The sequence below is a fragment of the Biomphalaria glabrata genome, chromosome 14, assembly GCF_947242115.1.
Source record: "Biomphalaria glabrata chromosome 14, xgBioGlab47.1, whole genome shotgun sequence".
NCBI classification, from domain to species: domain Eukaryota; kingdom Metazoa; phylum Mollusca; class Gastropoda; family Planorbidae; genus Biomphalaria; species Biomphalaria glabrata.
In genome coordinates this window covers 34833483-34905571 of record NC_074724.1, presented here as the reverse complement: position 1 = coordinate 34905571, position 72089 = coordinate 34833483, and the positions used below count along the sequence as shown (strand labels likewise).

The 72089-nt window shown below is 39.3% G+C and overlaps 5 protein-coding genes across 5 annotated transcripts in view; 3 read left to right on the top strand and 2 right to left on the bottom strand.

Moving 5' to 3' along the window:
- Positions 1-3635, bottom strand: part of LOC106076181 (uncharacterized) — a 6969-nt gene extending 3334 nt beyond the window's left edge. Inside the window, exon 1 of the mRNA XM_056011425.1 lies at positions 3416-3635. Within this exon, the coding sequence (XP_055867400.1) occupies positions 3416-3482 (67 nt within the window). The 5' untranslated portion in view covers positions 3483-3635. The remainder of the gene's footprint in view (positions 1-3415) is intronic.
- Positions 3636-6120: 2485 nt separating this feature from the next.
- On the bottom strand, positions 6121-13808 carry LOC106067190 (uncharacterized). Its single transcript, XM_056011061.1, has 2 exons — positions 13693-13808; positions 6121-8151 (listed from the first exon to the last, which is right to left on the bottom strand). Exons 1-2 carry the CDS (start codon positions 13757-13759, stop codon positions 7106-7108), a joined length of 1113 nt encoding a protein of 370 aa, XP_055867036.1. The 5' UTR covers positions 13760-13808; the 3' UTR covers positions 6121-7105.
- A 4389-nt stretch (positions 13809-18197) lies between these two features.
- Positions 18198-20838, top strand: LOC106061939 (uncharacterized). The gene is made up of 2 exons (XM_013220172.2): positions 18198-18509; positions 19854-20838. Exons 1-2 carry the CDS (start codon positions 18443-18445, stop codon positions 20744-20746), a joined length of 960 nt encoding a protein of 319 aa, XP_013075626.2. The 5' UTR covers positions 18198-18442; the 3' UTR covers positions 20747-20838.
- Positions 20839-31586: 10748 nt separating this feature from the next.
- LOC129922894 (uncharacterized) lies at positions 31587-33636 on the top strand. The gene is made up of 2 exons (XM_056011062.1): positions 31587-31739; positions 32619-33636. The coding sequence occupies exons 1-2, from the start codon at positions 31661-31663 to the stop codon at positions 33599-33601; spliced, it is 1062 nt and encodes a 353-aa protein (XP_055867037.1). The 5' UTR covers positions 31587-31660; the 3' UTR covers positions 33602-33636.
- A 14717-nt stretch (positions 33637-48353) lies between these two features.
- On the top strand, positions 48354-53570 carry LOC129922742 (clumping factor A-like). Its single transcript, XM_056009689.1, has 3 exons — positions 48354-48407; positions 48555-49863; positions 53470-53570. The coding sequence occupies exons 1-3, from the start codon at positions 48354-48356 to the stop codon at positions 53568-53570; spliced, it is 1464 nt and encodes a 487-aa protein (XP_055865664.1).
- Positions 53571-72089: the final 18519 nt, after the last annotated feature.

Below are 72089 nucleotides of genomic sequence, written 5' to 3'. Positions count from 1 at the left end.
ACCAATATATTCGAGAGACCAGGGCATTGTCAAAGTAATACCGAGTTATGTAACATCTTTATACGTGTGAATAGTCCTGGCATGGATGTTGTGTTGTCTAAATACAGCTTCACTTATTCTATTGGCGTGAGACTGAAAATATCCAAGGTACACCACAATTACCTAAGTCAGTGATGCCCAGCCTAATTCGACCTGAGGGCCATTTTAATTTCCGACACTAGTGTCGCGGGCCACATGACCGAAAAGATACAAAAACGTAATGAAATGGAACTAAAACTATTTTATTAGAAACCCGCGGATCTAGCACTTACAGTAATTAGTGAGATGTTTGAAGTTTGTCTTCTTTTCTAGCCTTCGGAAAAATGGCTTCAATTCTCTACTTACAATGGGAGCAACATTATATCCAGTTTAACCACCGACTTATTTTCTTATCTCTTTTTGGCAACTATTCAATCCTTCAATCTCTAGGCGTAGTTTAACAATATTTTATTCGCGGATCAAATCAAGAATGCTGCCATATTTGTTTGTTTTTTTAAACAGCCACACTTTCTTTACAAATCAAATACATTGGCTTATTATCATGTTCCACAAAAAAGTAAAGATCCGTTCACTTTTCCTGTTAGATTATACATTTAGTCCCGTTTTATAAACACAATGTTAAAGGTCATGGTACCAATCCATCAGAGAAAAAGTTAGGGCCCTAACGTAGGTAAAAATAACTTTATCAACCCTTTGGAGAGGGGATATTCTACACTTTGTGCCGTCGTTTCTGCGGGCCGGATGGAATAACTTCGCGGGCCGGATGTGGCCCGCGGGCCGTATTTTGGGCATCACTGACCTAATTGATGCACTTGATAAACCTGAAGAAGTCAACTGGTATTTATTTACAGATGTGATGTTCATCTTGTCTCAATGTTCTTCGCTTACTTAGCAGTCTCTATCAATATTCTTCTTTCTCTCAGCCCTGGCCATCTTGTTCTTCATGTACCCGCATTCTGCAACGTCATTCGTCCGTCTGACTACGTCACTACTTTTTACCGTCGCTAAAGACAATGCACAATATATGTATTTACAAAACTAACATAATCGCTAAACTAAACTAGGTCACGACATCATGATTTTTTTTTATACATCATATTAATTGTTTTTCATACCTATAATCAGGGGCGGACTGGCTATATGGGCAAACGGGCAAATGCCCGGTGGGCCGGCACCAAATGGGCCTGTCTGGTCGCGATCGAAGAAAAGCAAATTTCAATGCAGACTTTAAAAAACACGTGACAGCAGCAAGACATATAGATGTCCGAACACGTTTTCTTTTTTATATTTTTTTAATATTTATATTTGAAATAATGGTCATATAGTATCAGGGCCTGTCCTAACAATGCGGGGTCCAATGCGAAACGGATTGCGCTGGGCCCAGTCTGGGTAAGGATAAGGATAATAAGTAAAATGAAGATTTTGAATTACAAAATAAATTCGTATTTGCATATTATTCATTCTTTACTAAGTACAAAAATCGTGATTAAATTATCTTTAGCCTATTTTACAAGCCTTGCCTGTAGCGAAGTCATATAATCAAAATTTGGTATCCAGCATAGATCACACTCAGTAACAAGAATTAGGCCTATCAAATTGTTAAATCTGTTTTCGTGAATTGTTTATCTCAAGTAATTCTTGATTAGTTTGAGGCGCGAAAAACATCTTCCACCAGATGACACAGTTGCGGGTATTGCATAATGCCTTTTTTTTTTAATCGCGTATAGGATTGGCGTTTTTCATATAGAATGATACCCCAAAAAGACAATTTTGTCTATATTTCAGGAGAATCTTATGAGTTTTCAGGAGATTTTGACATTAATCATTTCGGGAGATTTCCAGGGCTTTTTCTTATATTTTGCAATTTCAGGAGATTTCCAGAGCTCCTGGAAAATCAGGAGGCAGAGAGAATATAAGTTATAATGCTTTAATAATTTACACCTCGACTTAGCGCGGGGCCTACGAAAGTGCGGGTTCAGTGCGTCGCATAGGTTGCAGTGGCCTAAGGCAGGCCCTGTATAGTATATTCATATAAAATTCGCGTTTTTGAGAATGTACTAGGATGAAGCAAAAGCTGTTCACATTAAGTGCATTGAGTGCCTCTCTAACCCTTTGGCATTCCCTTATCTTTTAATGGAATGGGTTGCCTGAGTCAGACAGGAAAACCAACAACTTAGCAGAATTTAAGTCAGATCAACATGCATGGCTAGATTGACACATGAAATGCATGGGAGGTAATTATCTTTTGTTTTGAAAGTGTCTGTAATCAATAAGTAATACCAAAAAAGTTTCTAAAACTTTAAATAATTTAATCATTTCAAACTCATTAATGCTGATATGACACTGTTTATAGTTATAGTGTTCAGCCAACATAAGGTAAATTTATAAATAAAATACATTACGCAATCCTATGCAAGCACACAGCCAGTTTTCGATGCGTTATCAAGCTTTATATATAGGCCTATATTAGACTTACACATACACTTCATACCTCCACCCGAGAAAAGGGGTGGGGAGCGTTGAAGTCTAAACCATCACTCCTGCTAGACCTCATGGCCGGAAAGGGGAACGTTACTATACTTACTGCACCAGTGCATCGGGGGGGGGGGGGGGGGGGGAGGCGGTGTTGACCTTAACATCTCCCTCCAGGGGATTTCGAGGTTACCCCCCCCCCCCTTCATTAAAACAAAAACAAAAAAAAAAAGCAAACGACAGTTACCAAACTCTTTGAGAGTAGCTAAAACGGGTAGCAGAAAGGAAGCAGGATAATGCAATGTAGCTACCTCAGAATAGGCATTTTTTAAGCTTTAAATATTGGATATAATGTTAGGATCCGGGGCTTTGCTCACAGCGGTCCCCCAGATGTCTAGTGGGGGAGGGGGTGTACTGTCTTTCCGCTAGCTAAAGGAAATGCCTATTCTAGGTTTAAAAAACAACGGCCGAAATAATGAAAAGTCAATATGTAATGAAGATTAATTACGTACACAAACACACTCATATAAATATATATGTGCGGAGGGGAAAGAAAAAGAATCCCCCCCCCGGAAAAAAATGCTGACTACGCCCATGATATAACATGCCAATTGTGGGCCGGTTTATATAGTAATGCCCGGCCCGATTTTGATACCCAGTCCGCCCCTGCCAATAATTTTAAAGAATTTAACTTAAAAAATAAAATAGAAAATTGGATATGTTTTTTATAAACACATCAATATTATTTGTCAATATATATATCAAACTTTGTAATTTGTAATGACTATATATATTTATATTTAAAGGAAATATTCTAAGTTACATACATATATTGGTAAGCCCTTCTATTAAACAAATTATAACTAAATATACGATGATTGAACTAAATTGCTCTGTAAATTACCTGCTTTAAGCATTGGCACTATCACTGCACTGAACAGCGAGAAGATTGTACACAGATGTGCTGCCATTTTAGGCTATTTTCATGTTGTTTTGAGTCTAGTGTCCTCTGCTTTTTAAATGTCACAAATCACATAGACTCAGAGGCGTGGCCTTAATTATAATGCTTGTGTCTATGTGTATGTGTATATGTATGTAAATTTGTATATTTATATCAGAGAGAGTAAAACGGGACTGAGAGAGAGAGAGAGAGAGAGAGAGACTGTGAGAGTGATTGTATAGTAAAGGTAATGTTTTGTTTCTCATTGCAAAATAAAAGTCTGTAACACTCCCACCCCCCCCCCAAATGTGTAATAAAATAATAATTGAAAAGTAATACATTGTTAAGGTTGTACTATCTCTCATAAGCTCGAGAGCTAGAACGAAGAGTAAAATTTCTGCTGAAAATCTCATCCATTTTTCATTTTCTGAGTATGCTGATAACATTTTGACATTCACTAAGTTTAAGTGTCAGGCTGTTAGACAGGCGGCAAACGTTCCCACAAACCTGCGACAGGTGTCTGTTGAGATCAGTAGAACTAGAAAGAGCCACACGCTAGTGGTTTGGTTTCATTAACTTCGCTTGTTTCCTATTTTTGTGTTTGTATCGGCATGTATCAATTCCAACAACATTCTAATCTCAAATTCAATCATTACTAAATAGAAAATGAGTTGTCGGTACCAGGTTGGAGTGTGGATGGAGGACGTTAGGTGCAATCGCTAGCCTCCCCACTTTGAAATTCTCATACCATTTAGGGGGGGGGGCGTATTTTATTGGACATTTTTTGTTCTTGCCCTGATATCAAAAGCTCTAGTGAGTCCAGCAAGCCTACTTGTTAACTGCGATTTGCTAAATTATTTCTGTTATTTAAAATGTTAGGGAAGTTAATTGTAGTGTCCTTTTTACTGAATTGAATATTCAACTTATTGAAACGATATGTTTTCATCGAAATTCATGTTTTCTCTCTGTAATTTGTGTAAGTTGCTAATTACATTTAATATATACAAGTCGAGTTCCCATGTAAAATGACTTGACTTGTTCCTTTTGACTCCCAGTGGAGCATAAGGGCTGCAACATTATTTCGCCATCAGACTATGCTCTGGGCCAATTCCTTCCCATGCCCATCTTGCCACTTGGCCTACCAATCTTCTCCTTGCTTGCTTCGGTCGTCTGGTCTTTCTATTTCCATGTAAGTTCCAGTCTAGGGATTGATTTGCAATGCTTTCTATTGTTTTTCTCAATGTATGCCAAAATCCAGCCCCATTTTCGTAATTCTGATTTCTCGCAATTGAAATAGTTAAAGTGAAATATCAAGAAAGGTGTTCATCAATAACACCAGAAATAGCAACGAACAGAGGATATATTTCATAGATGGACTATCTTTCTTTTAAGTTTTGTATTCATTAACAAGGACTCAATTTATATAACTTTTTCCCCTGTAACTCAACCATAGGCGTAACCGGGGGGGGGGGGGTTGAACCCCCCTGAAATGAAATCCCTCTCCTCCCAATTGAGGTTAAATATTTTTTACCAGTAGCTGGGCTCCATTAATAAAGTGCAGTGAATAGTCATCTGCCGAAATAAAAAAATGACTAAATGTGGCTCAACAAAGATAGCTAAGACAGATTTTAAGAGTCAGTTATAGAGATCGGGTCTCAATCAAGGAAATCCTATGCCGAAATGGGAGTTGACCCTTTATTAAGGTTGTGACAGAGAGTCAAATGAGGTTTGCGGGACAAGTTCTCTGACAAAATGAATTACGCATAATAAGAGTTGCGACGACATGGAGGCTATTAGGAGGAAAGCGCAAACAGGGACATCCTAGTATAATCTGACTGGCACCACACTTTCATGGAGAACCTCAGAGCAGGTGGGAAGAGGCTTTAGACATTGCCAGTGACAAATTTTTGTAGAAGCAGCTTGCTGCCCAATGCGCCGAACGGCGCCTGGGGATCTAAGTAAGTACGAATAGCAGATTACGGTTTTAAACTAAAACTTTTTAATACCAGGATAATGCACTGTAGATACCTCAGAATATGCATTTTGTTGGCTTTCAATACCGGAAATAGTGCTTGGAGGCGGGACTCTGCCCGAACCCCGCTGAAGGAGCTCACAGCGCTCCACCAGACCCCTTTGATGACATGGTCGCGAAGTCTACAATTTTCCCGCTAACTCCAAGAAGAAAAAGAAACTCCCCCGCAACCCCCCCCCCCTAAACAATTCTGGCTACGCCCATGAACTCAACTGCTGGATTGCATGAGTGTGTTGTTATATTGTATAAATAGATATGTCCATATCTCTCTTGGTGTTTCTCTTCTTCTGCTAACGCGAATGTCTATCAGGGCTTATTACTTACACAACGGACACAATGAACTAAATACATTGAATAAAGATACTTTATAGCAGGCAATAATTTTATTGAATAAATATAATTTAGTTCATCCAGCCTTAAAGACACAACGTGCACTCCAATATTAACATCATAAAATATAGTTACAATTCCATGTTCAGAGTAAACTAAACTTCACAAAATACATATTGCAGCTTGTCCTTACTCTACAAGGACCAAACAACTACTGAAGTTTTTACTTTAGTGATCAGTCTCAAACCATAAGCGTTTCCGTTTAATGGCACGGGATGATCACAGTGAGTCTCAAACAATACTGTGACATCTCTTACCTATAAAAAATAATTAATTAATTAATTACTATTGAATGTTTACCGTTATTAAAAACAAACCAAAAAAGTAAGTGTTCCCCTTCCAGACCTTGGAGTCTATAGGGCATCTGTTTCTGTGTTACACGTTTAACAAGTTATCACGTGGCTACCTGGTCGTGCGGTTTGCGCACTGGACTGTCGTTCGGATTTATCGATGGTCGAGGGTTCAAATCCTGCCCGCTCCCATCCCCCGTCGTCCTGCGGGAGGTTTGGACTAGGAAGTAAACTATCTTCAACTCTGAAGGAACATCCGAAACATGTAAAACATTTTACAAACAAACATTTTACCATAACGACAAACCACCTTCATTCTCCCTCTCCATTAGAAATGGGTGGACTCAGAGGCGCCTAAAGATGACGAAATAAAAAAAAAACAGTCTTCACTAGGATTCGAACCTGGAACACTGGTCCGAAAGCCACTTTACCGCTCAGCCATCGCGCCTCAAAAAAACAAACAAAAAAAAAAACAATATAAAAAAGTGAGTTTGCATTTTACAAAAACTAATAAGCTGCCGATGTTGTCCGGTAAGCAATTCACGCCGAAGGGCAGTATTTCATATTCATCATTTTTGGTTCCAGTTTAAAAGAGTCTTCGCTATATTTGCAATCCCAAGAGCCAAGTTAGGAGAATCTTCCAGACCCCATTCAAGCATTGAACAAAGCTGCAAAACTATTTCTTAGTGAAATTTAGTTCAACAATTAAATCACTAATTAGAAAGAAAAAAAAAATTCTAATTAAGATCTTTAAAAAACAAGATAAAGTACAAGCAAATAGAACGAACGCCTATCAAATTTAAAATGTACATCGAACACAACGTTTCATTTTACTGTTACATTCAGACTAAGTATTTCACATGGTTTAGATCAGTGATTCCCAAAGTGGTCTATATAGACCCCCAGGGGTCTACGAGAGAAGAAAGTTTGGGAACCACTGGTTTAGATCCTTTGCGGTACTTCACAGAGGAATGCAACAGAGCTATCAAAAGCGTAGAGGGTGTCACAGGAAATATCGACATAGAGCCAATTTTGTGATCTATAGTAAGCCATACAATTTTCAAGTTGACCCCAATTTGGCTCACTGGGACCCCAATTAAAGTATTTGACATTAGTTTTACTGTAGTTGTGAACCCAAACTCCTTCCTGAGCTGCGTCTGTTCCACTGACAAACACTGCGCTGTAAGAAGTTCCCACCAACAGGTTGTCTCTCACAAAATTATATTCCTCCGCGGAGTCGATTTCTGCCAGATAACCGCCAAGTAGTCCGCATGTCAAGATTGAAAACAAATAGTTCGTGTTACCATGAGTTTTGGTAAGCAGATAACGCGATCCGTTAAACTCAGAGGAAGAGGTAAATAATACGTTTTGTGCGTTTATGTATCTATTCGGGTCAGTTTTAGTTCGTTGAATTAAGTCTGTAAGCTGTTTAGTGGTCAAGTTCATCTGCTCTTGAGTTTGGGTCACTAATTCGGCCAGTTGTTTGTTTTCTTTTTCTAATTTATTGTTTTTAGCTTCTGTTGCATTCACTGCATGTTGCAGTAGTTCCACATGTTGTGTTAGTTTCTGAAGCTGGTCAACTAACTGTTTCGTATCGGGATATATGGCGTTAACACTGGCATTACTGAATTCTGATACGGGTTTTCCCATTTGATTGATACCATGAGCTTCACACCGGTACGCACCAGCAGTATCGACTTTCGGATATTCCCATTGGATTCCAAGAAAAGATTTATTTATATTGTCTATTGCACCAAAAACCTGAGTGTTGGGATTGTTTTGTATTTCCCCGTTTATCTGTGAGTCGAAATTGTTGATCGATAAAACATCGATGTAGTCTGGTTCGATTTTACTTTCTGAGTGAGACAGAGTCAAGGACGTTAAAAAAGTCAAAGGTGAACTTTTGTCACGTGAAAATAAGCATTCCACTTTAAGATTCTTGGTCAAACCAATATCGACTGTTGAAGGTATTACCTGAGTAACCAATGCTGAAAATAGCATGAAATAGTTAATTGTTATTATAATTGCCAAAAAAAAAAATATTTTGAAATAAGTCTAGGTATTGCTTACAAAGTCAGTACCAGGAAGAGAGAAATAACAAAGAGAATTACAATGGCGATTGGACCCGAGGAAGAGCTTCTGACCGTTGTCGAAAAACGCATGCAAAGAACTTACGGCCGTATCGCAAGGTCCAAGCTCAGAACACTTTGCAAGTTAATAAAATAAATGAGGGGTGCACAAAGGAACTGATGGGAATACCTCAATACCATATCAAGGAATGGACGGGCCAATGAGTACAGGAGACCAATCTTTGCAAATGGAATACCATATCAAGGAATGGACGGGCCAATGAGTACAGGAGACCAATCTTTGCAAATGGAATACCATATCAAGGAATGGACGGGCCAATGAGTACAGGAGACCAATCTTTGCAAATGGAATACCATATCAAGGAATGGACGGGCCAATGAGTACAGGAGACCAATTTTTGCAAATGGAATACCATATCAAGGAATGGACGAACCAATGAGTACAGGAGACCAATCTTTGCAAATGGAATACCATATCAAGGAATGGATGGGCCAATGAGTGCAGGAGACCAATCTTTGCAAATGGAATACCATATCAAGGAATGGATGGGCCAATGAGTGCAGGAGACCAATCTTTGCAAATGGAATACCATATCAAGGAATGGACGGGCAAATGAGTACAGGAGACCAATCTTTGCAAAAGGAATACCATATCAAGGAATGGATGGGCCAATGAGTACAGGAGACCAATCTTTGCAAATGGAATACCATATCAAGGAATGGACGGGCCAATGAGTACAGGAGACCAATCTTTGCAAATGGAATACCATATCAAGGAATGGACGGGCCAATGAGTACAGGAGACCAATCTTTGCAAATGGAATACCATATCAAGGAATGGATGGGCCAATGAGTACAGGAGACCAATCTTTGCAAATGGAATACCATATCAAGGAATGGACGGGCCAATGAGTAGGAGACCAATCTTTGCAAATGGAATACCATATCAAGGAATGGACGGGCCAATGAGTACAGGAGACCAATCTTTGCAAATGGAATACCATATCAAGGAATGGACGGGCCAATAAGTACAGGAGACCAATCTTTGCAAATGGAATACCATATCAAGGAATGGACGGGCCAATGAGTACAGGAGACCAATCTTTGCAAATGGAATACCATATCAAGGAATGGATGGGCCAATGAGTACAGGAGACCAATCTTTGCAAATGGATTACCATATCAAGGAATGGACGGGCCAATGAGTACAGGAGACCAATCTTTGCAAATGGAATACCATATCAAGGAATGGACGGGCCAATGAGTATAGGAGACCAATCTTTGCAAATGGAATACCATATCAAGGAATGGACGGGCCAATAAGTACAGGAGACCAATCTTTGCAAATGGAATATCATATCAAGTAATGGATGGGCCAATGAATTAAAGAGACCAATTGTAAAAGGTTCTATTGTGCGTTAACGTAGTATTATACTATTACACATAAGGCTGGTTACTATTAGAGTGTCGCGAATGCGTAGACTGCTGGGTTCGTGCTTCCTGGAGTCACACTTGACACGTGACAGAACACAGACATTACAGATTGACTCAAGTTCTCTTTGGCAGACAAATATAATGTTTAGTTACTGACGATAATAACAATACTGAACCTTATTGGCAGTTACATGTAGACTTCCGATGTGAAACATAATTACATCCGCATAACAGCGGTATTGAATGTCCAAGAGGATTAGTAACAGAATGAATTACAAGTAACGTCCGTAACACAGCGGGTAACAATCAACTTCACAGTTACTACTTGACTCTCTAAATCCAGAGAAAAACTATCAAAATACATAAATCCGTACTGGACCAGAAGATACTACTTGACTCAAAGTTACAACTCGACTAACCAAGTCGCTACCACTAGGATAATACGTAACTACCTCGTTCAGAGGACTCTTTCTGACTGAACTGACTTGACTGACTGACTTGACTTACTGACTTGGCTGACTTTACTGACTGACTTTACTGACTGACTTGACTGAACTGACTTGACTGAACTGACTTGACTGACTGACAGACTGACTTGACTGACTGACTTGACTGACTGACTTGACTGACTGACTTGACTAAACTGAACTGAACTGAACTGACTTGACTGGACTGACTGGACTGACTTGACTGACTGACTTGACTGAACTGACTGACTTGACTGACTGACTTGACTGAACTGACATGACTGAACTGACATGACTGAACTGACTTGACTGACTGAACTGACTTGACTTACTAAACTCAAAGTCAACTTTAGTCATTCTACTTCCTGTTTTCTACATCAGGAATTCCACGTGTCTTTTAACCTCTTAACCTGACGTGAACATTAAATCAGGCAATGTCAACTGAGACAGTGACACCAATCTTAGCAAATGACAGAAAGGAATAGATAGAGACTGTTGACATACCAGGCGGGGGAAGGTGAATTAACCATTTAACGAAAATTGATGGTTAAAATTATTTTTATTAATTTCATAAGTAACAGACACTAAACGTTTTGATAATAAATTAAGTAGGCTAAATATGAGATTAGACATTCAGTTTAGTTTCGAATACACATGAAGTTTTCGTTTCTTTATGGTGGGCCGCTGAGCGAGCGATTGGCTTCTAAATCTGGGTGTCACGGGTTCCAATGTCGGCAAAAATAGTTTTTTTTTTTTTTTAATTTCGGGATCTCTTGGACCCCCCTTTAGTCTGACCAACTTTAATGACATCAGCTTTTGGGGGAAGTATATCGGTTGGTCGTTGTGATTGCCACATAACTTTTACATTAATCATTGGCGCATAAAAGTAGGTGATATTTACATCGTCAGACCTGTATATCGCAAGGCCTGATAGGATTGTTCGACTTCTTATTTTCTAACAGATAATGCAAAGGACAATTAATGAGCTTTTAGACCTTAAACACATCTACACCATGAGACAGCGACACAAGACCTTAAAGACATCTACACCATGAGACAGCGACACAAGACCTTAAAGACATCTACACCATGAGACAGCGACACAAGACCTTCAACACATCTACACCATGAGACAGAGACACAAGAATTTAAAGACATCTACACCATGAGACAGTGACACAAGACCTTAAACACATCTACACCAAGAGGCAGTGACACAAGAACTTCAACACATCTACACCCCGAGACAGCGACACAAGACCTTAAACACATCTACATCATGAGACAGTGACATAAGACATTCAACACATCTACACCCCGAGACAGCGACACAAGACCTTAAACACATCTACATCATGAGACAGTGACACAAGACATTCAACACATCTACACCATGAGACAGTGACACAAGACCTTAAACACATCTACACCAAGAGGCAGTGACACAAGAACTTCAACACATCTACACCCCGAGACAGCGACACAAGACTTTAAACACATCTACACCATGAGACAGCGACACAAGACCTTCAACACGTCTACTCTATGAGACAGCGACACAAGACCTTCAACACGTCTACACCATGAGACAGCGACACAAGACCTTCAACACATCTACACCATGAGACAGCGACACAAGACCTTCAACACATCTACACCATGAGACAGCGACACAAGACCTTAAACACGTCTACACCATGAGACAGCGACACAAGACCTACAACACATCTATACCATGAGACAGCGACACAAGACCTTCAACACATCTACACCATGAGACAGCGACACAAGTCCTTCAACACGTCTACATCATGAGACAGCGACACAAGACCTACAACACATCTATACCATGAGACAGCGACACAAGACCTTAAAGACATCTACACCCCGAGACAGCGACACAAGACCTTAAACACATCTACACCATGAGACAGCGACACAAGACCTAAACACATCTACATCATGAGACAGAGACACAAGACCATAAACACATCTACACCATGAGACAGCGACACAAGTCCTTCAACACATCTACATCATGAGACAGAGACACAAGACCTACAACACATCTATACCATGAGACAGCGACACAAGACCTTAAACACATCTACACCATGAGACAGCGACACAAGACCTACAAAACATCTATACCATGAGACAGCGACACAAGACCTTAAACACATCTACACCATGAGACAGCGACACAAGACCTTAAACACATCTACACCATGAGACAGCGACACAAGACCTACAACACATCTATACCATGAGACAGCGACACAAGACCTTCAACACATCTACACCATGAGACAGCGACACAAGACCTACAACACATCTATACCATGAGACAGCGACACAAGACCTTCAACACATCTACATCATGAGACAGCGACACAAGACCTTAAACACATCTACACCATGAGACAGCGACACAAGACCTTAAATACATCTACACCATGAGACAGCGACACAAGACCTTCAACACATCTACACCATGAGACAGCGACACAAGACCTTCAACACATCTACACCATGAGACAGCGACACAAGACCTACAACACATCTATACCATGAGACAGCGACACAAGACCTTCAACACATCTACATCATGAGACAGCGACACAAGACCTTAAACACATCTACACCATGAGACAGCGACACAAGACCTACAACACATCTATACCATGAGACAGCGACACAAGACCTTCAACACATCTACACCATGAGACAGCGACACAAGACCTACAACACATCTATACCATGAGACAGCGACACAAGACCTTCAACACATCTACACCATGAGACAGCGACACAAGACCTACAACACATCTATACCATGAGACAGCGACACAAGACCTTCAACACATCTACATCATGAGACAGCGACATAAGACCTTAAACACATCTACACCATGAGACAGCGACACAAGACCTACAACACATCTACACCATGAGACAGCGACACAAGACCTTAAACACATCTACACCATGAGACAGCGACACAAGACCTTAAACTCATCTACACCATGAGACAGCGACACAAGACCTACAACACATCTATACCATGAGACAGCGACACAAGACCTTCAACACATCTACACCATGAGACAGCGACACAAGACCTTAAACACATCTACACCATGAGACAGCGACACAAGACCTTAAACTCATCTACACCATGAGACAGCGACACAAGACCTTAAACACATCTACACCATGAGACAGCGACACAAGACCTTAAACACATCTACACCATGAGACAGCCACACGAGACCTTAAACACATCTACACCATGAGACAGCGACACAAGACCTTAAACTCATCTACACCATGAGACAGCGACACAAGACCTTAAACACATCTACACCATGAGACAGCGACACAAGACCTTAAACTCATCTACACCATGAGACAGCGACACAAGACCTTAAACTCATCTACACCATGAGACAGCAACATAATTCCAACGAAATATAATTGGGTGTCATTTAAAAAAAAAGGCTAAAATTTATACGTATCTAGATTCATAACACTCTACCTGCTTTGAGAAACGGCAGACAAAACAATGTCACCAGAGCAACAATAACATTCCGTAGGAAAGCCATAGTCGTTGATAAGTTGGCTGAACAATGACTCACTCTACTGACTCTGACAGCCGATAATATTGCAGATCATTTTTTAGGGTAGCGAGGATATGACATAGTCGTAGACAGGTTGGGAGATACCTCTGTGAATAGGAGCTCTTTGATAGTCGTAGACGGGGTGGGAGATATCTCTGTGAATAGGGGCTCTTTATGTTAATACTATCTTATAAATTAGAGATGCCCTACTTAGTTCCATGTGTCAGTCTAGTCTTGCGTATTAATCAGTGACTTAAACCATGCTGAGTTTGAGGTTTTATTTGCCATTTCAGGTAACCCATTCTATACCCTACCCCTCTAATGGCATAAAGAAGAAGGATAACTTGTAAGAATTTGATACCTATGAATAAATAAGAAATATTTCTTTATCTCCGTGTCTTTCTGAGTATTTTTTTTAATGTGCATATGTACGCTAAACTGAAACACACAAACACACACAAATGAACACACACACAAACACACACATATTTGCAAAGTAACCACAGCGTTCGCACAAACAAAAAAAAAAAAAAAAAAAAAAAAACTAACAAAAAAACACAGACAAAAAAGAAGAAGTCATTCAAACATGTACAAATCTCACTCACACACATATACATCATTGTGTTTTTCGGTGTCAGGGTGCTAATATTTTAATTTTATGTGATTACTTTTGTCAATTTATAAACAATAAAATTATGTCTGCTTCAGACAAACGTCCTAAACCAGTAAACTATATCCAAAAAAAAAGTTGGATTCACTTCTGACTGTTTTTTTTATCTATAACTAAAATTGTGTTTGACATAAACCTGAGCAGTGAGAAAACTCATTATTAATTTATTAATTCTGTCGACAGACAGTGAATTTTTTTATTTTTTTTTCATTTCCTATCACTTGTAAACAATACAAAATCGGCTGCGTTTAGTTGACAATTGCATCAGAGAACTTCTGGCGAAGGAGGCTCATTAACATTGTTTGGCTAGCCACCAAATAAAATGACCCCAAACCTTCGCTGCCTTGCTGCAACCCGGGAAAGGCTTCAGGGATCAACCCTGAGAAAGGTCATGACTGGACACTGGGTAATTTATCACCTTCACCCAACCCTTGTTCCAGTGTTACCTAAACATTTTCCGTGACGGAACACTCCGCACATTCTAAGTATTTAGCGGAATACTTTACTTATTTATTTTTAGGGAGATTTATTCACGTGGTAGCCTACTACTTAATTATTTCGGTAGCTCGTGGAACAAATATTTGGGAACCACTGCCCTACTCTGCTGAACCGTTGGGGTACAACACAAGATCTGTTGACCGTCTGTGTTATACTCTTAATGAGACTACGCTTCATAGCCATTTTTTGTTTATTTAAGGGACATAACCACATATAAAAAGCAGAACTCGCCATTACTCTGAATGAATGAATACTGACTTTAAATCTGTATATCGTTTTCGACGTTGTAATAGAATTCTAATACATGGATTGGAAGTAAAAAAAAATAATTAATCTATTAATAGCCACCACTATACTATAAATAAACTTAGACAAGCGATGGGCTTGGTCTGGATAGCTATGTAATATAGGCAAGTCCAATCCATCCATCCCAGTGGCGCTACAGCCCATGTAGGGCTCTGGCCTGCTTCAACACATCCTTCCATTCAGATCTCTCCTGGGCCTTTCGTCTCCACGCCCTATCCCCAAGCTGTTGCAGATCTGCCTCCACATCATCTATCCATCGCCTTCCGGGTCTGCCTTTGGGTTGCCTGCCTTTTGGTTTTTGCCTGTATACAATTTTCGCTCCCCTGTTATCTGACATTCTTTCAAGGTGACCTGGCCAACGTAGTCTGTTCTTTTTTATTTCGTTCACTATTGGTGGGTCTTCATACAATTGATATATCTCACGGTTAGTGCGTGTCCTCCACCCTGTTTCATCTTGTATGGCACCATAGATTTTCCTAACAATTTTTCGTTCCCAAGTATTTAGTAGATTTTCGGTTGTCTTTGTCAGGTTCCAGGTTTCACTTGCATACATCGCTGCTGGTCTTTTTTATTAATATATGCAAGTGCCTTTTTTTTTACCAGAAAATGATTGACTGTTGTACTATCACCTGCCCAACGGCTAGAGAGTAACCAAAGTATCAACGATTGCAATTAGCAATATAGAGTAGCACCTTTTGAGGCAGTGTAGACCACGGCACCGAAACTCTAGAACACCAAGCTCGAGCATTAGGTTAGTTCAGGATACTGCCAAGAGAGGCTTTTCATCTCTTTAACCGCCTCACCTTGGATGACAATGATCTTGAAAATCTTGCTCTTCCTTCTGTTTATATTAAGATCCAGTCTAGATCCTGCATCTGCTGGTGTGTCTGAGATAGAAGAGCCTGGTCATCTGCGAAGTCGAGGTCGTCTAGCTGTTACCGAATATTCCTATAGATCCTGTTTCACTTCTGGTCTGTTGATGTCCTAAGGACCCAATCTATAGCGAACAACCTTTGCCTTACTCCTGTTTTAATTTGGAATGAATCGGTCAGTTGTCGACGCATCAATATATATTGACGACAGAAAACAGATACTTACACCACGGCAAAGTGATAATCCAGACAGACAGGTCACAATCCATCGAGTATCACCTTTTGAGGCAGTATAGACCATGACACTGTAACTCTAGAACACAAAGTGAAACCAATACTGACGACAGAAAACAAATACTTACACATACGTCAAAGTGATAATCCCGACAGACAGGTCACAATCCATCGAGTATCACCTTTTGAGGCAGTATAGACCATGACACTGTAACTCTAGAACACAAAGTGAAACCAATACTGACGACAGAAAACAAATACTTACACATACGGCAAAGTGATAATCCCGACAGACAGATCACAATCCATAATATCAGTCAAAATAGTGGCAAATAGATATTCGCTCCATATCCAGATTGAATAAAATATAGTGCAATAAAAGAAAATGCACCAAAGTATTGTTCACATGTCGGATTTGAGTTGTCAGAAGTAGCTAGGTAAGTGTGTCGGTAGCCTGCGGATGATAAGCCGCAGACAAAAACAAACCTTACAATTACCGGGACAAAAGACTAGTAAACAAAAGAATGTATAGTGTAGACACCTGAGATACTAGCTTAATGATTTAGTAAATAAAATTTTTTTAGGCAAGAGGATGAGGGGGTTCAGGAGAGAGGTTCAGACCAAACGTGGCTATTTCGGATGTAAGGGGGAAAGACTCGCTTCCTGTTCATTGGGGAGAAGGGGGGGGGGGTACAACTAAGTTTAACAGCATATACACCAAGTCTTTACAAGAGGATTCAGTTGTAGTCGTGTATATTTTTAAAACATCTACTGACAGAAGTCGAAACGTCTTGACCCACGCCAGTTTGCTTACAAACCGTAGAGAAGTGCAGAAGATGCAATTCTATTTATGCTGAATCGTCTATACCATCATCTTGATACTTCGTCAGAGTATTATAAGTTGAATTTACATTACCATTCAATAGTGTACAGACGCAAAACACGGTACAAAAACTATCTAAATTGAACGTTAGCAAAACATACCAGCTTGGATTCTAAACTTTCTTATCGAACAACCACTATATATAAAAGAGAACGGACATGTGTCAGGCACGAGAGAGCATAGCGCGGGGCCTATGAAAGTGCGAGGCCCGCTTAGGTTGCAGTGACATAAGACCGGCCTTGTCAAGAAGTGTTTACTATATATCTCGAGTAATCGTTCGCAAGTAACCATTAATGAGCCAAGAAAAAAAACCTGACAAACAGTGGCGTAGTTATGGGGGGGGGGGGAGAAGGGGGGGGAGAATTTGAAAAAAACTCTTGGGCCCCACTTGAGGGGAGGGGCCCAAATGTGTATTTTTAAATTAAATATTAAATTTTACGCAAAATGCAGGGGTCCCCAAAGACGTCAAGCCCCCCCCCGGGCCCCCAAAATGATGGAACATTTCTAGCTACGCCCCTGCTGACAAAATCCCTATTCACGAGAAGCGTATTGAAGAGTATATCATTTAAAGATAAGCCAGGCCCCTTGTAACCTGCTTCCAACGTCACTAGACAAACCATCACTAGAATGTCGGTAGTGGGGAAAGCCGTTAGGGCACCGAGATCTGGAGGCTAATGCCTAACAGATGGCAAGACGCGTAAACAGTTGGAGAGATTGGATTCAAACCGAGATACCTAGACGATACTGGTTGTTGGCCTATGCCCAACGGGACCACAGTCACCACAGGCAGAGATGAGAGATTAGGTGTGGTGACGTCAACAACTATGTGGGTGGTGTCCACTAATGTGTGGATGGCATCACTAGTTAACTGCAACAACCAATCCTCTCCGTCAGTGGTAGATGACTAATGCTGTAAGGTTTTCGCCCCCATCACATTTAGAAAGACACACACACGTTTGATCTCAGGGGGGAAGGGGGTCACGTGGATTCAATTAATTAATTAAGTTCCATTGTTCCAGGTATTAGCGATAATGAAGTATTGTTCAGTTCAATAATGTTCTCGTCTGTTTGCATTGAATTTCTCGCTAAACATTTAGATCTATACACTCTTGCTATGACGTTTGGTCTACGTTATACACAAACGTAGAGGCTCTGTTCATCACAGTCCGAGCAGATAGACTTGGGGGTCAACTCATCAACAAACTATGACTCGCAAAGAGGACGCACTACTAACTCTGTTCACTTTACTTTCGTGGTCATTTCTGGATGCAGGTAGAGTGAAGCTTACTTTAATCTTGACCTGTCTTAGATGGTATTTTTATATAAGCCAATATGTAAAATATAAGCTTACATTGGTCAGGATGAAGTCAATCTAAATTTAGTTGATCTAATGCTTGACAGTAAAAAAATGTTTTAATTTGAAATTAGAAATAATTGTATTTTCGACATTAGAAAGAAGTTTATTATGTACCATTGGCAAGAAATGTATTTACAGACATTTGTATTGCCTTGCCGCTCGGCATACGACCGGATTACATTGTGACCTAATTACCAATTTTTTCAATCACAGTGGTCACGCTGATGTGGTCCATTTTAGTCACAATGTATTTCCTTTTGATTAGGCCAATAAAATTATCTCAATTATCTTAAATTAAGTTCATAAAACAGGTCAATAGATTGACGGTACGTTGCTTGGAAGGGAAGTAATCTCATCTATCTTATCTTATAATTTCTGAGGTGAAAGAAGCATGTCAATATCATAGCTCTTAGATAGGACAATGGACTGTCATAGTTTGTATTTTTTACATGATTCAAATGTTTCCTCCGAGTTCATGATTATTACATCCTAGACCAAACCTCCCACAGGATGGCGGAGAATTACGGTGGGAAGGGTTTGAACCTTGGACCACCGAGAAGATATGTTACATGCACTTACCAGACGACCATGTAGCCAGCCATCAATAATTCTAAATATCACTTCTCGAAAAAGTCAAAACAATAAAAAAAACTTACATATTGTCTTATCTTATATGATATAGACGTTACTTCAAAAAAAGGTATTGAGAATAACGGTAAGTGTCATGCATTTAGTCATGCATGTTAACCAATGACCGGAATTCTGCCAAGTCACTGGTTTTCCAGGCTAGCTCAGGCAAGCCACTCCAGGCTCTAATAGCGCTAGGGAAGAAGGAACATTTACATGAATTTGTCCTAGCATATGGAACGAGGAATGTGGGTTTATCTTTGTGTCTTTCTGAGTATTTTATTACATTTTGTTCTTGTACCTGAAGATCATGGTTCAGTGCTTTAAGTATAATTTGCTACTTTGCTTTTGATGGCCCACTTGAAAACGTCGCGTACCGACACTGTTTATGTCTGCACTAGAAGTGTCATAATATCTATTTCTCTGTTGGGACTACGTAGCCATGTGAAAAGTAAACTCCTATTTAATCTCCATACTCGGGAAATACATTCCCACGCTACGACACCGTCGCTAATAGTATTATGCAGTTATATTATAAAGAAACAGAAAAAAAAAGCTTTCAACACTCTGCATATTTTATTTAGTTTAGTAAGGTAAATAAAAATACATTAATTATCTCCTGTTGTTTTTAGCGCTGATTTGTCGTGGCACACCAACCGCTCTGGAACTGGGCGTATCACTTCAGCTCGAATGTCTGTTTACACCCGACAGCACAAGCAACGTGACCTACCCGTCGTCTGTAAAACTGCTTCACTCCAACAGTACAACCAATCCAAGCTACATCGACCTGCTGACTGTCGTGAATGTCGACAATATAGTGGGGGACTTAAGCAACTCTCCAAACATCAAGGTCTTCGGCACGATTGAAAATAACAAGCTCTCCTACCTTCGCATCAGCTGGGAATCCCCGAAACTCGAAAATGCCGGTGCTTACCGGTGCGTCACGTATGGAGTGGATAAAAAGGGAAACCCCCAATTCGACTTAAGTGAAACCACTGTCTCTGTTAAAAATCCTGATGACAAGTGCCAAGGAAATGACGCTAAAAATACTACGAATAATAACAAAGGCAAGGGAAGGAAACAAGATCTACTAACCAACGCACAGAATTCCCTGTTTACTACTTCCCCTGAATTTAAAGGATCACGTTACCTTTTGTCCGAAACTAATGACCCAAGGAACTATGTCGATTCAATCTTGACGTGCGGACAACTTGGCGGTTATTTCGCGGAAATTGACTCGGAGGAGGAATTTACCTTTGTGCTGAATACTTTGTTAAACAGCTCTACATACGAGACAGTGTACATCAGTGGAACAGACGAAGCCAAGGAAGGAGTCTGGGTGCACAGCTTTAGTAAAACTAATATCGCGTTCTTTAAGTGGGCTCCAGGAGAGCCCAATCTGGGTAAACGAGAAAATTGTATGGCTTACCATAAAAAACTGTTTTGGCTTTATGTCGATATTGACTGTGCGAAGCTCTTGACTTCTGATGGCACTGTCTCTTTCGTCTGCGAAGTACCGGAATAAACTCGATGAGAATGACCAGAAATAAACCTAAAATAAAGAAAATTGAACAACTTTATTGAATTTAATAAAAGTTGTATAACAAAAAAATATAGCCAAGCTAAATTTATAGTTTTCTTTTTTTTATCTGAAATGTTTTTGTTGTCTCTGTTAGAGTCCCCGAAATGGGAAAATTAGCCATTAGTTTTGTATAGGTCAGGCTCTACAGAAGGTTATATCTATAAATATCTCTATATATAATTCTCTTCATGGCTCAACAGTTTGGTCACGCAAGAAGCAAAGGGAAGATCACTCTTTTATTTCTACAAGACGGACTAGAGTTACCCTACGAAAAAAAGAGGGGGGGGGGAGAACAAGAAGTATTCACCCATCAAATAGCAGGGCCGGACTTAACAGTTGTGACCAATAAGTCATGGAAAGATCACTCTTTTTTATTTCTACCCCACGTAGTTGTAGCAGTGAAAAAAAAAAAAGGGGGGGGGGGAGAACAAGTAATCCACTCTGTATTTACCCGTCACTAAATAGCAGGGCCGGAATCAACCGTTGTGGGGCCCTTTGCGAAACGGATTTCGCGGGGCAACGTTTGGGTAGGGGATACGGATAAAAAGTGAAATTTAAAAGTTTGTATTAGAAAATAAATTCGTATTTGCATTTTATTCATTCTTTACTACTTACAGAACTACTTTACGAGCCTTGCGTGTAGCGAAATCATACAGTAGATCATACAAAGTTTATTTTTTACATAGATCACGCTCAATAGCAAGAATTACCAAATGTTTCAATCTATCTTCGAGAATTGTAGACCTCAAGTAATTCTTCATTAGTTTGAGGCGCGAGAAGCTTCTTTCACCAGATTACACAATTACGGCTAATGCATAATGCATTTTTTATTTATCGCTCGTAGGATTGGCGTTTTCCATTTTGAATGACACCCCAAAATGACAATTTTTTGTCTATATATTTGAGGAATTTTTTTTTTATTTTCACAAGATTTTTATAATTTCGGGAGATTTCCATGACTTTTTCATATCTTTTGCAATTTCAGTAGATTTCAAGGAGCTCCTGGTAAATCAGGAGACAACAATAATTCTCTTATAAGTTATAAAATTTAATAATTTACACCTAGAATTAGCGCGGGACCTTTGAAAGTGCGGGGCCCAGTGTGGTCACATGGAGGCCTAAGGCCGGCCCTGAAAAATAGCGGCATATTCTACGCCGTGGGTTGACTAGTATATATATAATTCTCTTCATGGCCCAACCATACTAGACAAACACGCACGCCGACTCTCTAACCCTCGATGAAAAAGTCATGGAAAGATAACTCTTTTATTTCTGCAAGTCAGACTAGAGTTACCCCACGTAACTTTCGCGGCGACAGAGAGTGCAAGGAGGTGGGAGAGTAGTACAAGTAATGGAGTGTAAATTAATCGCAGATGCTAACCTCATAAACTATCCTCATTTCCCGGATATCCCAGACTCCATCAGATTCAAATTAGCCTTTTACTTTAACAGACAGGCAATTCCCTGTTAGATTAGCTTTTGCCATGACAATTAATAAAGCGCAAGGCCAAACGTTCGAAAAGATATGCCTGTATCTTCCAAAACCTGTTTTTTGTCATGGACTATTGTATGTTGCTCTCTCCCAGAGTTCCTTCTTTCCATTCACTCACAGCCGTTTGCCCAAACCCACCCCATTTGGACAACTGTGTCTTTCAGGAAGTGTTCACCGGTCACTAAATAGCGGTGTATGCTACGTCGACTAAGTACCTGTGATCTGTGAAGGCGCGGTGGCTGAACGGTAAAGCGTTTGGTTTCCGAACCGGGATTGAATCCTGGGGAAGACTGGGATTTTTAATTTCGGGATTTTTGTCTGCATCTGAGTCCACCCAGCTCTAATTGGTATCTGACATTAGTTGAGAAAAATAAAGTCGGTTGGTCGCGGTGCATAGGACTCAGGGGCGTTATAAAAATCTCGTAATTTTAGTATTCGGCTTGTCTCAATTATGATAAAATAGAAATTCTTCTAGTTTTAGTACATTGTTAGTCAGAGTTTCAAGGCCATTAGTCCTCACAGACAAGTACATAGGAGCCAGAAACATCAAACTGTGTGTTGTGTTGTGCTGTGTTTATTTTGCAACTCTGGGTAATGACGTAGAATACTGTTCCTGTGACTGTGGGGCCCTGGGGCCTTATTCTCGATAGACATTCCCGTCCACGTGTATAGCAGGTTAATGTGACATTCACTTCGGTGGTAGAGAAGCCAGCCATTTTTTGTTTGGCTTTCCCCTCCAGAGCTGAGGCCGTTGCTTTTTCGTTGTCCATAGCTGCAATGTATGTGGACGGGAGTGATTGCTAGATTGGTGGCCTGCTACATCTGAATAGCTACATCTAGTGACAGTCACAGTGACTTGCTAGCACAGTAGCTTCCTATATGTATCTCATTAAGAGTAATTGGAACACAGGCTTACATCTCAATATTTAGACAAGACATATAAAAAAAAGGTAAAAAGGAAAGCTTATCTAAGCTGAAAAGCTTCATATCTAGAGCCATAAAACTCAATATTGTAGGATTTATTTCCCATTTTCAATATCAAACAAAAATAATTAATTATCAATATTTAAATAACTAATTGTTTTTTTGCTTTTGTTTGTTTTTGTGTTGTTTTTTTAATTAGTGTTTTGTAAGCGACAATTAATAGCTCTGCAAATTTTGAACTTGATTCCGGAATTGAAAGTAGAAGAGAAAGAGTTCAATAACAATGCATAAGCTACAGAGATGACACAAGGGACGCAACCCTTCAATAGCTTCGTTACTTATTAAATCGTCGCTTATGTCCCTTGATGCAAAGAAGCTATCTGATTGGTGTTCCCGTGCTTATAAGATTGTTTTAATGTGTAATATATATCATAAAGTTACATGTGTGAAATAGATGGCAAAACAAAATCGCACAGTATCCAAAACAGGTCAAGAAGGTTATGTTTAGAAAGAGCTTTTTTTTTTTCATCGGATCAATTCGGACTTATTCAGATCGGATCCGAATCAAATCGGGTGGGATCAGATCGAATCAGAACATCAATGAAATAAAAATAGTTGCAACAAGGGGACATAACAACGACATTTGCGTTACTAGAGAGACCATCTTGGATCTATCGACCATCGTCATCGCTTTCGGGAATTTCCGAATGTAAAGGACTTGGGTTAGTTCTTTGGAGGGTCGTACGTTATAGGGATATGATTCTCACATGCAGGCCTTTACATGCACAAGTATTGTAAAGTACCACTCAACAAAGGAGTATAGAATTTGTATTTATTTACAGCCAACTATACGTTACACATATAATATTGAGTGCATAATCATCAATAGCTAAAAATACTAATTGTGTCCAAATTAAATACTACAGGGCGCTTAGACTAGATTTATTTAACATAGGCCATCAATGCCACAACATAGTATTACCACCAGATATTCAGTTCACACAATGGCGGAAGTAATATCTCTCAATACAACTGACAACAATCAACAACACCCTACTCAAACCAGGTCAGCTCTCCAACTAATAGACTGACCACAGGAAACCTTATTGTCCCCCCTTGAAAACCCCGTGCTAAAACACTTCACCTAATAAAATAAAAAAACAGACGCACAATCTCACATCTTACACACCCCCTGCTATTGACATCTCCCCTTTACTTCCCATGAAAATCTAAGTATATATTACAATCAATTAAAAAGAAAAAAATTAATTACTGAAATATGGTTAAAAAAAAGTACTATTTGAACATATACAGTACTGGTGACAGTACTCTTACTGTGTTTAGACCAGTATTTAGCTGCGACTCAGCAAAGTATACCCATGTATTTAAGTATAAAATAATTAAGACTCATTTGTTTCTATGCACCAAAACTTAATAGAATACACAAACACTCACACAATCTCAAATCCCTGCTCTTGACACCGAACTTCCAACATTTGACCGACTTAATCCTTGCACCCATCTTCCACTTTCCGCACATGAAGAGAAACTAAGTAATTAATAATTGAGCGGAAAAAAACAAACAACAGCTTCCTGATCAAGTATCCCCAGTTGTAGTACAGTCCTATCCCACACATTTTTTATAGGTCAAAATCTAATATTAATCTATCTTTTAACATCACAACAAAAAAGATTAGAGAATGAATTGTATTAATACTTTCTATTTTGCCACGTAACAACATTCATATGACTATCGTAAGAGATGGTGGACTATCAAGCGGTCTGTTTGTTCATGTTGACGTAACTTGAGATGCCTCTAGAGTTGATACAGTGCATTCACAAGCCGTAGTTTGTGTGTCTTTGGCAACATCACAAGGTCCTCAGAGCTCGCAAAGACCTTCCTTCAGGAAACACTTCCAGGAAAAAATAGCATAGGCAGACAGAGAAAGCGATTGGAAGACAACACAAAAGAATAGACGTGCCCGCCAATGAAAGAAATTCAATCGTTGGCAAAAAGACAGAAAGGAATGGAGAAAGACGGTCAACAGTTCTAGTGTGGTGCCCCAACGGTACAACAGACTAATGGATAAGCGACGGTGAAGGTGAATGAGAAAATGAAGTCATATTAGTATATTTAATTATTTTGTACTGAGACTAAGGCTGTATAGAGAAGATCAAGTACACCATGTGTACACAAATAGTCCATAAGAACATTGAACTATACAGGAATTACACAAATCTGTACCTTTGATTCTCTCGCCCCCCCCCCCAACAACAATTATAACAAAACTATTCCTTTGCAAGCTAGGGGTCTTGGGAAGAGTTGTAAGCTGTAAGGCTAGGCGTCAAGAATTTCCCTTCATTTTAAGCTTCAGAAATGCATTCTCCAGGCGTCTAGAGTTCACTACTTATCCTAGTAACAAGCAAAATACTATTTTAAAAATCATTCTTCAAGAAAGCAAAGCTTATCTAAAGGGGAAGAACTTCTCTTGTAATACTATTACTATCAATGATATACAAGTTACTTCCCTTATTCGATATCAAACAAAATAATTAATTACCAAAAAATTTTTTAAATCGATTCATGTTTTGTCAGATACAATAAATAAAAAAAATTATCAACTTGATCGGAGAATGTGTGATTGCGAAATAGCGTTAACAATTATTTAAGAGGTCTAAACCCAACAAATTTAGCCATATAGGTGAATACTGAAGGATTAGTTTCGCTTAATGATATCAAATACAACAATCAATTACCAGTACTTAATTGACTAATTGAGTAACTTTTTATTTTATTGATTCATGTCTTGTCTATGCCAATGAATAATTGTGTGAAGTTTTAACTTGATCCGAAAATGGGTGTGGGAGAAATAACAAGTATACACTTTTTACCAGACAGACAGAAGGACAGACAGACAGGCAGAGTTACTTGATATAAACGTTATACAATTAATGATAGAGGCAGCAATAACCGATGTTCAATGCCACCTTCGAGGTATGTATAGCGCACAAGCGACTGCAATGGGTTATCGCCCCACTGTCGGAGTAACGCTGAATTATATTATTATAGTTAACAGTAAGGTTATCATGTCATGAAGCACTTAACGTAAAGCACTTATGTTAGTTTAAGTCAGCGGTTCTCAACCTTTTATGCTCGGCGACCCCTTTTTACGACCCCCACACTCTTCCGCGACCCCCTCCACACACACACACATATAGCAATAGAAGCTTAGACAATAACAGTCCATATTTTTGATGGTCTCAGGCGACCCCTGGGAAATCGTCAATCGACCTCCGAGGGGGTCGCGACCCACAGGCTGAGAACCCCTGGTTTAAGTCATCATCTCATCTGGAGTCAATAGTTCTCAGCAGCAACCGATAGGCTCTCTCTCTTCTATACATTAGTCAGGGCCGGCCTAAGGCCACTGCAGCCTATGCGGCCGCAGTGGGCCCAGCACTTTTACTGGCCCCACGCTAATTCTAGGTGTAAATTATTAAATTAAATCCTTATAACTGACCTATAACAGGTTTCCAATGCCTCCTTGAAATCTCCTGAAATTGAAAAATATACGAAAAAGTCCTGGAAATCTCATGAAATTATTAAAATCTCATGAAAAATAGACAAAATTGTCATTTTGGGATGCCAATCGTACTCGCGATAAAAAAAAAACGGTATTGTCAGCTTTCATTTAATAAAAAATTATTACAAAGACGAAGTATTTTCTAATACAAAATCTTAATTTTGACATTATGTTTATCCCTACCAAGACTGGACCCCGCGCAATCCATTTCACATAGGCCCCCGCAATTGTTAGGGCCGGCACTTACACGAGTAATGCTAAAAGGCATAAATATCAGTAGAATTGATTAGTAAAAGGGGCGAAAATTCTATTGTCATGGAAAAAAAGTTACAAAGGTGTTTTTTTCTTTTGAGTGTGTGTGTGCCAACAATAGGCTTTTGTATAGCTGAATTATCTACTATCCGTGTGAAGTCGATTTCTAACAAAACAGACTTAAACTACTGCACAATGTGTTGTCTACGCAATCAACGCACGACTTCCTGTCACTAGAAGTCGAACATATTGTAACATTCGGGTAAGTATTCTTATTCTTTCTACTTGTCTCAAGCGTTGAGTCTAAGACTCACGAAACTCTAGCCCTTTGGAAAGTTCGCCTTCACCTACCTGTCTGAACAAACTTCTCTCTGGGAAAAAATCCAAGCAAATGTAAATTTTGAAATCCTTATTACCCATGGCTCGTAACCCAAGACGCTCGGGTTATAGATGAAAGACCGAAGGCCGAGTGGAGAAACTCCTTCATATGTATCACATCAGACGTGCAGGAGTCTGCCATACAATCGGTCCCTCGACGAACGGTGTGTGTGTGTGGATACTGTTGGCCAGTTGGAGAGGCTCGCCCAGAACCGAGACGCCTGGAGGAAACTGGTTGGTGCCCCAGACGGGACCACAGGCAGAGATAAGATATTTTTATACTGCTTTACTAGCGTCCTTAAGATTACTGATTTTACTAATAGTCTGTTAAGTTTGGTATAGATTTAGCCATCGGATAATTGACGCGTCTTCGGGAATGTATTGTGTACACGGGTGACAACACAATAAAAGTAGTATTATTGATCTGGGCAACTTAAGAGGAAGTACTCACAGCTGGCTGTATAACGCATTTAATAGTATCCATTGATACAGTATTATATACAAGACGTGCTGATAAAGTTTTCAATATGCAGATATTTTATTTTTTTAACTTGACATACATTTTAAAATAGTTATTTAAACAAGACAATACTTCCTTTATACATATTATAGAGCAATTATTTTCCTCTAATAACTGATAAATGTGGGGGTTTTTTTTTACTACGCTTCCCCCCCCCCCCCCCCCCCCCCCCACTTTTCTCTGCGAGAAAATAAATCCTGGTTAAGCGAGTGCATAAATATACTACACTTTATTGTCGGGTTCCTTTATATCTTTGCTCGTTAGTGGGTTACTTAAGTAACAATAAAGTAATACTAGATTAAATTCAATTGAACTCCAGATATCCATGGAAATACGCATAATACTGTAATAACTTAAGGGAGGCAACTCAACGAGGCACATATATCTTTCTTTACACGACATCACAGGTACACAACACAACATCTATCTTAGGCACAATCTCTCCATATTGGCTCTCAACTTGGGAGGAAATCGTTCTCTTTCTAATGTTCACATCTTTTTAGGTCTAGTCTATCACAGTGCGCACCTTCTGGCACTAGTCTGGATGGCGGTGCGCATGGCGGAGTTATAACAATGCTTTAATATCCGATAGAGCACAAAAATGACAGCCACTCTCCAAAACATATATGTACATAAGCATCAGTCCAGGAAAAAACAACTGTCTACCAATTTCACTCTATCATACAAGAAAACACTCACACTCAAAAACATCACGTGTAGACTGTTCACATTCATGCCTAGGGGGGGGGGGGGGAACAAAGGGATATAACTCTTTCATACTTAAATAGTAACAAAGAAATACCACATTCATTCTCCCCATACCTGCCCCTGACATTTATAACATTCAAATGATAGGCCTTTAGATCTAGACTTAGAAGACCGTACGCGAAATGCTTCTGTATATTCATTTACTAAACTTTTGACTACTAGTACACATTTCCTACATACGGAAAACTCAAAGAATCAATAAGATAAATATTTTCTTGTTCTCAAGCCATATTTGAGATTTTTCTTTGTATTATTTTTATACTTTGAAAAGTTCCAACGGCTAAACTATTTTTCTACCAGTCTGGCCAACGAGGCAGTAATTATGTACCCAACGATATACAGCAACTGTCTAATTTCTTGGGAAACCTTTGTTGTTGTTGAGATTCGTGTCCAGGTTTTGACCACCCTGAAGGTTTGTTCTTTCCACGAAGTTAAGAGTTGAATAGAGAGTAAAAAAAAATGTTTTTCTTGTTTTCAAGTAGATGTACATTTTTTCTTCCGAAAAAAAAAACAAAAAAAAAACATATCATGAAATAAAAACAGATATTCTAAAGGGGACACTTTCATGTGTGTGTGTGTGTTAATGTATCAGTTTTCTGTATGGATCAGATACATGGGTAATATACACAACGCAACTAAGACTTCTCTAACGCTTTCACCAAACGTGTCTGCACTACATTTTGCTTGTTTATAAAATATTTTCCATATTTCGGATGTCCCTTCAGAGTTCCTGGTTCAAACCTCCCGCAGGACGACGGGGAATGAGACCGGGCATGGTTTGAACCCAGGACCATCGATAATTCCGAACACGACAGTCCAGCGCGCAAACCGCACGACCAAGCAGCCATGATCATACGAAGACAAGACCGCACTACAAATAGCGATGTTCTTGTGAATAGCCTTAGGAACGTGGCAGACAGACTGTTTCCGTTTCTACAGATGTATGCAAACGCGACAGGAAGCTCTTCAAAATCGACACCAGCAGCTGGGAAAAAGTGCCACATCAAGAGAGAGCATAAATGAAGGGTTCCGAATTACAGATGCCATACACAACAGTTGCAGAAAGAAGGGTGAAAATGCAACGGCGTAAGGCGATTACATATGCCCAACCTGTGACTGCAGCTGTGTATCAAGGATTGGCCTCTTTAGTCACACAAGAAGTTGCAAAGGGAACAGATCGTCTCTCGAGACGTAAAATGCCACAGAACAGATTATTAAGAGTAAACCGGCTTTGTCTGCACGAGATGCGGAAGAATATCCGGGTCTCAGCTGAGTTTGCGTAGTCATGTGAAACACTGCAGTCATCCTTAATCTTCGGAATTGAAGGCTTTGCTAATTTTCAGGGGCAGTTATGGCGAGAGTGAATGTGTTATTTCTTTGTGGCTATTTCGCTATGTAAGAGCTATATCCCTTAGTCTATATCCCCAGGTATGAATGTGAACAGTCTACACGTGATGGGTTTGAATGTGAGTTTTCCTTGTATGAGAGAGAGGGAGAAAGAGAGAGAGAGAGAGAAAGAGAGAGAGAGAGAAATAAGTAGTCAGTTGTTATCCTAAAGAAGAGGAGAACGGATGTTTGTTTGCTAGTACTGAATTTTGAGTACTGAGTGTTTGAGTACTGAGTGTTTGAGTACTGAGTGTTTGAGTACTGGGTGTCTGACTTCTGAGTGTTTGAGTACTGAGTGTTTGAGTACTGGGTGTTTGAGTACTGGGTGTTTGAGTACTGAGTGTTTGAGTACTGAGTGTTTGAGTACTGAGTGTTTGAGTACTGGGTGTTTGAGTACTGAGTGTTTGAGTACTGAGTGTTTGAGTACTGGGTGTTTGAGTACTGAGTGTTTGAGTACTGAGTGTTTGAGTACTGGGTGTTTGAGTACTGAGTGTTTGAGTACTGGGTGTTTGAGTACTGAGTGTTTGAGTACTGGGTGTTTGAGTACTGAGTGTTTGAGTACTGGGTGTTTGAGTACTGAGTGTTTGAGTACTGGGTGTTTGAGTACTGAGTGTTTGAGTACTGGGTGTTTGAGTACTGGGTGTTTGAGTACTGAGTGTTTGAGTACTGGGTGTTTGAGTACTGAGTGTTTGAGTACTGGGTGTTTGAGTACTGGGTGTTTGAGTACTTATTGTTTGAGTACTGGGTGTTTGAGTACTAGGTGTTTGAGTACTGAGTGTTTGAGTACTGAGTGTTTGAGTACTGAGTGTTTGAGTACTGAGTGTTTGAGTACTGGGTGTTTGAGTACTGGGTGTTTGAGTACTGGGTGTTTGAGTACTGAGTGTTTGAGTACTGGGTGTTTGAGTACTGAGTGTTTGAGTACTGAGTGAAATAAAACATTTTATAAAGGATAGAGAGTTGTTCTGGAATCCTTTAGAATTTCTTTTTGTTATCAGTAAGATCCACAGTAAACGTTCTTAAGTAATCCCTAGTGAGCCAAGAAAGGAACCTGATACCCAGAGCAAAACATGCACTCGGGGCAACGTACTTTATTGCCCCCCCCCCATTTTCCATGAACATCAAATAGGAATATAAGCTTATAAATAAAAAAAAGTTTCAATAATAATATAATACAAATAACCTTAGAATGTATAACTAAAATATCTACAATGTTATTTTTTATTCGCATCCTCCAAGGTGGCGCCCGGGGCATCGTGCCAACCTCCTCTCCCCCCTCCCCCCAAATACACCTATGCTGACACTACCATTGTTATTATTATTAAGAGCAAATCATCGCTGTATAAAGGAAGCACTTTTTAAAAAAATATTTATTGTTCTAGTTCTCCCTAATTCTAATTCTCTTTGTTTCTCTGTGTCTGCTTCTTCCTACTATCTCAGTTATTTCCCTTTTTTATCAAACCCCCTCCTTCTTTCTAGGAGAGAAAAAAAAAAGCACACCAGCAGACTGAGACCGTGCCAAGTTCGTGCCAGGTCCGTGCAGTGAGACTTTGATAAAGATGACATCTGTCATGACTTACCAAAAGTACGTACGAATAAGTCTCGTAGCTCTAGTCTGGTGCCCACTTCTAGAAGCAGGTAAAGTAGACTCTGCTGTCCGAAGAATTACCTCTTTATTATCAGGTGTTTAATTTCTGTAAAGTGTCACGTGGGTTGATGTAAGTCTTTTCGTCTTGTTCAGATGTTCATGAATTGAATTCGATTCGAACGGTAAGAAATAGTAAAATCTGTGTTGTGTGACATATGCGGGAATTGGGTCTACTGAAATAAGCAAGAAGTAGGTCATGTGAAATAAGCTAGAAGTGTGTCATTTGAAATTAGCAAGAAGTAGGTCATGTGAAATTAGCAAGAAGTAGGTCATGCGAAATAAGCAAGAAATAGGTCATGTGAAATAAGCAAGAAATAGGTCATATGAAATAAGCAAGAAGTAGGTTATGTGAAATAAGCAAGAAGTAGGTCATGGGAAATAAGAAAGGAGTAAGTCATGTGAAACAGGCAATAATAGGGTCATGTCACAGACTGAAAGGGGTGCCTAATCTGTTATTTATAGGCAAAAATACCACTAAGTCATCAAGAGATCTTATCCACTGTATTACGGATTCAGATGAAATACCACTAAGTCATCAAGAGATCTTATCCACTGTAGTACGGATTGAAATTTCGTACACTTGTTCCTTTTAAATCCAAGGCGCTCACTAGGAATCGACTTTGACAGATTCGCAACCTGAGCACCTCAATTCGCCGAAAAAAACCGCAATTCTATCAAAATTGTGTATTTCATTTTGGTATTTTCTCAAAAAGCCACAGTCAATATGTAAAGCCAAAAAAAAAAAAGAAATAATACTTTAACACGACCACCACGTCCCCTGTTATATAAGTAAGCAACTAAATTTTTTTAAAATTCTACGCATTTTAATTAAACTTTCAACAGAATAATTTCTTTCACGTTACTTCCAGGGTTGATATCTCGGGCAACTCCAACGGGTATAGAAATCGGCGTGACAGAGACACTTATGATGGAGTGCTTGTTTACACCAGGCACTGACACTAAATTAACATACGCATCGTCCATCAAACTGTTCCACTCCGAGAGTTCAGCCTACGCAAAGTACATTGACATTCTGACCGTCCTCAACGTGAACAACATTCTAGGAAAAGCCAAGGATTCAGCAGACGTTAAGGCCGAAGGCTCGATTGACCACACTAATCCTTCTGTGCTTCGTATCACCTGGAAAGGTCCGACAGCCAAACATTCCGGCTCGTACAAATGTGTAGCTCACGGTGTGGACGAGAATGGCAACCCCGATACGGTGCAGAGTGAAACCGTTGTTACCGCTAAAGATGCTGATATAGAAAAGGTGGTGGACCACGTGAATCATCTCAACCAACAAGTGGATCAGCTTCTGAAAGAGCTGAATGCAACGGAAGCGAAGAACAATCAGCTAGAAAATGAGAAAAAGCAACAACAGCAACATTTAATCGACGCACAGGATTCGCTGTTTACGCCTTCCCCCGCGTTCAATGGATCACGTTACCTCTTGACCAAAACCGCAGGCGCCATGAACTATTTTAATTCAGTCTTGACGTGCGGACGACTTGGCGGTTATTTGGCGGAAATTGACTCGGAGGAGGAATACAAGTTTGTGTTAGATAGTTTACTGAAGAGCTCTGCTTACGAGTCAGTGCTTATCAGTGGAACAGATGAAGCGGTGGACAAAGTCTGGGTCCATAGCTTCAGTAAAAATAATGTCACGTTCTTTAAGTGGGCTACCTATAGGCCCGACTCGAGAGAACTGCTCAACTGTTTAGCTTACAGGAAGCAGCTTCAGTGGCATAACGTTGAGATGGAGTGTAAGACACTGTGCGCTTTTGATGGGACCCTCGCGTTTCTCTGCGAAGTACCAGACAAGAGTTATGAAATAATAGGAAACCAACATTGATAGCATGCAGTTGACAAATAAAGTTTAATCTTATCTATAATCCAATATAATCGTTGTCTTCTTAGTTGTACCGGTGAGTTCGGTTATGATTTTAAATGATTAACTCTTTCTCTCCTAACCGACGATACACACGTTGATTCCATCAGAATGTGGTAAATAATTACGGAGAGAAAGAGTTAAAGATTTCTACAGGACCTAGTCAGGCATTTGACAGGTATGATTTATAGGATTAAAGATTCCTACAGGACATAATCAGACATTTGGCAGGTATGATTTATATGATTAAAGTTTCTTACAGCACTTAATCAGACATTTTACAGGTATGATTTATATGATTAAAGATTACTACTGGACATAATCAGACATTTGACAGAGTCTCTTTCTACTAATCAAACTTCAGTTTAAATGTAACGCTAGACGTGAGTCCGCAGATTATAGAAGAGAGCTAATTTCACTTTGAAACGCAGACCTATCTATGATCTATATAATCTCAGACCACTGACGCAGACCGAGCCACTACCTGCCTAAAATATTATGTTTTATAGTAAACACTTTAGTTTCGCTGCTTGAAAGGATTGGTATTTAAGATATTCATAAAATAGAGACAAATTAAAAAAAAAAAATTTCCAGTGTATCTGACGTACATTAAACAGTATAGCGATTTGATTACCTCATTTTTAACGAAACTTTTAAAACCATGTATTTTGTTGGACATTATTGAGACATTATTTAGCGCTGTCATCAAAGAAAAAAAAATCAAATTTGTAAATAAAACACTAAACAAGAAATAAACATCACATTATTGTGAATCACCATTAGTATGAATATATCCAATACATTTCTCCGATTGGGAAACAATGACAGTGTCATACTTACAAAACATGTATAGAGATAATGGAACGCAAGACCTAAAACCTAAACCAGTGGGGCCGAGGTTTCAGTGTATATGGTATGAAAAATCGCAAGACGCGGGGACAATTGGAGAGAATCGCCCAGAACAAGTGGCGTGGCTAGCGATGTGGGGCATGGGGGGGGGGGGGGGGGGGCTTGACATCTTTAGGGGCCCCTGCATTTTGACATTTGACATCATGACATGAGATAATGGCTTAATCTGTAATGTAAAAACAAATTTCAGACACTCATTTTTGGGAACCCCTCAAGATGAGGGGGAGATTTTCACATTTTGACCCTCCCTCCCCCCCCCCCACCCTAGCTACGCCACTGCCCATAACCGATACGCCTGAAGGAAGCTGGTTGGTGGGCTATACTTAAGACGGGACCGGGCATAGATGGATAGTGATATTTAGTCTATACCCTGTATTCACAACCTTTAGTATCAGAAACTCGGCGAATCTCAAACTTTTGTGTATTTGAAGTATCAAAATTTCTGATTATCCTCAACTTTCTGTATGCCTCCTTCATATGAATAGCGATTTAAAGTTTCTTTAAGTCTGTTTGAAATAGTCCCTAATCATGGACACATTTTTAGTTTTTGTTATAGCGGACAGTCATGGATACTTAGCACAGTATAACACTTGTTGGGTCTTTAAGCTCACATCTAGCTCCCTTATGTAATATTAAGGACATAAGCTCTTGCACGAACAAGCTGAGAACACAACGAGGAAAAATTGACAATACAAGAGCTTATTATTTAAGAATACTTGATTATACATTAGTAAACGCCTACTATCAGGAAAAGAAGACAGGTGAGTTTGTATTTTTACAAGTCAACACTCTGTCTGGCAAAAATAGGAAGAACTCTTCAATACTGTGAAGCAGGGGTTCTCAACCTGTGGGTCGCGACCCTCTTGGGGGTAGAATGACGATTTGCCAGGGGTCGCCTAAGACCATTGAAAATATTGATTGTTGTTGTCTATTCTTCTATTGCTGTATGTGTGCGTGGGGAGGGGGGTCGCGGCAGAGTGGGGGTTTGTAAAAAGGAATCGCCGAGCTTAAAAAGTAGAGAACTGCTGCTGTGAAGAGACAAAAGCTGAGCTGGTTTGGTCATAGTGTAAGACAGGACTCACTATCACAAGTCAATTTTGCTTGTTTATGTATTATTTTGATATGTCCACTAACCGATGCATAACTTTTGGGGTTAAAACAATTGTTGTGTTACCTCCCTTGCAATACCTCGCCGTTAACCAATACGGAGACATTTCTTTTCTTTCTGATTATTTCGCTTCAAACTATCCTATTGTGATACAATGCCATTTATAACAGTTTGTGCGCTAAAATAAGCTGTACTTTCTACACTATAAACATTTTGTACTGGAACCGACAGAAAAAGATGATTTTTATTGTCAAGTCTGTTGAAAACAAAAAAAAAATAAAATCTGCGCACGTAACTCCAGAGTCATGTTTGTCAACACGGTGTTAAAACTGGGTCAACTCACGCGCGAGACTTCCACGCGAGGGAGCGTGTCCCAGGGCGCAGTTTTGATTGGTCGAGCTATCAAAAGCGCGCAATTTGATTGGATTATCAGATCAAACAGGCGTGCGGTTGTGGTGAGCGTGCGGGGAAGAGGAGCAGACTAACGGTGCGGGGTTTGTTTTGTTTTTTTTCCTCCCTTCGCGCGAACTCCCCCGCTCCCATCCGTCTAGCTCCCCCATCCCCCCGTGTCCCCTTAAAGCTTCGTCGGTTTATCGAAGAATGGATGGATGGGTGTTGTAAAGAGAGTGAAGCTTGTATCGATTCACCTCTATTATAGTATTCGTTCAGTTTTTTTTCTTCTAGGACGCTTATAGTACAGCGTCCGCACGTGAGATTTGGTTCGAACGCCGATGGAGTATTCTCTTTATCGCGGGATTCCAAGCGATTGTTTACCTCTGAGAATTCTTCCCCATTCTTTTCAAGAAGCCAATTCTGTTTTAGTGCATTCTGTAGTTTGAGTGATATTCGTGTTCTAGGATCGCCCATTTTTTTCTTTCTGATTTGTTTTTTGGATCTGATTTTGTTTATTTCCTCTGCGATGAAGATCAGGATTCGATCTTGGATATTTATACACATCACGTGGTCTCTAGGTGAGTAGATATAGCTTAGCGTCACGTGGTGCATAGTGCACGTGCGTTCTGAAACACACACACACATGCACATGCAATGTATACATTTGATTGCTTTCAAGGTACGAAAGAAACTCACAGACAAACAAACTAAAGTCACTTTAAACACATATTCCTAATGCTTAGGACCATTTTTCAAGCTTAAATTAAAATATAAATATATGTGAGTGAGCTCTTGAAGCGAGAAACGAAATGCACATATATGACTTTTTACTTTATTTTTGTTTTGTTCCTTTAAGAACATAATTCATTGATCATTTTTTTTTTATACGAATGTGTGTTTGCAAGATGATGTGTGCCAATATGGGCTATTAGCAATTTAATGTTTTTTGTGTCAAAAACATTCTCAAAATACGTAAAAATGGTTTTCTAAATGTGCATATTTTTATATTTTTATTCTTTTACAATTATGTAGTGAGAAGAAAACCACATAATAAATTAACCTTTTAAGTTCTTTGACTGGGGCGTGGGCGCTAATGTACATGTCCGAAACTTCAAAAAAAAAAATAAAAAGAAGTACAAAGATTATCGGAAGGACTCTTAATTTGGCAGTGTTACAAGTTACAATACGAATATATATATATATATATATATATATATATATATATATATATATATAAAGAAAGAGAGAGAAAGAAGAAAACAGAGATTCATTAGCCATGACATGGTCTAGTATTTTGTTCTAAAAATATCACAAAAATTCTAGCTTCGTGTTTTGGTTCCAGGGGAGATAATACGCTATCATAGAAATCCGCGTCTCACAGCCATCTGTATAGACATCTTGTGTTAACACCTTCAACCTCAACCATTGTCAACACTGTTCAACATATGACCAACGCTGTTCAACCTATGGTCAATGCTGTTCAACCTATGATCAACACTGTTCAACATATTTACGATATGGGCAAACAAAATCTTTTTTTTTTATTTCTTCTTGTCACTTTTCATTTTCTCCTCATTACCATTATAAGTAAACAGAAAATAAAGCTGAGTATACTCTCCCTAAGAAGAGCGATGGCTGAATGGTTAAGCGCTTGGCTTCCAAATCTGGAGTCCTGGGTTCAAATCTCGGTGAAGACTGGGATTTTTTAATTTAGGATTTTTAGGGCGCTCCAGAGTCCACCCAACTCTAATGGGTACCTGACGTAAAGGCGGTTGGTCGTTTTGCTGGCCACATGATACCCTGCTCGTTAACCGTTGGCCATAGAAAATGATCACCTTAACATCATCTGCCCCATAGTTAGGAAGGTCTGAAAGGGGGAACTTTAATTATTTTTACTTCGTTACTTTATGCATTTAGCTCATTTAGATCAGCTACGTCGGAATTCGAACTCGAGCTCTCAAAGTTATCCCTACCAGCAGGGCCGGCGTTAGTCCGATTTGAACGATTGCTCCGAATCGGGACCCGCGCCTTGCAGGAGCCCAGCAATTTATATTATTTTTACTTCGTTACTTTATGCATTTAGCTCATTTAGCTCAGCTACGTCGGAATTCGAACTCGAGCTCTCAAAGTTATCCCTACCCGCAGGGCCGGCGTTAGTCGGATTTGATCGATTGCTCCGAATCGGGACCCGCGCCTTGCAGGAGCCCAGCAATTTATATTTACCATATTACAATATCTCATGGCTCTTGTCACAGGCTTGTAGAGATATAGGACTTAAAGGAATAACATAGTGCATTGTACGATTGACGTAACTCTATTTAACCCACTGCCACCTATTGCGTTTCAGTTGCTTCCTATGCAGGTTGTATAATACATGTTGCTATTGTGATCGAATTAATAGTAATAACTGTGATTGTTAAAAAAAAAATTTAGAAGAGGGACTTCCGCGGGCAACAATGAAATTGGACCTCGCGATTTGCAAGGCCGTTTATCCATTCTCCTCTGAATCCCTTCCTAACAAAAAACAAAAAAAAAAAAAAAAAGGACAAAGTATAATTTCTTCTATGGATTTTAAAAACTCCTTTTGTCCATTTTCAGTCAATGTGATACAAGGTCATTTGTCGTTTGTACTTCTTGGTGACTGAAAATAGAAAATAGGACTTTTAAAATCCTTCTTATTTTAGCTTTAATGGAGAGGACACTCCTGCATCAGTGTCTACACACTTTGATATTTATGAATAAATAATAAATATATCTGAATATCTCTGTTTTAGAAATGGTGACGTGAATTTTCCCTTTCAACACCTTGCTTAAAGTTTATTGCAGTAATCAATACCAAGTTGCTTATAGATCAGCATACCAATGCATTCAGTCCAGGTATTGCAGGGTGAAGATAGGCGCGCTACCAGCTCGGCCACCGCTTCTTATATTTCTTGTGGAAGACATTTGTCGTCATCATCATAAATAATGTTTTTGTCATCACGATGTCAGATGTTTCATGATGGATGTGTGTTTCTTTCGGTGTGAGTATCAGAACACTGTGGTCTTCTCTCTCACCCTCTCATTCCAGACATATTTCTTCCGAGCTGAGATCAACCCCTCTCTCTCCCTTTGATACTCCCCCGGTTTCTTCTCCACCCCCCTTGCAGTCCTCCTTTTGCGCTCCTGTCAGTCTGTCTTATCTCCGAGCTAGTTTCCCCGAACAGACGTTGTGCTGGCGTTACGACGTCCTTCTAGCCGACGCGGACGCGTGGAATTAGGATTGGGTGCCTTGGCGGTTTTAAGTTTTAAGCTTGGTCACATCTCTGGCGAGACACTTCAGGGGAGGTCATAACAACTGTGTCAACGTGACCTCTGCCGACACCGTCAATTCCTCTTCTCTACTCCTAGTACCTGTATTCGAGAATGCATCCACCCCCTAAATACAGGCACGCGTCTGTAAGCAAACTTTTTTTTTAAACTACAAAGCTTATATCAACTCTGTCAAATTTGTACACGTTATTTCTCCCAATTCCCATTCTTGGATCGAGTTAAAATTGTGTACAATTATTTATTGTTCCTATTAAAATATGTCTCAATCAAAAAATTTATCCAATTGATTGATGGTAATTAATTAATTTAAAATCATATTAACTATAGGAAATAAATCCTACAATATTGATGTATATGGCTATAAATACACAATTATTCCCTATAAATAACCTTTTAGAAAAAAAAAAATATATTTTGCTTGTACTTTTTAGGGGGAAAAAATAACAAAATTTTCTGTTTGAACTTTCAATGCCGATGCCAAAAGATTTGTCCAGAGAGGAGAGAAGAGGGGGGGGGTGAGATGAGAGAGAGATGGAGAGGGAGGTTGGAGATTGGAGAGAAAGAGAAGAGATAGGGGAAAGATGAAAGAGAGAGAGAGAGTTTTGTTAAGGGATAAAGGAATAGAACGAGCTTTTAGTCGATGTGTGAGTGTTTCTCGTTGCTAGTATGATTTGATTGGACTGACTCTTCATTTCTACCTATTCTACCCACCTGAAGCTAGATTTGTTGAGACACGTAACATGTACAAAGTGTTAGACGCAGGTAAAAGTTAAAAACAAAATAATTAAAGTTCCTCTTTCAGACCTTGTGATCTATAGGGCAGGCGATGTAAAGGTCATCTGTTTCTGTGACCTACGGTTAACGAGAGTGTAATGTGACCAGCCCAACGACCAACCGCCTCTACTTTTCCCCCAACTAATGTTAGGTCCCCATTAGAACTGGGTGGACTCAGGTCCCCAAAAGATCCCGAGATGAAAAATCCCAGTCTTCACAATGATTCGAACACGGGACCTCCGGCTCAGAAGCCAAGCGCTTTACCTCTAGGCCACCGCGCAGGTACATCAAGGTAATATATCCTCACGTCTACAAGATAATGGGCTTGAATTTTGTAAGATAACATACCACTCACCCTTAAAGCAACAGATATAACGGCGGCTAGGAGCAAGGTGCAATGTTCCAAGCCACTCACCCTAAAGCAACAGATATAAAGGCGGCTAGGAGCAAGGTGTAATGTTCCATTTTTAACCCCGGGCACAAGAATACCTAACTACGCCCCTGGTGCGATTATAAAACATTCTGTCATCTTTCAGCTTCCATTTCTTTTCCCAATATTCCAGACTCAAACATCTTCAGTATTATTCTCTGAAAAAAAAAAAAAAAAAAAAAACTAAGAGCTATAGCTGCTATACGTTTAGAAATCCTGTCACTTCTACTTTTGTGTCGTCACTGACGTCTGAGACTTCAGCGATAATGACAGACAAGGGGCGACAATTTATTTCCATTCAGAATTTTACGCTCTCAAGTGTGAAGTCTTCAGAGTTACTTCGCCTAGAGGCTACATCGGCGATGACACACTCAAGTCTAGTCTATGACTACTATGTTAACTCTTTCAACTCGTGTGTCGGGTACACAAAGGGTAGAGAGAAGGATTCGAGGGGGGAAAGAGTTAAAGTACAATGTATTGAGGTAGAAGATTGGAAACTAAATAAGATTAAAGATTCCTAGAGGATATAATCAGACATTTGACAGTCTTTTTTTCTACTCATCAAACTTCCGTTTAAACGTAAGGCTAGACAGAGTCCAGGGATTATAGAGGAGAGCTAATTTCACTCTGTAATGCAGACATATCTGTGACCTATATATTTTGAAACTCCTGACACAGACAAAGCCACTATGTACCTTAAAAATCTTGCACTCTTTTTCTTTTAACAAAAATCAATTTTAAAACGTCAAAACTATTGCACCCACCCTTGAAAGGACCTCATTCACAAATCGTAAACAAACAACATTGAGTCACGTGCCTCTCTATCTCGTCTATACAAATCACGATCTTATTTTAATCAACAATGGTTATCACGTGACCGTTCGTTTTTGGTGAATGAGGTCCATTGTTCATGTAAGGATAATACATTTAAATAATAATAATAATAATACCGCTATACATGAATGAGTTACTGTTATGGACAAATGCCCTAAAGTGCAAATACGTGGATGAGTCAATTGAATACAAGATGGCAGGATGTCCAGATTTGCCAGAATCTGCCTATCTAGGTCGCCATAATCAAATTGTGAAAATAATACATCAGCACCTGGCCTTGACACTTGATCTGATCGGAAAAATATACGCCCCCCTCCCCCACCTCTTACTACAAATACGCACCGCAGGAGGTTCTCGAGTCAACCGAGTATCTATTATACTTGGATAAACCAATTGTAACTGTCAGAGGGCAGTACTGCTGCAGACCTGCAACATCACCAGAAAATTCCTCACTGGACACTATTAAAGGGACTTCTATGAATTTTGTCTCTCTTTAACGAAGCTCGAATCTGGCAGCGCCAGAGAATGAACATTAGTTTATTACTATAATAAGATTAATATTTCAAAAGAATATTTTATTTTATGCCTAGATTTAACTTCTTATTTTTGTTTAAAGTAAAAGGGAGCAAACTTCTTGATTTCATTCTTTACACCACCCATACCACTCAATAGTTACATTAAAATCTTAAAAGTATTTACCAAGATATGTCTTCATGTAATGTTCCACACATGTATGCGGTTGTGTACAGGGGTTTAGCGTGTGGGGCGGCCAAAGAAGGTATGATCACAATTCATATAATATCATTTCTTTCTCTCTCTCTCTTTCTATCTCTTTCTCTCTCTCTCTCTGTCCCTCTCTCTCTTTCTCTGTCTCTTTCTCTCTCTCTGTCTCTCTCTCTATTTCTCTCTCTCTCTCTCTCTCTCTCTGCCCTTCCATTTTCGGGTGGCTGTGGGAGTAGAGGGCCATCATTTATCTACGTCATCGTGGTTTACTTAAATGGTATTTGATATCTATTCATTATTTATATATATATTTCTAGACGTGTTTCGGGTCGGTATCAGCCGGTACATTTACTAAATGCTGTCATGTCTGGCCAATATGATTCCTACAAAAGTAAAATACCTAAAAAGTGCTTCTAAGTATTATAAAACTTGCGTAAAATTGTATGGGGTAAATAGTCAATATCGATTATTTAAATAAAATATACAATATATATATATATATATATATTTGCGTATCGGCACCTTTTTGAAAAAAAATATTAATTTTATTGTAATTTAACGTATATTATTACTTTTTAGTAGTTAAAAGTTAGGCAGTCAACTACTGAGTACCGGCACCTAATCACTTAGTACCGGCAACAATTTGTTTTTTTACAATAAAAGCATTATATATATATATATATATATATATATATATATATATATATATATATATATATATATATATATATATATTATATATATATATATATATATATATATATATATATATATATATATATATATATATATATATATATATATATATATATATATATATATATATAAGCTCTTGTTTTACATATTTTGTCATCACCCATGATTGTCAACTGGTGCTGTCCGTACTCCTTGCCCGTTCTTAGCAACGCCACTGGTACAAGTAAATACAATCCTATTAAATCTTTGATTATCTATAAAGAGCTTACCGAAGTGGACTGCTCAGAATAGTGTATTGTCTATCTTCTATTCCGCGTGGCATTCGGTACAATTCTTTAACGGCTGTGGCTTAAATTAAAGGCCTACGGTACAGATGGAGAGAGAGCGCCTCCACGGCCTTTACGTCTGAGTAAATTTCTGTTACAGTCACAGCGACACACCGACACTCCGACACACCACCTTGGCCGCACGTGCTTGATGTTTGACGACTGCAGCACACGACAGCTGCTCGCGCTAGCTGCTAATCCTCTTAAAAGATAATCCGGTATATTCACGACATGGTGAGAGAGAGAAAGAGAGAGAGAGAGAGGGGGTAGGGAGAGAGAGAGATTGAGAGAAAGAAACTGTTACAATACAAGGCCATGACCCACACATCCTTTTAAACCACACGAAATACTTGACCCACACAAAGCTATGAGCCACACACAAACTTGAACCACATAAAGCTATTAGCCACACACAAACTTGACCCGAACAAAGCTATAAGCCACACACAAACTTGAACCACATAAAGCTATGAGCCACACACAAACTTGACCCACACAAAGCTATGAGCCACACACAAACTTGAACCACATAAAGCTATTAGCCACACACAAACTTGACCCACACAAAGCTATGAGCCACACACAAACTTGACACACACAGACCTATGAGCCACACACAAACTTAATCCACACACTGCCATGCCCCACATATGGTCATGATGCACATACTGCCATGACTCACACACTGCAATAACCCACACATGGCCATGACTCACACACTGCAATAACCCACACACTGCCTTGAGCCACACACTGCTTTGACATACATATTTCCTTGACCCGCACACTGCCTTGACTCATACACTGCCTTGACCCGCACACTGCCTTGACACGCATACTGCCTTGACACGCACACTGCCTTGACACGCACACTGCCTTGACCCACTCACTGCCTTGACCCGCACACAGCCTTGACCCACAAACCTACATTAACCACACAAAAACCATGAACCCACCAACGTAACCCTCAACATTATTACCTTCTCACGAATATGATCAAAATATTTCACATCTTTAAACCAAAAAAACTACCATTTATTTTGTACTATCTATGTTCCTACATAAAACGTACCCAAATGATAGTAAACAAAGTCACAATACATTTTTACTAAATCACACTATCATCAGCACTGTGTTCTGTCTTCTCAACATCACCAGAAATTTAGAAATGACTCAATCATCAGTTCTTGTTCATTTTATTATTTTCCCTTAAACACAATTTTTAGAAATGTTGAAAAAAAAAATCAAAATATTATCGATTCAAATATTTCTGAATTCAGCCTATTTTTTTTTTTAAATCATAATATAACCTTATTTCTTTACATTGTTCATCCATTAGATTAAACTTGATCCGATAATATTGTATCTATGCATAATTTAAATGGATCACATTTGACGTCATGGACTGACATTTTAAAAACCGTCTATTCAGAGCAAACAAGAAATTATTTTATTTTAAATGTTCAATCCCCCCCCCCTTTTTTTTGTAAAGGTACCTCTCCCTCTTTTTCCGGCCCTCCATTTTGATGCTACTAGTCTTGTCATTTGTTGTGGTTGCAGTGAGCGCACAAGTGGTCTCAACAAGCACTCATTCTATACCAGGCAGTTGTAACTTCCATCTCCTGTTTTCAATAGATCGGAATAAAAAGAGGAGGGTTGTGAGTGGCAGAGTACTAGGAGTGAGGGAGGAGGAGGAGGAGGTTGAGACTAGAAAGAGTGCTGGCAAGTCGTCTAAACACTTGCTGCAACCCCCCCACCCAACACACACACACAAACACGAATATGTGTTAACAAGTTGTTTTCTTTTTTACTAAGACTGGATCCTCGGACTATTTAGGGTATTCTTTCTATTACTGAACGAAGGGGTCGTCCCTAAAATGACCGGGTGCCCTCTAGTGTGGGCATGTAGGTATTGTCAGGGGCAGGTATGGCGAGTCCAGCCAAGTTTAAGTGAACCCTGACAGGTATGTAGGTGTGAATCTATTCCCTGTGTATGTCGATACGTTTTACAGAGAGAGAGAGAAAAGGAGACAGACAGAGAGTCGGAGAGACAGACGGACAGAGAGACAAAGAGACAGAAATTGAGACAAAGAGACAGAAAGAAAGACAGAGAGTCAGACGGACAGACAGACAGACAGCGAGACAGAGCAAAAGTAGAGATAAACTCCAATTGGTAACAAGACTGGAAGGATCAGTCCTCCCGTAGAGCCTTGGCGAGAAACTCTGTTGTTAGGCGTAGTGCCTTTGGGCAAAAGTAGAAGACTTGGGACATAGACATAGAGAGACAAAAAAAGAGAGAGAAAGAAAGAGACTCAGAGAAAGTAAAAGAGATAAAGAGTGACAGACGGAGAGACAGAGAAGAACAGACATAGAGGAATAGAGGGCCATCTACTCAGAGAGAACAAAAAAAATATACAGAAAGAGTGGCATGGGGAGAGAGAGAGAGAGAGAGAGAGATGGAGAAAGAAAGACAGAGAGACAGAGAGAAAAATGAAAAATAAGAAAAAAAATTAGAATTTAGTTGAATGACTGACGTGGGGGGGCGGGGGGGGGGACAAGTTCACATTAAGCAAAAGAACTTTCTTCCATCTTTCAAACTCTTCTCCAGACCTCTGCTAATTTTTTTTTGTTTTCTCTTTAAATCGCTAGGCATTGTGGTCTAGCCTCAATGCGGTCTAATTGGTTATTAAAGATGCAGACGTCACTATTCACCCGCCATGACAGGAACTAATGCCCTTGCTTGTCCACCGAGAAACGGAGAATAAAGGGAAATAACTCGCTGGAGAAAATTATAGTTGTTTGCCCTTGTTTTCATCATAAATTTTATTTGTGTGTTACCATTTTTTTAATGTCATGATGATGACAATTCTAAGGGCCGACACCAGCGATTCTCTATCTGATAAGATCGATACCTAAAAATTTCTCTAACTTTAAATCCGATAGCGATAATTTCTTAAATCGATAAGAGCAAATATAAATAACTCAATTTAAAATGTCCGATAGCATTGGATGTTCAAAGATGTTCGATACCATTTAATACTCATTCTGAAAACATCGATACTGAATGATACTCAATCTCAAAGTTTTAAATGCTATTTATTATTTGCAAATTAAAAGGATCGATTCTTTAAAAAAAATAATTTGAAAAGAGTTTTGAACGCTTATCGCCTGTTATATTTCACTGTCATTAAAATCCAAATTAAAGGTCAACTTTGTAAGACTAGAAGATGCTATGATGTTCATTATATAGAGCAATGACAAAAATAGTCCCGGTTCTAAAGTTGTTAGCGCCCTGGGCAAGCTAAACTTCCGGTTAATATTTTAAAAATATAAGTATTATCTCTTTTTTCTTTTTTTGTTTTGAATTTTGTTTCTATTGATTTTGTATTTGGTGTAGTAAAAAAAAAGTTTTGTAAACTGTTTGACATGTTTCGGATGTTCCTTCAAAGTTGAAAATAATTTACTTCCTAGTTCAAACCTCCCGCAGGACGACGGGAGAAAGCAGTGGGCAGCAGGGCCGGTCTTAGGCCACTGCAACCTATGCGGCCGCAGTGGGCCCCGCGCTTTCATAGGCCCCGCGCTAATTTAGGGTGTAATTATTAAATTGCCTGAATTTATTAAAATCTCATGAAAACTCTTTAAAATCTCTAGAAAAATAGACAAAATTGTCATTTGTGGGTGTCATTAATTGCGGAAAACGCCAATCCTACGAGTGATAAAAAGAAAAAAAGGTATTGTTAGTTTTCATGTAATAATCGGGCGAATTTATTCGGAAGTTGCAATACTATATTTACTTTTATAGTCACTAGCATATAAATATGTCATTGGTTACAAGGTTCGTAAAGTACAGATCGCAATTATTAACTTAGTAAAGTCGATTTTTTTTTCTTATACAAAATCTTAATTTTCACTTAATATCCTTATTCCCACACAGACTAGGCCCCGCGCAATCAGTTTCGCATAGGGCCCCCTCAATGGCTAGGACCGGCCCTGGTGGGCAGGGTTTGAACCCGGGACTATCGAGACGACCGAACGACAGCGCGCATACCGCACGATCAAGCCGGCAGCCTGGATTCCAGTCTTAGCGTCTTCTGGTAATGCTATGAACACCAAAACAGAGTGTGTCTGAAAGAATGTTAACAAATATATTTTTTTGTGCTACTTCTAAAAATCAAACAACATTTCCCTTACTGAGAATTTAGTCTTGTATCCCCCCCCCCCTTTTCCGCCTTACGGGCCGTCACTGGTGAACACGCAAGCAAACACACTCGTTGACACACGATACTGTTTTTCTTTAGTAAACCAAACTATTAAACTCAAGAGTATTTTTTTTTCTCTGTACTTAGGGGCCTTTAAAAACAACTCACACGCACACACATACAGCCTATCTTTCACACGCAATCACACACACGCAAGCACACACACACATACGCTCACGGGTTCAGCCCCAGCAATGTTGAATTTGACCAATTCCCTAAATAAATTGCTTGACCCGCTAGGAGCAAAGCGAAACGTAGAAGGTCAAACCTGTCGGTCTTTAGTAGCGGCGAGAAGTTGAGATGGTTTCTTTTGAGTCAAGGACATCACACAAATAAAGAGAGAGAAACAGAGAGAGAGAGAGAGAGAGAGAGAAAGAGAAAGAGAGACAGAGAAAGAGAGAGAAAAAAAGAGAGAAAGCGAGGGAGAGATTGAAAGAGGGAGAGAAGAGAAAGATTTTAAAAAGAATTTTTAAAGCAAAAGAGAAAAAAGAAAGAGAATAAAAGAAAAAGAGAGAAAGAGAGAGAGGGAGAAAGAGAGTAGAAAGAAAGAGAGTAGAGAGAAAGCGAGGGAGAGATAGAGAGAGAAAGAGAGAGAGGGAAATAGAGAGTAAGAGAGAGAAAGAGAGAGAGAGAGAAAGAGAGAGATATAGAAAGAGAGAAAGAGAGAGAGAAAGAGAAGAGAAAGATTTTAAAAAGATTTAAAGCTAAAGAGAAAAAAAAATTTGAATAAAAGAAAGAGAATGAGAGAAAGAGGCCCAAAACAAAGAAAGAACAAAACAAAATAGATAGAAAAAAAAAAGAAAGAAAGAGACAAAAGAGAAAGAAAACGAAAAAAAAAAGATAAAAAAAGATAGCAAGAGGAAAGGAAGTAAGAGTATCAATAAAGAAAGACTGACGAAATAAAAGGAACCACATTCAATGCTGAATACATTTCGATAGAGTAAATATCGCCATGACAGACTACAGAACATTATCCATACAAGTTGACTTCTTCACTGCAAGCTGGGTCTGAATTTTAAAAAATACAAACGAATGCATCTATATCTTTTTGTGTGTTACATTCACCAATGCCCTTCTTGTCACTCACTAATCTATTCAACAATATGGAAGAAATAAGAGACTAACATTGGCGGCGTCTTATTTTTTCGATTAGGAAGGTGGAAGAAAGCCTTATTCATGGTCCCCCCTCGGCGTAGATACATTTTCAGAGGATAGTCCAGAGGATAGTTCAGAGGATAGTCCAGAGGATAGTTCAGAGGATAGTCCAGAGGATAGTTCAGAGGATAGTCCAGGGGATAGTCCAGAGGATAGTTCAGAGGATAGTCCAGAGGATAGTTCAGAGGATAGTTTAGTGGATAGTCTAGAGGATAGTTCAGAGGATAGTTCAGAGGATAGTTCAGAGGATAGTTTAGTGGATAGTTCAGAGGATAGTTCAGAGGATAGTTTAGTGTATAGTCCAGAGGATAGTTTAGAGGATAGTCCAGAGGATAGTTCAGAGGATAGTTTAGTGGATAGTCCAGAGGATAGTTCAGAGGATAGTTCAGAGGATAGTTTAGTGGATAGTTCAGAGGATAGTTCAGAGGAAAGTTTAGTGGATAGTCCAGAGGATAGTTCAGAGGATAGTCCAGAGGATAGTTCAGAGGATAGTTTAGTGGATAGTCCAGAGGATAGTTCAGAGGATAGTTCAGAGGATAGTTTAGTGGATAGTTCAGAGGATAGTTCAGAGGATAGTTTAGTGGATAGTCCAGAGGATAGTTCAGAGGATAGTCCAGAGGATAGTTCAGAGGATAGTCCAGGGGATAGTCCAGAGGATAGTTCAGAGGATAGTCCAGAGGATAGTTCAGAGGATAGTTTAGTGGATAGTCTAGAGGATAGTTCAGAGGATAGTTCAGAGGATAGTTCAGAGGATAGTTTAGTGGATAGTTCAGAGGATAGTTCAGAGGATAGTTTAGTGTATAGTCCAGAGGATAGTTTAGAGGATAGTCCAGAGGATAGTTCAGAGGATAGTTTAGTGGATAGTCCAGAGGATAGTTCAGAGGATAGTTCAGAGGATAGTTTAGTGGATAGTTCAGAGGATAGTTCAGAGGAAAGTTTAGTGGATAGTCCAGAGGATAGTTCAGAGGATAGTCCAGAGGATAGTTCAGAGGATAGTTTAGTGGATAGTCCAGAGGATAGTTCAGAGGATAGTTCAGAGGATAGTTTAGTGGATAGTTCAGAGGATAGTTCAGAGGATAGTTTAGTGGATAGTCCAGAGGATAGTTCAGAGGATAGTCCAGACGATAGTTCAGAGGATAGTTTAGTGGATAGTCCAGAGGATAGTTCAGAGGATAGTTTAGTGGATAGTTCAGAGGATAGTTCAGAGGATAGTTTAGTGGATAGTCCAGAGGATAGTTCAGAGGATAGTCCAGAGGAAAGTTCAGAGGATAGTTTAGTGGATAGTCCAGAGGATAGTTCAGAGGATAGTTCATTGCTGCGGTTGTTAATTACATTTGCGTGTAGCATGTTATGTGTAAAACAGAAGCTTTGGGAGTGTTGGGCAATAAAAAAAAAATTACTTTATTGTTGTTGTTTTGTTATCGTTGTTGTTTTGTTTGAATTAAAAAATGTAACTAGAACATTTTGTGGCATTCAAAAGCAAAGTGTAAAAAAAAAAAAAGAATCAATGTACAATGGATGTGCTTATTCCTTTTGATGAAGTGGGCCACAGCAACAAAACAAAAAAAGGAGAGAGGGAGAGAGAGAGGGGGGAGAGAGAGAGAGAGAAAGAGTGAATGAGAAATAGTAAGAGGGAGAGAAAGAGAGAGAGACAAAAAGAGAGATAGAGAAAGAGAAACATTAATATTTTTAATAAGGTTTTAAAACCCCGTCTATTGGGTTACTTTGGTGAACGAGTGATCAATCAATAACTGCTAATTCAGTGTTTTAAACTAGCTATAGAGATCTAGTCATAAATTTAGATCTAGTTATAAGCACGGATTATAGGTACAAGATGGATATAAATATAAGATATAGATGCTACAAATTGAAATATAAATAAGTAAATAAGAGACAGTGAAAGAGGAAGATGGAGAGTTAAAGAGAGAACGAGTGTAACAAGAGAAGACAGGAATTGTGTGGGAAAAGTAATGACAAAAAGATTGAAAGAGAGAGAGATGAAAAGAGAGTACTTAACAGAAAGAGATAAAAATCAAAGCTTAAATACAAACAAATGTTCAGTAAATAAAAAGAACATGAAGATACCCCCCTACCCAAACCAAAACTATTTTTGTTTTAGGAAAGAGAGAGAATTCCCTCCCCTTACAAATGGCACCGAAGAATTCCCTCCCCTTGACTGTAGTAGAAAGTAGTCCCCATGATTTACTTCTACCTAAAAGGAAATAATAAATAAGGCGAGCTACTTACCGGCATCGATCGGAGAGAGTCCGTCATCTGACTGAAATGGGAGAGCGTAATAAAACACTGGTCCGGACAATCCTTGGTCAAGTCACCCGGACGGCATTACTGAAGGCTTGCGTATGTGTGGGTGTTGGTTAGAACATGGGCGTCTCAAAGACAAGGATACCCCCCCCCCCTTTTGTCTGGACTAAATGCCTGCTTGCAAGGCTTTCCCCAAAATGTTCGAGGAAGATTCGGCGCTTGTATCAAGAGCGAGTCAGAACAAGTTTTATCAAGACGTGCGAGGAGGCGCCGATGGGCCGTAAATTGGCATCTTTCTTGTCCACTGGCGATGTATGGCTCCCTCTGTCCCAAGAGGCAATGAATGGCTCAGATAAATCCTTCCCGGTGCGCATTTTTGTGGGCCTTAGATAAAGAAACATGGTTCTTTCTGTCTCGAGAGACAATGGCTGTTCTGAGAAGAGACCTCTTGTGACACAAATTTGACATTAAAACAACATAACAAAGACAGTTCGTGTGGATACACAAACTCAAAATCGGCCCCCAAAGTGGTCCAACCTGGCAGTTAAAAAAAAGCAGGTTTCAATATTTTCAGAAAGAGCATCAGAATGAAATTCTATCAAAGACTGTTAGATAGCTAGTTGAGTGAGTTGGGTTGCGCACTTTATAAGACCGACAGTGAACGTACATTTATTAGTGACGACATAGACTTTGGGTTAGAGATTAGGTTAGACTTTGAATTAATCAGTTACCGCTAGATTCTCAAAGGGGGTAACATCGTTCTATAGTGACAGACTAGACTGTGGCCCATTCTGTAATAAACGTTTGTTTGAAGTTCACCTTGAGTCAACTTGGTCATTGAGTCTGTGTTCTTGTTTAGTACCTTATCTATATTTGTGACAGTGTGCATGAAGAACTCGCAGATTGAAAATACATCATACAAGGTACGCACGCACTTAGTCTACATACTCATTTTAGAAATACTTCAGCTACATCTGACTACACATGCGTCCGTTACAGTGGCGACCCCGAACGCTCTAAGGGTCTTGCTACGGTGACGGGTCCAGACGTCTTCGTTGAGGTTCGTCGTTAGAGCAGTGGTGATCACGCCTGAGCGCCAGCCTTATGAATTGTTACTGCAGTCATCATCGTCACAGCGGTGATCTTCATCGCGCTTTGTCTCCGTGAAAAAATTCTATCAAAGACAAATGACAGAGAAGAATGAATATCTAATTGATCTATTTGTTTTGTAAAGGGTCAATCTCTTATTCAGATCCTCAAGAAAAAAACATTTCCGTAAAAAAAAAATTATAGTTCAGTGTACTATATGAGAGGTGGAGCACTACAGTTCACGTGCTAATCTGAAAAACTACTTAATAATTGTTGTTGTAAATTGTGTCTAACTTATATGCATACTAAATAGATTTTTTCTCTTTAAAAAAAAAAGAAATAATTTCTTTTAGGGGTAAATGTAGTAGTTCGTATGATTGAATTTACATAACTTTGCAATAAAAATGTAATAAATTCTTTTAAACATACAATTTAATATTGTCTGCATAAATAAAGAGCCTCACGTGTTTGTTACTATTAATATTGAATAGTTGTAAATGTGGTGGATTTTATGAAAAACTGCTTGCATAAGTGATTTAAAAAAATTAGATTTTTCGCTTTCAGAAAAGAAAAAAGTAGCCGTTGCATCAGAACTTTGAATGGTCTAAAATATTATGGTGTCAGATTTTTAATATCTTTTCTAGTTTACGAGATCTAAACGGGACGGACGGACAGACATTCCACACAAAACTAATAGCGTCTTTTCCCCTTCCGGGGGCCACTAAAAATGAAAAGGATGGTCCGAGCGTCCTGCAATGCGTTCGGCACCAGGTTTCAGTGTCTCGTAGGGAATCCTAGAGATGATAATGCCTGAGATTGGCCTTAAGGCTCACTCCTAAAGACTTAGCACAGCAAAGAGTCCGAAGACGATAAAGTACAAGTAAGGTTCCCCTTTCAGACCTTGCGATCTATACGAAAGTTCGTTTCTATATCCAACGGTTAGCCAGGGTGCCATGTGGCCAGCACAACGACCAAATGCCGTTACTTTACCCAACTAAAGCCAGGTACACATTAGAGTTGGGTGGACTCAGTGGCGAACTAAAAATCTTAAAATTCAAAATTCAGTCGAGAGTCGAACCCTGGATTGCTCACTTTTCCACTCAACTATCTCTCCCCTCCTAAGACGCTACTTATAAAAAAAAAATCCATTAAAAAAAAAACAAAAAAACATTTGAACTTTCGAGTTTCTTGATGCTATTTCATATTAATCTTAGAACATTCATTTTAATAGTTCAATTTCTATTCCATTAGAGAATTTTCAGTCCTGTATGTTCTAGTTTGGAGGCGCGGTGGCTGAGCGGTAAAGCGCTTGACTTCCGAACCGGGGTCCGGGGTTCGAATCCTGGTGAAGAATTTCTGGATCTTCGGGTGCCCACTCAGCTCTAATGGGTACCTGACATTAGTTGGGTAAACGTATAGGCGGTTGGTCGTTGTGCTGGCCACATGACACCCTCGTTAACTGATGACCCTTTTTATCATCTGCCCTAGAGACCACAAGGTCTGAAAGGGGAACTTTACTTTCTACATACTATGTTCTAGCCTGCTTAATGTCTCTGCCCCAGTTTACACAGTGCTGTACACAAAATGCCTGTACGGTCCAAAACCTGAAATGGGAACGTGTTGCCTGCACCACATCACTGAAACATCACTGAAACATCACTGAAACATCACTGAAACGTAGGCCTACTTACAGAATTATAAAAAGCATTTCAACAAATGAAAGATTCCAACGCAGCCCATAAACTTAATGTCTTTTAGTCTTTTGTTTGACCGCAAGGATTACGTCTTTAGACAACCTTCATATAACTTAACATAAATTAACATAAATTAACATGTTAACTGCAGAAACACTATGAAGTACTTGTCCTAGGGGAAAAAGCTGGATGGATGGCTGCCTGGTCGTGCGGTTTGCGCGCTGGACTGTCGTTCAGATTTATCGATGGTCAAGGGTTCAAACCTTGCCCGCTCCCATCCCCCGTCGTCCTGCGGGAGGTTTGGACTAGGAAGTAATTATCTTCAACTCTGAAGGAACATCCGAAACATGCCAAACAAACAACAGACAAGCGTGATAATCAAAGTTTTTTTTTTCTTATAATGAAAATGTTGTAACTTAAAAAAAAAAAAAAAAAGGCAGGGACTCCATGACAAAATATAGCCTGTTAAAAAATCAAAGTGGGTAGTGGTAGTCAGTAGTCATATTAATATCATATATGAGATAAGCTTTCGGGCACCCTTAAGATAATTGAAACAGAAAAGAAGACACCCCGTGTGGCGCAGTTTGTACATTAAATGAAGAAATGAGAAGTCGAATTTTAAATGTTTGGCATTAATATACTTCTCTTTATAAACCTTGTGATCTATAGGGCAGATAATGTAAAGGTCATCTGTTTTTATCTTACTTTCTCTCTCTCTCTCTCTCTCTCTTTCTCTATCTGTATCTCTTTCTATCTCTTTCTCTTTCTCATTCTCTCTCTTTCTCTCTCTCTCTCTCTTTCTCTATCTGTATCTCTTTCTCTCTCTCTCTCTCTCTCTTTTCTCTCTCTTTCTCTCTCTGCATCTCTTTCTCTCTCTCTCTCTCTCTCTTTCTCTCTCTGTATCTCTTTCTCTCTCTTTCTCTCTGTATCTCTTTCTCTCTTTCTTTCTATATCTATATCTCGTTCTATCTCTTTCTTTTTCTCATTCTCTCTCTCTCTTTCTCTATCTGTATCTCTTTCTCTCTCTCTCTCTTTTTCTCTCTGTATCTCTTTCTCTCTCTCTCTTTCTTTCTCTATCTATATCTCGTTCTATCTCTTTCTTTTTCTCATTCTCTCTCTCTCTTTCTCTATCTGTATCTCTTTTTCTCTCTCTCTCTTTTTCTCTCTGTATCTCTTTCTCTCTCTCTCTTTCTTTCTCTATCTATATCTCTTTCTATCTCTTTCTTTTTCTCATTCTCTCTCTCTCTTTCTCTATCCGTATCTCATTCTCTCTCTCTTTCTTTCTCTATCTATATCTCTTTCTGTTTCTCATTCTCTCTCTTTCTCTCTCTCTCTTTTTCTATCTGTATCTCTTTCTCTCTCTCTTTTTTTCTCTCTCTTTCTCTCTCTGCATCTCTTTCTCTCTCTATTTTCAAAGTGAAACTTCCTTTCAACCCTAAACATCTACAAATTTAAGTTTTGAAGACTTTAAAATGTAATTGAGAGATGTGAGGTATGAGAGAAAAGAAGATGGAAACAGAGCCAGAGGCGTGGTGAATAGAGAGAAGGCGGGAGTCATGCTTGTTTTTCTCCGTGTTTCGATGCCAGTAAAAAAGCCATGACTCGGTAATATTACACTGCACAGCCAATGATTATAAGAATATCTCATTGAGAGGCCAACCCCAGACAACCCCTGGTTCTAATGAGTCTTGATAAATGTAATTGATGCTCAAGGCCTGTCGACACAACCCCTTCTCCTTGAAAACTCCCTCCCTCCCTCTCTCTCTCTCTCTCTCTCTCTCCCAGGCTTCACCCCCCCCCCCCCCCATCTTCCCGTTTGGTCATCAGCGATCTTGTTGTCTGCGTATTTGTTTGTTCTCTGTTGTCATGAGACAGGGCCAATTAGAATGTGTTCTGATTGTGCGGTAGTTAGCAGGCACGCTTAGAGCACAGGCATTCGTAATCAGACAAGAGACACTGCATGCGCAACACACAAAGACACACTGGACACACTAAACACATTGCACACTGTACACGAAGGACACACTGCATACTGAACTCCCTACAAACACAAGAAACATTGAAAACACTGATTGCACGTGACGCAAATTAGGGACACATTAGACACACATTCTACTAAACTTGGTTAGGCCAATAATAGAATATCTTATATCTTATCTTATCTTATATAATACAGACGTAACTTCAAAAAAGAAGATGATTACGTCCTCTGCGTCATGCATTCAGTCATGCATGTGACTTAAATTCTGCCAAGTCAATGGTTTTCCTGGCTAGCTCAGGCAACCCATTCCATGCTCTAATAGCACTAGGGAAGAAAGAGCATTTGTACAAAATTGTCCTTGCATACGGGATGAGGAATATGCATCCTCTGTTTGGGACCCCTAAACAGAAACTGGAAAAGACACAAAATAGAGCAGTGAGATTCATGACAAACGAATATTCACATTTGACTAGAGTAACACCTTTAGTAAAATCACTAAATTTAGAAAGCCTTCAGGACAGAAGACGCAAAAGTAAAGTAGCAATTAGACATAAAACACTAAACCATAATCTTCAAATACAAAAACAAAATTGAATAAATTACTCAGAAAGACACAAAGATAAAGGCACATTCCTCGTCCCATATGCTAGGACAAATTAGTACAAATGCTCTTTCTTGCGTTGCCTCCGAAGGATCTTGAAAATAACATGGAAAGAAAGAGTGTGCAATCCTGGCGCGAACAGGCCTTCTCAGCATCTTTACAGTCCTCGGGCAACGCTGCCTGCGCTGGCTCGGACATGTTCGCCGGATGGAGGACAATCAAATCCCGAAAGTCATTCTCTACGGGCAACTCGCGTCTACCTCAAGAAAAACTGGTCGCCCCCACCTCCGTTACGTTGATGTGATAAAATGGGATTTAAAATCAGCGAACATTTCCCATTTGGGAAGACATAGCCATAGACCGCACTAGTTGGAGAGAGATTGTGACAAAGAAAGGTATAGACAGCGAGAGAACATAGGCCTCAGCTTTGGAAGTAAAGTGTGCCATACGAAAATATGGCCAGCTCCTCTACCACCAAAGTGAAAGCCACCTCGATCTGCAATATATTTGGACGGGAGTGTCTCTGAAAAAGAGCTTCACAGCCTAATGAGAAAGTGTTCGAGATTAACCATAGTCGTTTTACGACTGAAGGAGACCAATGAATGATGATACACACATTACAGAACAAGCTACACACAGGAAATAAAAGGACACACTGGACTCACTGAACACAATGCACACACATGACACACTTAACACAAATGACACGCTGCATACAGGACTGCATACACAATTCACACTAAAAACATTGATTGCATGTGACGCAAATAAGACAAGGTACACATATGACAAACACATTAAAACACACTACAAACAGGAATCACTGCACAGTGCATACACAGTAAATACTGGATGTACAAGACACATAGAAAGCGTGGTCAGGAGGCTAAGTAAGCTTGAACTTAGCTCGTCTTGGCTACCTATGAAGGGGGCTCGAGGTTCGACACCCGACTCGAGCAGAGTTGTGTTATCTAAGTGCCTACAGGCAGCATGGAAAACTTTCTTCCAGATACCCCCTTACACTGGTACACAAATGAGATTGGACCATAGCGCTCTGAGCATGCTATAAGCATGAAAGTAGCGCTATATAAAAGATATTATTGTTAATATTATAGTACACACTGGGAATAGTGCACAAAGGACATACTGCACGTACAGGACAAATTTCATCCACAGCACACAATGGACATACTGCACATCCACAGGACACAATGGATGTACTGCACACACGGGACACAATGGACATACTGCACAACCACAGGACACAATGGACATACTGCACATCCACAGGATACAATGGACATACTGCACATCCACAGGACACAATGGACATACTGCGCACACAGGACACAATGGACATACTGCACACACAGGACACAATGGACATACTGCACATCCACAGGACACAATGGACATACTGCACACACAGTACACAATGGACATACTGCACATCCACATGACACAATGGACATACTGCGCACACAGGACACAATGGACATACTGCACACACAGGACACAATGGACATACTGCACATCCACAGGACACAATGGACAGACTGCGCACACAGGACACAATGGACATACTGCACATCCACAGGACACAATGGACATACTGCAAATCCACAGGACACAATGGACATACTGCACACACAGGACACATAGGACATACTGCACATCCACAGGACACAATGGACATCCTGCACATCCACAGGACACAATGGACATACTGCACACACAGGACACAATGGACATACTGCACATCCACAGGACATAATGGACATACTGCACACACAGGACACAATGGACATACTGCACACACAGGACACAATGGACATACTGCACATCCACAGGACATAATGGACATACTGCACACACAGGACACAATGGACATGCTGCACACACAGGACACAATGGACATACTGCACATCCACAGGACAAAATGGACATACTGCACATCCACAGGACACAATGGACATACTGCACACACAGTACACAATGGACATACTGCACATCCACAGGACACAATGGACATACTGCGCACACAGGACACAATGGACAGACTGCGCACACAGGACACAATGGACATACTGCACACACAGGACACAATGGACATACTGCACATCCACAGGACACAATGGACAGACTGCGCACACAGGACACAATGGACATACTGCACATCCACAGGACACAATGGACATACTGCAAATCCACAGGACACAATGGACATACTGCACACACAGGACACAATGGACATACTGCACATCCACAGGACACAATGGACATCCTGCACATCCACAGGACACAATGGACATACTGCACACACAGGACACAATGGACATACTGCACATCCACAGGACATAATGGACATACTGCACACACAGGACACAATGGACATACTGCACACACAGGACACAATGGACATACTGCACATCCACAGGACATAATGGACATACTGCACACACAGGACACAATGGACATGCTGCACACACAGGACACAATGGACATACTGCACATCCACAGGACAAAATGGACATACTGCACATCCACAGGACAAAATGGACATACTGCACATCCACAGGACATAATGGACATACTGCACACACAGGACACAATGGACATACTGCACATCCACAGGACACAATGGACATACTGCGCACACAGGACACAATGGACATACTGCACATCCACAGGACACAATGGACATACTGCATACACAGGACACATTGGACATACTGCACACACAGGATACCCTAAACACACTGGACATCTTCCCCACCAACGCACACCCGCTAGACTAACCCACACCTTTGGGTCCTCTACACTCCTAGCTGCCAATTCTTTTTTCGAATTAAAAAATCTGGTCACTTTCATCTAACATCACAAGGCGTAAAATAAGCCTCGACAAAGGAAGCCAAAATAAAAAAAAGGAAGCTAAAATGAATATGTTAAAAATAAATAAAAAGAAATATAAATAACAACAATTGAATTCTATTTCTTTTTGTTTTAATTTTTAATTTCCAGCTAACGAAGAAGGTGGGGTTGTCATGGCATCCATTTGTTATTAGATTTTTTTTTACATTTTTAAATTGAAAATGAACCATTTTGTTTTTTAAATCCGTTGAAACATTTTTTTTTTAAATGCGCTCTAATTAAAGTTCGAATCAGGGGAGGAAACTGAGTTAAAGTCTAATTACAATTAGGTTCAGGGCCCTGCACTCCTTTTATTAAAAAGAAATCTTTGAGATGGCATTGACATTCAACTGTATACGCTGTTGGGACAATTTCGCGAAATTTGTTCATAGTTAATTTTTTATTCAAGATGATGAGCACTTAAAGTAGAACGACAAGTCTTGGCTTATAGTAAGCTTCTGGTTGTCGCAAACAATTGGTGAATCCATTCACAAAATAGACGGAGTCTTCCCTAATTGTTATTTTTTGATCTCCTCTTCTACGGGCAGGTCATCTTGAGTTCTGGATTCTGGGTAGCAGAATTCATTCACGGCGTCCAGTTTGTTATCGTCTATGACAGCGGTTTTCAACCTTTTTTGCTCGGCGAACCCTTATTATAACCCCCCCACTCTGCCGCGACCCCCATCCACACAGCAATAGAAGAATAGACAATAACAATCCATATTTTCGATGGTCTTAGGCCGTTTTCGAGATCTGCGTCCACGAGGTTCCAATTTGTTCCAGGATCCATCTGATTTCGCCCATGAATGTGCGAACTGAACAGAGGAATAGTAAAAGATAAAGAAGAAAAAGTCTTTAATAAATATAAAAGATTGACTAAATCCAATGTTCATATTTAGAACAATGAGAGCCCTCAAAGTTATTTAGGTACTTCCAGTCTGCCAGAAGAGGATAATGAGAGTAGCGGGGGGTGGAGGTGGGTGAGGCGATATCAGTTTAATAAAGTGTTAAACTCGGGACTACCAGGATGTACTTAAGATTGGATTGGCTTATTCAGTATAGTATACGCTCTTAGAACTTCCATGGTCTTAGGTGATTTTATAAATTTCTCTCTAATCTTTGTTTCTCTCATACTAGAAGTCCAGATTATACATTTCGGAATCTGTATACTTGTCTTAAGAGTTGAGTCTATGACTCTTAGAATTCCAGGCCCATGGAAAATTTGCTTCCATCTGCCTGTCTCAACAAAACTTCTCTCTGAGAAAGATCCAGAAGATGTAAGCTATTACATCCCTTTTACCGATGGCTCATATCCAAAGGCGCTCGGTTCAGAAGCGAGGCCAATGGCCGAGCACACCGGGGAAACACCCCCATATTCCTTCTCTGTACCACATCAGCCGAGACGGTGTCCGCTATAAAAATTGACCTTTGAGGAACGGTTTGTGGATAGTGACATGCTTGTTGGGGCTTTCTTCCATCCCTGCCTGTGCAATGTACTTAGTCCTTAGGCACCTTAATTCTGTTTTTTTTAAGCTTTCTTATAAGCCTAATCGTCTTCTCTAATGACAGTTTCGACCTGAGCGCCACGGTGAGGTCGAGAAGCATTGGCAAGGGTATTTCGGAATCTGCAGTTTTAGTAAAAACCGACCTAAACAGAATGCTCACTCAATTTTATTGACGGAAAAAAAAATATGTTGACATTTTGAACAAGAAGAAAAGGTAAGAAGAACAAAACTACAGCTGCTGTTGAGCTCTATTATATACGACATGATCAGAGACAACAAAGCTGGTGGAGAATCCCCCTCCCCCCAAATCCCCCCCCCCCACTTTGTTGTACTTTCCCCTATTCTGACAGAAGGGAGGTAATACCATGGTAGATAACCGAGGCAGGGAAACAAGGTGCCAGGGAGAAATACTTTGAGATAAGTTATGACAGGGGAAGGTAAATGAGAATGGAAGATAACCGAGCAGAGAGAAAATGGAAGGAACTCGAAGAGATGCAGGAACAAAAAAAAAATGAAAAGGAAAGACGAAAGATAAACAGAACAAAGTGGAAAAGAATAAAATAAAAACATATTATAAACAAGACAAAAAATAAAATATACTCTTTTACTTTCAGAAAACAAAGCTTATATTAAGTGTAGCTGTATCAATTAGTTCCGATCAGTCATGTAATTCAAATTATAATAGATCTAGACTAACAATAATAAATCTGTGGAAATTTTTTTTTTAACCATTTCTTTTGTGTTAGCTTTCTGAATGCTCTTTGATCGTATCACTGGATAAGTTGACCAAATGGGGGGTGGGGGTGGGGGGAAGAAAGGGATATATACATGATTTTACTGTACTCGTTCTTTTCAAAGCATTTATTTAAAAAAAATAAAGAGGGAATGAACAGAATTCGACCTCATGACTCAAGCCTCCTCAAGCGGACACTCTAACCACTCTGCTATTGGGTTGCGTATGAACATAGAAGATTAAATAGTTATCTATTGTTTGTTTCAAACTTAAAACGGTGGCCTATATAGGGGTCTAATTCAGATTATGCTACCACCTCATTCAAGTACAATTTCTTTCCCTTGTTCAAGATACCAAACGAAATAATTAATTACCAATAGTTAATTAACAGATTGTTTAGTGTTTTTTTTTTTGTTTTTTTTTTTTACTCTCGTGTTGTCAGGTAAAAGAGATAATTGTGCCAAATTTCAGCTTGATCCGAGATTGTGTGTGGGAGAAATAACGTGCGCAAACTTCTTACCAGACAGACAGACAGAGAGAAATGATATAAGCTTTGTAAAGATATTGAAAATAAAATTATATAGAATCTAGCAAAAAAAAGTTCCTTTAAAAAAAGGCTTATTTAATGATAAGAACTCAGTCCTTAAAACTATATCTACGAATAATATACACCTTATGTCCATTATTCGATATAAAAAATAATTAATTACTAATAATTACCTCACTAATTGAGTGTTGTTGTTTTATTATTATTATTATTTTTGTTATGTACAATAAATAATTGTTTAAAGTGTCAACTTGATCGGAGATGGCGTGAGGGAGAAATAGCGTTAACAAACATTTAAGGGGACTAAGCACAACAAATTTAGACATATCTGTGAATACTGAAGTATTGGTTTCCTAACAGACAAACAGACAGACAGAGTGAGTTGATAAAAGCTTTGTAAAAACAAATATAAAATTTTTGAAAAAAAAAAATCCAGTCTTTGAAATCACGGGTGTTATATTATTCATATGTTACATCATACATTTCTATACACAATTGTGTAAAACCATATTACAATTTGATACTCAATTTCTTGTTGAGTCTATTTAAAAAACAGAAGATTGTTTCCTGATTGATATCTAGAGTACATTTTAAACACCTCCAGAAATCGCACTTTTTAATTTTAAGATCAAAGGCAATATTCGAGAATACATGTAAACAAAATTTTTCAAACAAATTTCCAGACGAAATGAAAAAAATTTTTAAAAAAAGGCGGGAAATTTTAAATAGCCTTGTCTAAATAAATTGAGATATATATCCGGTGTAAGCTAATCTTTGATTGGCTGTCTAGAAATAACCAATCACGTCAATGATAACTCTGGGGCTAGAGATTAAAAAGATCAACTCTTTGATGTTGACCTCTTCTAGATCAAAGTCTTGATATTAATCACGGTGATGGGTTTGTAGGTCGACTTCCGGTAACTCTTTTTTTTTTCTATCATCTTAACTCCCTTCTTCTCGAGACAATTTAAAGAAAATGAAAATATCTCAAGATATAATCAACCAGTGGCGTAGCTAGGGTGGAGGGAGGGGTGGGGAGAATTTGAAAATCCCCCTGGCCCTTTGAGAGGGGGGCCCGAAATGAGTAATTTTTTTTACATTAAATATTTAATATTACGCAAAATGAAGGGCCCACCATAGAGGTCAAGGCCCCCGGGACCCCAATGATGGGAAACTCCTATCTACGCAACTATAATCCACTTCAACTTGCTTAGTTGTTGTTTTATTTAGAACTAACATGTGGGTTGTATGAAGATACCAGTGATAAGAATAACAAGGAAACAATGTAGGGGAGGCTTATATATAAGTTGTTGTTTTCTTAAATGCTCGAGCTATGCGTTGAGTGGCAAGTATATCCAGGAGAGCAAAACACTTTAAGGCTGTGGACACATTCTGACGAAGTTGAGTAAACATAGAAAAGTATCAGCATTGTCATCATAGTACAACAAAATATGCAAAATAAAATTTTTTAAACAAGGCTTATATAATGGAAAGAACTGCACATTTACTGCATATATATCAGACACATCCATGCCACAAGACAGACGCAACCTTTTTATAAGTCAGACACAGCCTTGTTATAAGACAGACACGACCTCGACATAAGACAGACACGACCTCGACATAAGACAGACACATCCTCGTCATAAGACAGACACATCCTCGTCATAAGATAGGAACAAGTAGGTCATGTTACAGACATCTGTTGTTACACGATGACACGGTAAATTGTTACGTATTGATGTCTTGCAAAAGGGATTTGTACTAAGTGTAAAGACACCAATTTGTCCTAGTGTCGGGATCAGTCTTCTATCTTTTGATGGAGCTCACACTGGAAGGACTCGTAAGATTGTTACAGTGTTATTATTGCACATCGAGAAAAAAAACATGTTCACTTGTCGCATAACTATACTCACTTTCTCTTAATCTCCCTCTTTCTCTTTATCTCCCTCTTTCTCTTTATCTCCCTCTTTCTCTATATCCCGCTTTCTCTTTATCTCCCTCTTTCTCTTTATCTCCCTCTTTCTCTTTCTCTTTCTCTTTATATCCCTCTTTATCTTTATCTTTCTCTATATCTCCCTCTTTCTCTTTATTTCCCTCTTTTTATCTCCCTCTTTCTCTTTCTCTTCCTCTTTCTCTTTATCTCCCGCTTTTTCTTATCTCACTCTTTCTCTATATCTCCCTCTTTCTCATTCTCTTTATCTTCCTCTTTCTCTTTATCTCCCGCTTTCTCTTTATCTCACTCTTTCTCTACATCTCCCTCTTTCTCTTTATCTTCCTCTTTCTTTATATCTCCCTCTTTCTCTATATCTACCGCTTTCTCTTTATCTCCCTCTTTATCTCCATCTTTCTCATTCTATTTCCATTTCTCTAAACATTTTTTTTCTTTCTTGATCAACTCTCTCTCTCAAACTTTTTTGGCCTCTCAATTTTATTCTTTCACTCTTTACACGTTTACTTTATCTTTTTTTTCCATTACACTCTTTATTTCTATCCCTATAGTCTTTTTTCTCTTAGTTTAGTTGTATTACATTTGCCACACTCTACCATTTCCGCTTTATTTTTCTCTCTTTATGTTTATTCTCTTTTCTGCTTAACTTTATTTAGCTTTTACTATTTTTCTTTTTTTTTATTCCCTCACAGCCTTTTCTCTCTCTCTCTCTCTTTCTCTCTTTCTTCTCTCTTTCTCTCTCTCTCTTTCTTCTCTCTTTCTCTCTCTCTCTCTCTCTCTCTCTCTCTTATTCTCAGCAAAACAATAGGGCTTATGTTAATCTAAAAATCTGAACTAATATTTACGCTCTCTCTGTTGGATGCTTTCTACTTGAGTGTGTTAGTTCAGTGTTAGTTCAGTGTTAGTTCAGTGTTAGTTCAGTGTTAGTTCAGGCTTACAGCTGTCAAGAGCCAAAAAAAAATATCGTTATTAAATTTAAATTAAAATAGATTCCAAACAAAAATCTTCCGTATCAAATCTCAGGGTGATAATTGAATCGCAAGGCTTAGAGGCCACCCGGTGTCTCTCCCGTTCCGTGCAGCCGATGTTCTTGCGCGTCTATTGCGTGATACAATAATAACGATGTGTGAGTCAGGGGTGAGTTTTGATTGGATTAGATTTTCAGGTGGGTTTTTTATGATTATTATTAACATGTCATACACGAAAGTAGCATGTGCGACGTCAGTGTGGCAAATTATATAGGTCACAGAAATGTCTCTCTTTTTTTTGTAGTCTCCTCTCTCCAGCTTTCTCTCTCTATCTCTCTCTATCTCTCTCTCTATCTCTCGCTATCTCTCTCTGTCTCTTTCTCTCTGTCTATGTCTATCTGGAATATATTTATTTCTTTGACTATATTTCTTTCTCTGTCTATCTGGAATATATTTTTTGGACTCTCTCTCTCTCTCTCTCTCTCTCTCTCTCTCTATCTATCTATCTATCTATCTATCTATCTATCTATCTATCTATCATCTATCTATCTATCTCTATCTATCTCTGTCTCTATCCTTCTCTCTGTCTCTCTCTCTCTCTCTCTCTCTGTCTCTCTGTATATCTGGAATGTATCTTTTTCTTTGACTCTATTTCTCTCTCTATCTGGAATATATTTAATTCTTTGACTCTCTCTCTCTCTCTCTTTCTCTTTTCCTATCTCCCACTCTTCCACATGTACACCCCGACAAGCACACACAAACCCCCTACTCCACAATGGTACCTCCCCGCAAACAACTCATTATACTCTTTCAGTGCGTTTTAACCCTAGCAAAGCTTCTTCTCCTGGCTTTTGTCTCCACCACTATTCCGTCATTTCCGGCTTCTACCAGCGACACATTTCCACGCCATTGAAGGGTTAACAAAGGACCTTGATGGACCAATAGAACTTCTCCATGCCCCCCCTCCCCTCCCCTCCTCCTTCATTCCTTTCTACGATATGTTTTTTTTTCTACCCCACTTTCGACTTCGTCAGAGAGACTGGGTACTGGTTAATACAGATGTAAATGTGTTTCTTGACGTCGGCCCGCGGAACTGATTCTGTCATGAACAGTCTGTTCTTTGCAACATAGAGAAACTAGGACCTAATTTGAGGATCACATACACGTTTTTTTTTATTACAAAGCTTTTATCAACTCAAACTGCTGTCTGTCTGTCTGTCTGGTAATAAGTTTGTAGCCGTTATTTCTCCCACACCCAATTTTGGATCAAGCTGAAATTTTGCACAATTATTTCTTTTACCTGACAACACAAGAATCAATAACAAACATTAACCAATTAGTTAATTAGCTATTGGTAATAAATTATTTTGTTTGGTATCTCGAACAAAGGAAAGAAATCTTGATTGACTGAAGTGGTGGTATCGAACAAAGGAAACAAATCTTAATTGGCTGAAGTGTTGGTATAAGCTGAATTAGTCCCCTTTAAAGGACGTCATCTGAAGCTAAGTAAACACACCTGAAACTTTAGAAACAATAGATACTATCTTCCATGTTCATAAGCTCTTCACTAGCAGAGTGGTTACCGTGTTGTCTTGAGAAGCCTGAGAAGGATTGAGCCATGAGTTCGAATTCAGGTAGTTTCCCCTTTTTTTATTTTTATAAAAGTTTTTTTTTAAGAATAGTCTAGATCTATTACAAATATTTAATTACATGACTGATCCAAACTAATTGATACAAGTACTGACAATAGAACCCTTTTCTCTTGTTTTGAAGTTTGTCTTTTCTTGTTTAAAAGTGAAACTGCGTCAGAATTCAGATTATTTTTTTCAAGGTTATCATTTAAGGGGCGTGGTTGCTGGGTAGAAAAGCGGTAGGCCCTACCACGGGGGTCTTGAGTTCAAACCTCGGTGAAGGCTGGGATTTTGAACTTTGAACTTTTTTGATGACGTCGTCACGGAGCGTGGGTGCGTGTTTGTAATGTAACCATGAAAAGTAACGCGGATTCTACAATCTTTCAGAGCCTACGATGCCAAACGCTATCGGCACTATCTGTTTCTATTCTAGATCAACTTCGTGGAGAGAGGGAAACTGCAGTGTGGACGAAATCGTTTTGACCATAGCTAAATGCCCAGGCATTCATCTCATTTCCATATGATGATCAACAGTCGTCTCGCGACTGATGGCTAGTAGCCTAACCCGATCACAGTTGTTATTGCAAATACAAGCAGTCATGTTCTTGTATATGTCACGTGGGGCTTATCTTCAAATATACCACAAAGTATGTAGGCAAGGTAGAAGCCATTACGCTATTTATCGTTCCGTTTCTTTTGAAGTCAGTTCATGTTTTTACAAACCCGTTACGCATCATTAGAAGCAGAAGTATACTTTGTCTGCTTTTCTTCCATTGCACTTTTTTGAAAAACATCGCTGAACAACGAAACAAAACTGAAAAAAAAAAAAAATTCTAAAAAGATCACTTTTTAAATTATTTTTTTTGTAGGGAAACTGGGTATAGGGTGATAGGGGGTTGGGGTAAAATCATTTTTTTTTTAGTTTCAATTTAAAAATTTAAATATTGCAGAGCTCAATGGATAGAATGGGAACAGAAGAAAAGATCACATTGATAGATGGCTACCTGGTCGAGCGAATGCGCTTGCGACTCTTATCACGATGGTTCAAATCCTGACTGCCGCCATTTTTTGGACGTGTATAGGATGTTTGGCCTTGGAAGAAAAAAACTTTACCTCTAAAGAAACGTCTGAAACTTAGACAAAAAAAAGACGATTATAATAGGATAGTGATATTTATGTCACCATTGACTCAAATCGTGACGCAATGCAGGCCAGATACCGGGGTTGGGGGAGCAAAGATAACTCTAGTCCGGAGCCCCAATAGTAGGCTAAAGATGGGGGGGGGGGGCCTCCAATAACTATTTTTTTCTGTACATATTGAATACGTAGTTGCAGAAGGGCTAGCATCTTCCCAGCCGTCTGCGGACCAAATATTTCTGGGGGCTGGCCTGAGCGGTGAGTGAAATTGTAAAATGGATGTAGTTTAAGGCGCTAATCAATAAAACCAAAAAAAAAAAAAAAAAAAAATCCCCAAAAAGATTTAAAAAAAAAAATAAAATTGCAAAGATCCTAAGGTGGATGAAGAAAACGTGCCAGGACGCCGGGGGCGTATGAGACCTACAACAAATAATGGGCGACGAGTGAACGTTGGTGAAAGAGATGAAAGGTGCAGAGAGGTGTGGGGTGAAGCTGAGTAATGCAAAGGAGGGGAGAGGGCGCCTAGTGGTGGCCAGGGAGCCCGGGTGTGACATCGATACATTTAACATTTCATTCATTAAACAAGGAAACACGTGCTCGGCACGTGCGGCCTCTATATCGTCAGTGTCAGGAAGTAGCGTTGAGTGCATCATATACAGGCAAGTGTTTCTCGGACGTCTGCTCCCTGTTGCTATAAATAAATGGATCTGTTGTTTTTTTTTTCGAGGTATGCAGAATGAAAAGAAATAAGGTGTATGACAGAGGCGTAACTAGGAATTTTCCATCGTTTGGGGTCGGGCGGGGGGGGGGGGGGAGGGCTTGACCTCTTTGACTCAATTTGGGTGCTCCCCCTCAAGTGTGGGCCCGGGGGGGGCATTAAAAAATGGCGATAGGGTTTTAGTTCGCGTTTTTTTTACAGTAATAAGCAGGTCATCGTGGGGGTACTATCGCTGTAGGTACACAAAAGTTTGGGCCCGGGGGGATTTTCAAATTCTACCCCATCCTCCCCCAACCCTAGCTAGGCCACTGGTGTATGTGTTTGTGCGTGTTAAACACTTTTAGATTATTGTCTTGATATGATACTCTAACTCAGCGGTTCTCAACCTTTTAAGCTCGGCGACCCCTTTTTAGAATCCCCCACTCGGCCGCGACCCCCCCCCCTTCCCACACACACAGCAAAAGAAGAATAGACAAAAACAATCCATATTTTCGATGGTCTTAGGCGACCCCTGGCAAATCGTCAATCGACCCACAAGGCGGTCGCGATCCACAGGTTGAGAACCCCTGCTCTAACTATTCTTTAACTATAAATATATATATATATATATCTTTGGATCGTCTGGGAAACACACAAGATCTACGGACAGTCTTACTCTTATTGTCTTTTGCCTTGGATAGAATCACTTTCAATAGCAGGCCCGTCCATTATTTTATGTTATCTTCCCATCGCTTTCTGCCTCTTCTTTTTTTTTTCCTGGTACTGTTCCTTGAAGGAAAGTCCTTGCAAGCCATGAGGACATTGTAAAATGGCGAAAGAGTTTTAGTTTGCGTTTTTTTTTACATTAATTAGCAGGTCATCGTGGGGTACTATTGCCGTACGTACACAGATACTTTGCGCTATAAAGAGATCAAATTCATGGTCTCTGAATCTCCTGTAGATTACTTCATTTCTGTATAATTTATCATTGAGATAGATGTTAAATAATGTATACAAAAGTTAGCAAGTGCCAGTGGCGCTGTGGGGGGGAGGGAGTCGGGTGGGTGCAAGGGGTGCAGAGACAAGGCGCGAGTCAATGTGACAGTGATTCACATGAATTAGTCACCAGACTAAAATCTGAATATTTCATGGAACACACTGACTAAGGATTACACGCAGTAAAAAAAAAATATTTAAAACAAAGGGAAACTACTCAAAAAAATAAATCCTTTTTCTGCAACTGGCAGTGTAGCCAATAAACATGATAGCAAAGAGCATCAAATGGAATCAGGATTGTAAAAATGATTGAAGATGATTGAAGGAGATTGGGGGATGGTGGGATTGCAGTTGGGAAGGGGAGTGCGAGAAATCTCTGGACGTCTGAGTCAAACAGTCGTTTGTTCTAGTAGACCCTCCTCTCTCTCTCTCCCTCTCTCTCTCTCTCTCTCTCTTCTCTCTCTGCCTTGTGTCGCTGTTAATTGAGCGTATAAATTGTTTAGAAGACGGATTATTTTGCAGGGGCCGAGAGAAAATGGGAATCGCAGAGCAACATTCACCAGACACAAAAATAAGTTTGTGCGCGCGTGTTGAGTGAAAATATCTGACAAAATATTACTTGGGTAAAGATTAGAAAGGCAGAGAGACAGACAGACAGACAGACAGACAGACAGACAGACAGACAGATAAATAGATAGATAGATAGATAGATAGATAGATAGATAGATAGATAGATAGATAGATAGATAGATAGATAGATAGATAGATAAATTGATTGATTGATAAATGTTTTTCTTTGTTTGATTGATTGATTGTTGAAATGTTGATTGAGAGAGATCAGAGATTGAGAACCACTAGCTTTATTGCGTGAGAGTTGATGTGTGTGTGTGTGTGTGAAGAGGTGTTATTACATCAGTATGTGTGTCATGTATCGATGTGTTGTGTGTTGCAAGAGGCGTGAGTGTCACTGTGTGAACACAACACTATCCTCAAGAGAATAACACTTTATTTTTTTTTTTCCAAATTTGACACACAAAAAATGCCTAACTAATTAATTTTATTTTTTTCCCCCCTGCTATATTGTCAATTTCTCCATTTTGTCCAATGCCCGAGATAGTTTTTTTTTATTTTTTTATTTCATTCGTTTTGTTTCTTTAATCAACAAAATGAAAATTTTTCTTAAAGGGTTTTTAAAAATTGGTCTGGGAATGAAACGAATCAAAATGTTGGAACAAAAATTGTTTACAGCACAATATCTGTTCAACCCAAAGCTTGCAGTGAAATAGATCTTATGTGGAGAGAATTTTAAAATTGTTTAACTAACCTAGTTTATATGTATATATGAATATTTCATATCTCTAATACAGTACTCTGATATACCTAAAGGCAACATGATTTATAGCTTAGGGCCCCCCATACATTTTAAGCACTGACATATAATATATGGGCTTATAAATGCCCCCCCCAAAAAAAAAAAAAAAAGCCCCATGTCTCAAATAGCTTAGAGCCTTTTCAAGTCTAGATACGGCATCAGAGGCGTAGTGAAAGGGGGATAGGCAAGGGGGCACGATGCCCCAGGCGCCGCCTCAAAGGGGGGCGCCATACGCAGCCTATATTTCTATGTGATGTTCATAGAAAATGAAAGCGGGGGGGGGGCGCCAATAATGTACCTTCCCCCGGGCGCACGTTTTGCTCACTACGCCCCTGTACGGCACTGGCAGGATATAGTTGAAGCATTTAGTATGTAGTGAAACATTACTTTAAGTTCTAGATAATAGTCTAAATATCTTGTACATGATTAAGTATGTTATAATAAATTCTTATAAAAGCGCCTTCTTCCATTTGGAGATTGTAAGGGTTGCCTTCTGCAAGGAAAATAAATTGCTATTTTCAATGATGCTTTGTAGATATAATTATATTATATTAAAATAATTTTTTTTTTTCAAATTTTTCTACAAATTTTTACTTTTTTTTTTCAGTTTTTTCCGTCGAGCGCAATGGGTGAATGTGTTTCAGCTATTATCACGCTTTTATAAACAAACATAATGGCGTTTTGTTTAAACTAAAAAGGGAACGAAATAAAAATTAAAACTATATTTAAAAATTTTAATATTAAAAAAAAAACATGAAAGCTTGGCAAAGTTAATTTGAATGTGTGCCTAATTCAATGCTTTGGGCACTAGGCATGTGTTCCATTTTTTTTTTTTTTTTTTCATTTTCCAGTTGTTGTTTTTTTTTGGTTTTATTTTTCAGAAATTTTTATTTCTTCACTTTCTAATGTCCCAAAATTGAGCTCTCACCCTTTCTCGCGAGATGTGTGTGTCAGACGAGAACACGGGAATGAGGTCATTGTGTTGCTGCAGACCAGATCATCAATAATTTAAAAACAAAGGGGGAAGTCCTTGAAGCCTGCACCAAAGACCACTTTCTTGCCTCTTGGCGTTTAGTGTTATTCTCAAAGAAAACAAAGCAGTCGATTTGAAATAAACATTTACATTTCGATGCCATGTTACGTTTGAACCCAAGATCTAGATGGTCAATTCAATGAGCTATTACTACACCTCCTTATCTCCCACCCTATTATTGTTCTCTTCAAATATGCGTGGACTCGCGCATGCGTAAACACGCATTCTAAGTTAGAAAGCAACAAGTATTCCCAGATTTAATTATGAAGCTATTTATTGGCTGGGTGGTTGTGTAGCGCGTCTCCTTGTTATAATAACATGATCTTTAGGCATTTGCAGAATCAGTAGGCTCTGGTAAGATCAGTAGGCTCAGGTGGAATCGGTAGGCACTGGTGGATTCATAGGCGCTGGTAGAATCGGTAGGCA

Bases quoted from the DNA above. Each gene is read 5' to 3' on its own strand.
- LOC106061939 (XM_013220172.2), top strand. From the start codon at position 18,443: ATGACTCGCAAAGAGGACGCACTACTAACTCTGTTCACTTTACTTTCG. The intron at 18,510-19,853 runs GTAGAGTGAAGC...TGTTGTTTTTAG, and splicing joins GTGGTCATTTCTGGATGCAG to CGCTGATTTGTCGTGGCACA.
- LOC129922894 (XM_056011062.1), top strand. From the start codon at position 31,661: ATGACATCTGTCATGACTTACCAAAAGTACGTACGAATAAGTCTCGTA. The intron at 31,740-32,618 runs GTAAAGTAGACT...CGTTACTTCCAG, and splicing joins GTGCCCACTTCTAGAAGCAG to GGTTGATATCTCGGGCAACT.
- LOC129922742 (XM_056009689.1), top strand. From the start codon at position 48,354: ATGACAGACTACAGAACATTATCCATACAAGTTGACTTCTTCACTGCA. The intron at 48,408-48,554 runs GTCTGAATTTTA...TTTTTCGATTAG, and splicing joins ACTTCTTCACTGCAAGCTGG to GAAGGTGGAAGAAAGCCTTA. The intron at 49,864-53,469 runs GTTCATTGCTGC...TCTCTGCCCCAG, and splicing joins AGAGGATAGTTCAGAGGATA to TTTACACAGTGCTGTACACA.
- LOC106067190 (XM_056011061.1), bottom strand. From the start codon at position 13,759: ATGGCTTTCCTACGGAATGTTATTGTTGCTCTGGTGACATTGTTTTGT. The intron at 8,152-13,692 runs GTAGAGTGTTAT...TGCTATTTTCAG, and splicing joins TCTGCCGTTTCTCAAAGCAG to CATTGGTTACTCAGGTAATA.